Below are 72,089 nucleotides of genomic sequence, written 5' to 3'. Positions count from 1 at the left end.
TTCATAAAGATAAGCAAGTTGCTCTTACTTGATGTTTTCCAGTTTTGGTTTTGTAAATTGCATTTTCTTTTTTTGGGTTTTATAGAAAGGTTGACATCTTCGTTTTTAGCTCTATGCATTGCGACACCGTGCTTTTGGACAATAGAGACACTTGGGGTGATTCATGCCAGAGTCTGATTCAGTACCTGCTCCAAATCTCCAAGGGTTATACCTTGATGGAGTTTATAATTATTCTGGTCCAAATGGAAAATGTAAGATTTATTATTACCTCTAGCAGTTCAATACTTCAATGTGTTACCCAGTTGACTCAACCACCCACTGCAGAAAGTGGGCCTGATGTCCACACTTAAGCTGTTAAGCATAATATTTTTCGAATGTCTTATGTTCATGATGACTTATTACAATGTTAAAGCCATACTAGAGTGTATTGGTGAACTGCAAGGCGTTATAGACTGCAAATGTTTTTGGTTGCGTTGGAAAATGACTGGGGACATGGAATATTATATATGGGAAACTAGAAAAGAAAATTTGAAATGGCAAACTAGAAAAGAAATTTTTTGTGTCTAGTGTGTAGTATGTGATTTTAATTTGCGTATGTGGACTACTGGACTGTGAAGTCTGTTTCGGCATAAGCTTGGACTTGGGCTGATTTTTTGGTTAAGGTTGAAGTCTTTGTTGCCATTGTGTTGTATTTTTGCTCAAGGTTGAAAGGCCTTGTTCCTCTGGGAGGAGTCCAGGCCACAGACATTGCAGGTCTGGTAGCTGGTTCTCAGCTTGTTTAGAAGTTTCTCTTTGCTTATATGCTTGACCTTTCAAATTCTAACTGGTTGTACTTTATTTCATTTTTTTTTTCGAGTTCAGCTGCTCTGTAGCCTTATCTTCTTTAATACTGTCCCAAATTGCTACTTAGTGAGATTTCAAGAAGACTATCCAACTTAGGATGTAAGTTGATCGTAAAGGCCTAAGAAAATCCCCCATCCAACCTTTCTGACACATCAAATTGGGTTATTGGGTACACTTTTTCTCTTCCCTTCGTTTATAGCTCAGAAACCCAGTTTCAATTTTAACACCTGAGAAGAAGTCGCCTCGCCTTTATTGGACTATGGAAGCTCGTCATTGGGCTTCCAAGGTAGAGTTTTGCCAAGTGTGAAATTAAACTATGCGTATTATATTCATGATATTGGATGAAGTAGTCATAGTTCTTGAAGTCTTAACATGGAGTGTGATGTATATAATATTAAGTTTAGCAATGTCTCAACTGTTTAACTAGAAACAAGGCAATGTGAAAAGGAAGGCATTTGTGCTGCATAATTAATAACTGAACATCCAAATGGTGGTAGTCTGGTAGAGGAAACCATCGCTTGTTTGAAGGTTCGGACCAAACAGGCAAGCAGCCTCTGGAGTTCATCTCAAAGCGAGTTGGATGCCTTGGACATGTTGATGAGTGGTCGTAGAACATTTTCGATGCGACCGCGACCTGGTGGCTAAAGAGATTTGGCACTGAGACTTATCTCATTTTATTATTTCTGTAATACCCCGATATTCTGGAAATCTAAAAGAATATGCTCCACCAAGGTACACTATCTCTATTATTTTTGGCCTAATAGAAAAAGGAAATTAACAACCCAAAATGCATGATGCACCAAATCGAAAGAAACTGAAATCTACAAGTCATACATGAGAAACATTGTAAAAGGGTCCCAGTTGTGGGATTGAAATTAAAGATAGATGTCGCGTTGTAAAGCTGGAACATATCTGGGTTTAACCGTTTAATCCAAACAGCTAAGCTCTCAAAAATTTCGACCCTCATTTTGGCTTTCATAACGCACAGTCGCACACTACAATACTTAAATTGTTAACGTCTTTATTGTGAACATAATCACGTCTAATTTTTAGTTCATGTGGTATGTGTTTCAAAGAAAAAACTTTTGATGGATCAGTGTCTTGATTTGATCCGAGAAAACCTTTTTGTTTAATAATAATGAGAAATTGTAGCCGTGTAATCTCTATGATTACACTATTACAATTAATCTAATATACAATTTTTTCGGTATAGAATTTACGTAAAAGTAGTATTCTGTAATGAATTTACAAGAATATTTCCAGTAACCAATTTACATGGAGTTGAACACATTAATTTGTTACCGTTGAGTCTTCAAGTAGTTGACACATGTAACTCCCTAGAAAATATATGTGAAATAAAACCACTTGAAACGGCAGAAAACTTAATTACTACACATCCTTTTTAGCAGCTAAGGTTCCAAATTTCAACTTGAGCAACGTTAAACACATTAGTTCTTTACTTTTGTCTATATATATTTGTCAAAGGCTTTAGAATTGAGAACCATATCACCTTGGAATCTTTATTATACTTCCTTATTATTTCTCTTGCTTGCTTTCTCTATCTCTCTACCTATGGTGTCCAAGATGTTTCTAAGCTTTTTTTCTTTGGTTTTTATGGGATTTCTTGTGTCTTCACAAGCTTATGATTTCTATGTTGGTGGAAAGGATGGTTGGGTGGTGAAACCATCTGAGAGTTTTAGTCACTGGGCTGAAAGAAACAGATTTCAAGTCAATGATACACTTGGTAAGTTTCAATTATATCCCTATCTACGTTTCTCTCTACATAACATTTATTTGTTTCATTATGCCTAATTGTGCTATATATGTCTTATTAATTGTAACTTCTGTGTCTTTTGATTCAATTTTTTGAAGTGTATAGTTCTTTGTTATTTGTCACTAATTAATCCATCTTTTCTTATTTGATTTCCTAACGTAATGGATATTCTTGTGTGTTGTAGTTTTCAAGTACAAGAATGGAACAGATTCTGTGTTGGTTGTGAACAAACAAGATTTTGATCAATGCAGTACATCAAATCCAGTGTCGAAGATGGACGATGGAAATTCCAAGTACAAGTTTGACAAACAAGGTCCATTCTACTTCATCAGTGGTAATCTGACTAATTGTCAGAATGGTCAGAAGTTGATTGTAGTTGTTCTAACTCCAAGGAATAAATCTCCTCCTGCACCTTCATCTCAAGGGACTCCACCACAAGCGAGTCCGGGGACTCCACCTCAAGCGAGTCCACCTCAAGGGACTCCACCACAAGCTACTCCGGGGAGTCCACCTCAAGCGAGTCCACCTCAAGGGACTCCACCACAAGCGAGTCCGGGGACTCCACCTCAAGCGAGTCCACCACAAGGGACTCCACAAGCGAGTCCACCTCAAGGGAATCCACCACAAGCGAGTCCACCACAAGGGACTCCACAAGCAAGTCCACCACAAGGGAGTCCAGCTCAAGGGACTCCACCACAAGCGAGTCCACCTCAGCAAGGGACTCCAGCTCAAGGTACTCCACCACAAGCGACTCCTCCAAGTGGTGACACACCAAGTACTGGTGGTACTCCTGATGGTCAAGGACCATCACAACCTGCAAGTACTCCACCAAATAACAAGAATTCTTCACCTGCCATAACAACCTCCTGTGGATTTACTTTAGGATTTCCTCTCGTTGTCTCTATGATTCTAGGTAGCTTTGTTGGGTCCATTTAATTTATGTTTAACGAAAATTGTAGGATTAGATTTTATGAAAAAAGATTTGTATGTGAGAAGCATAAAATGGTCTGCCGTATATTGGGCTGTTCTTCATTGGTTTACATGATAATGTAGGATTTTATTTTGATATTGGTGTGTAACCAATAATATCTCTGTTTTGTATTCTCTATTAGAGTCTCATCTCGTTGATAGTTCAAAAGTAGATTTTAACCTTTTTTCAGTTTTTCCTGATAACCGCCCGCTCCTGTGTTTTTTTTTTGTCTAAAGTTTATAAATGATAACCAGTAACCACACTGAATTCGACCTTGTGATTGAGTTGACTATTTCTTGGAGTTTTCTTGGCCAATGTCTTCATAAAATCTACTTGGTGTCTTGGTGACCATGATTTCATTTTGAATGTTAATCAATCTAAAATAGAATGTTTCATGAGCATTTTCTGTGACAACACAGTTAAACAAATATATTTTCGTATGCTTGTAGAGTTGTAGAAAAATCACGATGAGGTGGTTAAATATTTGTTTGTCCTTCTTCTCCTGATATGAATTCGATGACTTTGGTCCTGTGTGATGTTGCCAATAGACCAAATAAAATAAGAGAAATGTACTGGCCCACTAATTTGATGATCTTGAACTAGCAGGTTGGTGAATGCATTAGGGTCTATCTACAATGCCGGCTTTAAAATGTATTCTATAAAATATACAATATTTTGTTCGATAAGAAATAGTTTTTTTTTTAATAACTGGAACCATTACTTATAAAAGCACATTTTGCTTTGTATCCATCGAGCTGATTTCTTGAAATGTACAACCTAATATATATATAGTTAGTGGAATGTAATTATGCAGCAAATAAGGAAAAAAAAATCCCTGACTATTACATATAAACCATAACAATTTGATTATGTAATTAAAAAATGTCTTGATCATCTGTGGTGAACAATTATTTCTCAAGAAAAGGGTATAAGACCATACTGTAAATAAGAAAGCAATCAAGACTCTGAAAGTCAGGAATGGCAATCTTTTTATTGACCGAGAAAATGCTAAGGAACTAAACTCTAAGGAGGTCCTATGAACTTAATTATCAAGCCTACTAGTACATTGGACGTGTGCTGCACGATTTTTAAGATACTTGGGGCCCTTATGAACAAATAGAGAAAACACTAGATTTTGGACCCTGACATAGCCGGAATCTATTAAATATTTTGTGTGCTGAAAAGGCTTTATAAAATGTTTCACACAAATTTTCGAATCAGAATGTATTTTTATTGAAAATAAACCGAAATACGTTAATCAGCAGTGATTATGGTGCATAAATACTTGGAAAGTAAGAGATCAAATTGAGATAACCTCTTCACTTTGTGGTTTATGATATTAATCCATAATTTTCAAATAGAATTATCTTAAACTCGATCTAGCTTGTATAATAGTTTTCTTAGATTTATGGTGATTTAGCGGCAAATTTTCGAATCAGAATATCTTTTTATTGAAAATAAACTGAAATACGTTAATTAGCAGTGATTATGGTGCATAAGTACCGGGAAACTAAGGAATCAAATTGAGATAGCCTCTTCACTTTGTGGTTTAGGATATTAATCCGTAATTTTCAAATAGAATTATTTAAACTTGATCTAACTTGTATAATAATTTTCTTAGATTTATGGTGATTTAGAGACAAATTTTCGGATCATAATATATTTTTATTGAAAATAAACCGAAATATGTTAATGAGCGTGATTATGATGCATAAGTACTTGGAAACTAAGGGATCAAATTGAGATAGCCTCTTCACTTTGTGGTTTAGGATATTAATCCGTAATTTTCAAATGGAATTATCTTAAACTCAATCTAGCTTGTATAATAGTTTTATTAGATTTATGGTGATTTAGCGGTAAATCATTACCGCTCAACTTACGTGCTAATGTGTACAAATCACTAAAACATATTGATTGTTTCCATATTCTAAAAGAATATACTACTCTCACTTGAAAAGATTTATCACATAAACGTGTTCTATGAACGGGTGTTGTTATATTAAATTATTCTAAAAAATATTAGCAACTATTCATAGTTATGAGATATGAAAATTATATTAATTACTCATTTAAATTTCTTGCACCACTCTCTATAAAAAGGAAGCATCAAACCTTGATAAAACTCATCGACTTATTTTTATTGTTAGGTTTAGCAATAGAAGTTTGATTGAAGTTTTGTGAGAATGCCCAATGTGGCGAAGATAATATTGAAGCTACTTAAATGGCAAAGCATTTCCAATCACAATAAAAGAATTATGATAAATGCTACTTAAAATGCAAAACTATATTTGTCGAGACATTTATTCCCCCTACATATAATACAAATATGTTTTATGGTTATTAGTTCAATACATTTGCACCAAGTTTCTAATTTTTCATTAATTATTCTTTGAGGTTAGTTTAATGTAGTACGTTGCATCCAGTTTCCAAATTCTCATTAAATATTCTTTGAGGTTAGTTCAATCCAGTTGCATCAAGTTTTCGATTTCCCGTTAATTATTATTTGAGATTAGTTCAGTGCAATTGCATCTATTTTATGATTTCCCGCTAGTTATTCATTAAGGTTAATTCAGTACAATTGCATCCAGTTTTCGATGTTTCTTTAATTAGTATTTGAGATTAGTTTGTTGCATTTGCATCCAGGTTCCAATCTCCCGTTAATTACTCTTTGAGGTTAGTTCAATACATCTGTATCCAGTTTCTGATTTTCCGTTAATTATTTTTCTAGGTTAGTTCGATAGTTTACATTTTCTATACAGTTTGCATACATGTAAGAGTCTGTTTTTATAAACTCACTTTCATTTTGGGTTCTTAATTACTCGTAATTACTCATGTGAGAAGGCTAAAAAAGCAGACATTTATGCTTTGAGGTCAGTGCGATGCAGTTACATCCGACTTCCGATTTCCAATTAACTATTTTTTGAGGTTATTTCAATGCATTTGCATCCAATTTCTAATTTTCCATTAGTTAATCTATGATTTTAGCTTAATGCAGTTGCATCCAATTTTTGGTTTTCCGTTAATTATTCTTTGAGGTTAGTTCAATCAGTTGCATCCAATTTCCGATTTTATATTAATTGTTTTTGAGGTTAGTTCAATGCATTTGCATCAAGTTTCCAATTTTCCATTAATTATTTTTTGAGGTTAGTTCAATGCAGTTACATCAAATTTATAATTTTCCATTAATTATTCATTTAGGTTAGTTCAGTGCAGTTTCATCCATTTTTCAATATTTCGTTAATTAGTATCTGAGATTAGTTCATTGCATTTGGATCAAGTTTCCAATTTCCCGTTAATAACTATTTAAGGTTAGTTCAATACATCTGCATCTAGTTTTTTATTATTTATGCTTTGAGGTTAGTTCGATACAATTATATCCGGTTTCTGATTTTTCGTTAATTATTCTTTGAGATTATTTCAATGCATTTGCATTTAGTTTTCGATTTCCCACTAATTATCTATGAGGTTAGTTCAATGCAGTTGCATTCGGTTTTTAATTTTTTGTTAATTATTTTTTGAGTTTAGTTCAATGCATTTGTATCCAGTTTCCGATTTTCCATTAATTATTATCTGAGGTTTGTTTGATATATTTGCATACCATTTCCGATTTTCCGTTAAATATTTTTCAAGGATTTGCATCCAATTTTTAATTTGTAGAAACCGTTATGGTCGCATCGAATGACTACAAACCGCGAAACACCATGCGCAGCGGAATAAAGGGTGTTCATGGTTTGGTTAGAAATTCATACCTTTAGATAAGCTGTGATAACTCTGAGAATCCAAGCTCTATGAATCAGCAACCTCTTGATCTTATGTTGTATTCCTATCCTTAGAATGGACGTTGTGTGGGCAACGATCTACCAACCCTTTCTTTCTCTCTTTTCTTGCCTCTCTTTTTCAATCAAGTGAATAGTGAATTCTGCCAGGAGAGAATGGTTTCTATTTATAGGCTACAACAGGGACCATTAGGAGAAATTAGGGTTGGGCCTCCTGACGAGTTTGGGCTTCCCATGTTCACCCAGAACACACGACCCAAGTCCATCAATATATGTCTTATTCCACTAAAGGTCATTGTTACATTACCACCCTAATCCCAAATTACGTTTATGGGCTCCATATTATATATTTGTTGATCTCCCCGTGTTTAAGATATCGAATACCCGTTGATTAAGTCAAGTTACTAACAACTACATTAATCAACTTCTTATGTCCTTAAGTAGTACCACTCAACCTCATTGTCATGTCGGATTAAATCCAACTGCAAGGTTTACATGACAATCCTTATGAGCTCCTTAAGGGGACATCATTAACCCGACTTCCTGCGGGTCATGGATTCCTTCTATAATCAACAGCACACCTTACATACAATGTCATTACCCAATCCATCGAGTTTGTTGATTCACAAATGAATCTCACTCATTGATGATTTAAAGCAATGTACAATGCACGTAAGTACCGTTATTATATCCGGATTAAGAGGACAAATATCCATAATAACAGAGGTGTTTGTTCTCTTATATAGTCAGTATAAAGATAAACAACCTCACTTGGTCATGTTCAATACACACAAAGTGTACTAGTGTGATCCTGTAGTCAAGATAGACTAATACCAGATTATACTACAACCGTACAAATGGTTTGTCTAAATCCATCTAGGTTGTGAACGTTTATTTATACTTTATAAGGTACTGATGATATGATCTTTTGTGTGTCACCACACATCATATCATCTACAACATAAAGTATTATACACATACATATAACTAATAACATATATAATATGTATAACATTTGCCCATATGATTCTCATTCAAAATATAAAGAATTAGAGTTAATACAAAAGTAATACTTTTTTTTAGATCATAATAGTTATTATCCGTTAGTTTAATGCAATTGCATAATTTTTTTTCTTGTTAATTACTTTTTTTTGAGTTTAGTTTATTCTATTTGTATAAAGTTTCCCCGTTAATTACTCTTTGAGCTCGGTTATGTATTTGAATGATTTCCTTTTAAATTATCAATGTGTATGTAAAACTTATATGGGTTCCTTGCAAACATGACATAAAAAGTAAATTATACTTGATTTACTATATGGGATCATCGAAAATTATCCAGTTCTTGATTTTCCATTAATTATGTGTGACTCAATATGTGAAATCTTCAAAGATTGTCTACGAACGGGTGTTGTTGTATTAATTATTCTAAAAAATATTTGCAAATATGCATAATTATTATATATTAATATTATATTGATCATTCAACCAAATTTCTTATAACGTGAAAATCTCACTCTCAATTTAAAAAAAAAGAACTCACCTTTAATAAAACCTTTCAACTTCATTTTGTTGTTTAATAATAGAAGTTTGATTGAAGTTTTGTGAGATTGCCTAATAAGGTGAAGTTCATATATATTGAAATTACTTGAATAGCAAGGAGTTCCCAATCATACGGAAAGAGATAAGATAAACACCATTTTAAATGCAAAACTATACTTATCGAGACATTCCCACAATATATAACCCAACTATGTTTTGAGGTTAGTTCAATGCATTTACATCCAGTTTCTGATTTTTGTTATTTATATTTTGAGGTTAGTTCAATGCAGTTGCATCCAATTTCCAATTCCCGTTATTTATTTTTTGAGATCAATTCAATGCAGTTGTATCCAATTTCTGATTTATCGTTAATTATTATTTTTGATTAGTTCAATACATTTGCATCCAATTTCCAATTTCTTATTAATTGTTCTTTGATGTCAGTTTAATGCATTTGCATCCAGTTTCTGATTTCCCGTTAATTATTCTGTGAGATTAGTTTAATGCATTTGCATCTAGTTTCCGATTTCTCGTTTATTATTTGATAAAGTTGCATTTGCATCTAGTTTCGATTTCCCGTTAATTATTATTTGAGGTTGGTTCAATGAATTTGCATCTAGTTTTCGATTTTCCGTTAATTATTTCTTGAGGTTAGTTTAATGCATTTGCATCCAGTTTATTTTTTGAGATTAGTTCAGTGCAGTTGCATCAAGTTTTCAATTTCTCGCTAATTATTTTTTAATATTAGTTCCACGCATTTGCATCATGTTTTCAATTTATAATTAATTTTTCTTTGAGGTTAGTTTAATGCAGTTGCATCCAGTTTTCGATTTCCTGTTAATTTTATATTTGAGGATTAGCTCAATGCATTTGCATCTAGTTTTCGATTTTCCGACAATTATTTTTTTATGTTAGTTTGATGTATTTGCATCCAAGTTTTGATTTTTTGTTAATTATTCTTTGATGTTAGTTTAATGCAGTTGTATCCATATTCTAATTTTCTATTAATTACTTTTTAAGATTAGTTTAATGCTTGCATTTGCATTCAGTTTTCGATTTCCCGTTACATATTATTTGAGGTTAGTTCGATGCATTTGCATCCAGTTTTCGGTTCCCCATTAATTGTTTTTTTATGTTTGTTTCATTCAGTATTATATATTTTTTAAAATATTTGTCATTATTGCTAATAAGAGCCCAAAACTGTAGTTTAAACCCTTTAATAGTATTTCTATTTAGCCAATTATGTTATTAATAATATATGTTTATCACTACTTACGTGTTTTTGAGTATTTCAGGCTTCGGAGTTGAATAATTGTCAATTCGTTACTAATTAGGCGCTAAAAGGAGCTAAAGTGATTGCTAGAGATGTTCCATGAAAAAATCCCAAGTCAACACTATTAAGTGAAAGTCAAACCAGATTAGAGAGCTGAAGAAAAGTCAACAGAACTTCAAAAGGCCATATCTTTGGACTCAGGCCTCAGAATTAGGCCCATTTTATATCAAAATGACCGACTCAAAATTTCCAATGGTCCGGGCCTTAACTCAATCAGAGCAGTATAAATTGGTGAAAAAATGTGCTACAGTAACACGACCAGAATTGGAAGTCTTGGATTTAACCAATTGGGTTATGGACTTGATTTATGGGTCCATAACCTAGCCTAAAAGCTCATGCACGAAATTGTAACCTAACCCTCTCCTATATAAAGAGGGTTAAAGTTAAAACAAAGTGGCTACTCCCACTTTAGTTTAATATACTTTAGGGTTCTCTCTCTCTCTCTCTCTCTCTCTCTCTCTCTCTCTCTCTCTCTCTCCTTTTGTAGTTTAGTTTAGGTTAGAATAATTTAGTTTGTAGCCTCCATTAAATCCTTCAATAAAAACCCTTAGTTTAATATTCAATTCTTGTCTTTTTAATTTAATGTCTTCATCTTATTGTTTTGATATTGTTCATCCAATGAAGCAAGACTAAAACCTCCATTAGAGGATGTTAAAGAAGTCATGTGAGGATGATTGCTTGTTAGAATAATTGTTATTTAGAATAGAATTTCAAGTTCATTATTATGAGTGTTTAGAGATAAACCTCATAATGATGAACTAGAGTTTAGAGCCACCATCAAAGAGATTTGTGGTGGAGCTAAACTCTCATACTAGTGGAACCTTGATTCGAGAGGACTTGGTATTCACTAGGGATCAATATTCGATTCGATGCCTAACTAATAGCTAATCGAATTGCATGGTGGAATTTCCCCTCTCTAATTATTCTTCTTTTCATTATAAACACTGTTTTAGCTTCTTAAAATTACTGTTTTCATATTATTATAACTACTCTCATCATTGTTCCTTTTGTTTGATTAGTTAAATTCTATTTATGTCTTGATAGTTTATGAGTTGAACAAATCCATACTCTTTATATATTGCATAATGAATTGAGAGTAGGAATATTGATTAAGCACTTATTTAGTTAATTGATTATTTGTGATTATACATAGATAGTTAATTTATACCTAAATTTGTCAATATCAATTGTTTTGCCGTTTTTTTTTTCATTTTATATTATATATTTTGTGATGTTATTTTTTGTATAATTGTTTTTAACTATGTTTTGAGGCCATGTTAAGGATATATTCAAAATAAGTCGGTGTTTTATCATAAACACTAAAATTGTATGATTTGTAATAGGAAATTAGTTTCTGCAAATCACATATTGCATCTAGTTTTCGGTTCCCTATTAATTGTTTTTTGACGTTAGTTTCATTCAGTATTATATATTTTTTAAAATATTTGTCATTATTGTTTTGCCGTTATTTTTATTTCATTTTATTTTATATATTTTGTGATGTTATTTTTTATATAATTAGTTTTTAACTATGTTTTGAGGTCGTGTTAAGGATATATTCGAAATAAGTTGGTGTTTTATCATAGACACTAAAATGGTATATGATTTGTAATAGGGAATTAGTTTCTACAAATCACCTATTTTTTAGCAATTTTTTTTATTTGATCAAATATATAAAAATTGGAACACTAAAAGTGTTTGATTCGTAATAGGAATTTACAAATCACCTATTTTTTAGCATTTTTTTTTATTTGATCAAATATATAAGAATTGGAAATACACTCAAACTCTCCAAATATAAAAATTAGAAATACACTCAAACTCTCCAAAGAGGTTCCATATACGTAGGATTATAGGTTATTAGAAAAGACTATCTTTCATATTAGAGTGCCACATAGGAGAGAGATAAAAAACTAACTCTCATATTAGAGTGCCACATAAGAGAGAGAAAATCCTCCATTAAAAGTCTCTGCTTTAGTATATAGATAGTAGATTAGTAGACATGTGTGTGATTGTGGGTCTGGAGAAAAAAAGGCACTAAAAGGAGGAGACCACATTGGGTTATCATGGATCCATTTTTTTAGATTAAAAAAAAAAAACAAATAGTGTGAAGGGTTTGTGGGGCCAGCTAGAAATTATAAAAGAAAAACGACAAAATAAAAGACAATGGCATGAACGGCTTAACGGACGGCTCCTCACAAGTCACGCCTCTTTAAGAAGTAGAATGATAAAAGTTTGAGTCGGGATTCAAATAGGGTACAAGAAAGGCCCAATTTCAATTCAAAATAACTCTAGAGGATAGTGTTTTGTGATAATCACTCTCAAACTCATTTTCCACGTCGAAACAACTCACAGACCCAGTTTTTCTATTTTAATAACCCTCGAGGACAAATTGAGTTGGCCCAGTCCATTATAATTTTATTAAATACCACTTTTACCTTTTCGTGTATTAATATATAAATCAAAGATGCTTTCGAAATTAGAAATAAACAACGCGCTCTGGTTTCAATCGATTACTTCTTCTGCCTCAATTGAAAATCGAGTGGGTTCCTCAACTGAAGCTTCTTCTTCTTACCGTCTAAAAAGGTTCTTATTCAAACTTTGTATTTATAACCTATATGTTCATAGTAATTTTGAAATCTTTATTTGATTTTGTTTTGAAATCATCTATTGTTTATAGCAATGATATTATGTGTTGTAATGATGTCTAAAAACGTTAGTTTTTATATCATGTTTTGTTTGTTCATATTTTAGATCAGATTTGTGATTTCGAGATATAATTTGTTTATAGAAATGATATAGTTTTTATATCATGTTTGTTTTGAAAACGCTATTTTATGTACTTTTCTTAATTGAATTTTAGGTTTTGATTTTGATTTTTGCTATGAACAATGATTATTTCATACAACAAATACGTATGAACAAATACGTATTTACAATTATTGTTGTATGAACAATAATTGTTCATACACAAACAACTATGAATAACCAATGTTCATAGTAGTTGTAAATACATTTAACAATGAATTTTTTCTTAATTGAACTTTAGGTTTTGATTTTGATTTTTGCTATGAATAATTATTGTTCATACATATTTGTTGTATGAACTGTGTATGAACAATGATTATATGGATCATAATATGATTGGAGTTTTTTGTTACAATGGTGGTAGTCTTTCCATTTGTATTGGGTTGAATTCTTCTATTGAGGGTGTTGTACAAGAATTACATGGGAAATGGCCTGATTTGGGATTAAAATGCTATAATATGTATTTTAACCGTGACGAGAAAGATAATCTGATTGAATCTGATGGGGAGTTGCATTCTTTGGCTTGTTATTGTTTTGCAAAGAAGATTGCAATTGTTAAGATCAGAGTTGTTGTTTGTGTCACTTCATTGATTACCTCTAGTAGTTCTATTTTTGCAAGTTTTCAAGTTCATCAAGTTCTTTAGTTGGTGGTGGTGGTGGTGTAGTTATTGTTCGTAAACCTTACAAGTTTTATTTTTGGGCGAGAAACTTTGATAGTGGTGCTGGGCAGCGATTTGCTTTAGGTGCGCCTGGGTTTCGCTGTAAATTGATAGAGTATTCGATTGTCAGTGGTTACAAATAAGAATTAATCAAGAACTGACGAGATCGCGGTTTGTGAGAATAAGAAGGAGGGAAACTATGAATGGTGTATACACTCTTGAGATACATATGGAAGTTTTGAAATTAAGAAGATTAATCTCACACACATTTGTGGTTTTGCATTTAAAGACTACAACCATCTTTCTCTCACTTTTTATCTTGTAATGACTCATATTTTGGATTTTTCTAGAGATAAACCATCTTTGTCATTGGGAGATATTACTTCTTTTTATAGTCGTGAGTATGGGCTTAAGATTTCTAAACATATGAGTTATGCGGGTAAGAAGTTGGCATTGACAGAGTTGTATGGTGATGTTGCTTTATCTTATAATGAACTTTTGTGGTATACGAAGGAGTTGAAGCGAAGAGATCCTGTGAATTGTGTTGATCTTTAGGTGAATGAAGAGAGTGGGAAGTTTGAGAGGGTGTTTGTTGCTTTTGAATCGAGTATTAATGGTTTTAAATACTGTCGAGCAATGGTATATTTAGATGGAACCTTCTTGAGATTAGAGTATAAAGGGTGCTTGTTATCTGCTACTGCCAAAAATGAAGATCAAGGTGTTCCTTTATTTTTACTTTCATATTTTATTGTTGAACATGTATTGTTCATATCTGCTTAGAGGTATGAACAATGAATGTTCATACTCCAATATGTATGAATAATCATTGTTCATGTCTGTTGTGGGTATGAACATTCATTGTTCATATCTGTTTTGGGTATGAACACTGATTGTTCATATCTGTTTTGGGTATGAACATGTATTGTTCATAACTTTTCAGTTATCTCATATTTTTAGTTATTGTTTGTTGTTTTGTAGGATTATTCTCTTTTGTTGTTGGTGTTATTGATATTGAAAATGAATCCAATTGATTTTGGTTTCTCAATATGTTTAAGAAGGCTTTTGGGTATGAGAGAAGGTATACTTTTTTTAGTGATAGACATCATGGTTTGCTTGTGAACATTCCTCTAACTTATATTTTCTGGTTCATATCACAGTTTCTGCTTGTGGCACATGGAGAACAACCTTTGAACAACTTTGTCAAAGACATGTGGTGTTTCGAAATTTTTGGTGGGCTTATTCAAGAAATGTGCTTATACTTCCACACATGAGGAGTTTCAGGAGCACATGGTTGAATTGTTGAATATAGGTGGAGATGCAGTATCTAATTTTCTATCTAGAGCACCTTATGATAATTGGGCTAATGCATACTTCTGTGGCGCCCGGTATGGTGAGATGTGCTCTTATTTGACAGAGTGTTTCAATAGCTGGATAGATAAAGAGCGTCATCTGCCCATCACAGCCATGTTAGATGAAATTCACATGAAGATGATGAAAATGGCATCAGACCGGAAGATGGAGTGCAATAATTGGAAAACTATTCTTTGTCCTAAAATGGAAGTGAAATTGGCTGAGAGGATTGAGGGGGATCGTTCTGTGACTGTGGCAAGGTCAGATGAGCACGTGTTTCAAGTTGTTATGGAGAAGCATGAGTATCGGGTTAACCTGCTTAGTAGATATTGCACTTGTAACAATTGGGGCATAGACGGGTTTCCTTGCCGGCATGCAATTGCGAGTATTTATTGCAAAGGGGATTCAGTGTATTCATACATTGAAGTTGCATTTCTCACTACTTCGTTTAGCAACACGTACTCTCATGGCATCACTGCAATTAGCCGCAATGAGATCTGTTCGGATGTTTCTGATGAAGTAGAAATTCTTCCACCAAATGTGAAGAGGGTTTCGGGTAGACCACGAGTTAAGAATTGAGAGCACAGGTGCTATGCGTTATACTGCCCACAAATGCAGAAAATGCCACAAAACCGACCGGCACGACCGAAAGACTTGCCGTGGGAAAACTTCTGACACTGCTGATGTGGAATCTAGTGGTAGGGATGAGTTGCCTAGTGGTAGTGGTGATATGGTATTAAGGTTTTGGCAATTTTTTTATGTGGGAAGCACTAGTGAGGCTGTTTGATGTTTTTGTATTAAATATTTTTTGATTGAATGATAATTATTAATATAATTTTGGAATCCATTTTTAAAGTCTCTTATGATTTCATTCATTTATTTAATTTTGATTGAATGATACCTATTTAGGGTATGAACAATAAATGTTCATACATGAATAGGTATGAACAATCAATGTTTATATATCAATTCAAAGTTTAGTGTTCATTCATGGATATAACAATTGGTGGGTATGAAGAATTAATGTTCATACATGGATAGGTATGAAGAATTAATGTTCATACCTATTTATGAACAATGAATTTTGATTTTTCATACATGGTGGTAATGAACAATCAATGTTCATACCATTGTTTGGGAATGAAATAGTGAGAAAGACAGTGATTGTTTGGGTATGAACAATAAGTGTTCATACCTATTTTGTTTATGAACAATGGATGTTCATACCCACCAAATATAGGGTATTACGTGTCACGTCCTACATAAACAGTTTCGTGTCCACTTCAAATATGGTTCCAACTTCTCATTTTGCACACATTTTCAAAAAACAGCGAAAGCAAAAAGAAAACTAACACAAAAACAATAAAACCCTAGATTCCTTTTTAAACCAAAAGTGTCTCCAAAATCAAAATCAAAATATATCAAATTAACGAAAATTTGTGCAATAATGAGAATTGCAAGAAGCCTAGGTATGAGAACAACATTTACTGTGAAGAACACAAACAAGAAATATCAAATATTATACAAAGTATTGTAAATGATACTGTTGAAGAAAAAGGTGGAGGAGATGAGGATGAGGATAGAACAAAAGAAGGAGTTGTTAAGAGTGAAGATGACGAGAAAATAGATACCAATGATGATGATGGAAATGGAGAAGAAGATGAAGAAAAAAAATAAGAAGAAGAACAAGAAAAATAAGAAGAAGAAGAAGAACAAGGGGAAGAAGATGCAGAAGAAGAAGAAAATTGAAAGGTTTTTTTTTAAAAAAAAAAATTATTGTTTTTATTTTTTGCAAGAAAGTGGTATGAACAATGAATGTTCATACGTCTGTTTTTGCATGTTACGATTTGAATATGTTAAGACCATGTAGAAGAGGAAATAGGCATGAACATTCATTGTTCACACTCATATTAGACTATGAATACTCATATTCATGTAGTATAGCATGCTATTAAATATGTATGAATACTGATTTTTTATAACTTTGTTTTGCATGTTAGGATTTGAATGCTGGAAATCAAGAAACACAGCAACAACAAGATGGAGGAGAAGTTGATTTGGAAGTTCCATTAAATGTACATTTACATCAGTGATTACTCATAACTTTGTATGAACATTAATTATTCATAGTCTACTGGGTATGAATATTAATTGTTCATAGTCCACTAGGTATGGACATTAATTGTTCATAGGTCTGTAGGTATGAACATTGGTTGTTCACTATGAACAATTATTGTTCATAGTCCCTAGGTATGAACATCGATTTCATACCTTTACAATAACAAAACTATGTTTATAATTTGTATGTCTGACCTTCAATTATTTACAGTCTTTAATCTGAGGAAGGAAGAAAAACAATATGGAGAAGAAGAAGAAAGTTGATAAGTCCCCTGTGAGTAGAAAGTTATGTTTGAGATCTGACACACCAAACAAAAAATTATGTTTGAGGTCTGCATCCAAAAAGAGGAAACTGGAGCCGAGCAGCGTTGCCGGCCAATCTAAAAAACTTAAGATAAAGAATACTAGGAAAGGGAAGCTGGTGGAAGAGAAAACCAGTAAAGGGAAGGTTGTGGTAAAGAATACTAGGAAAGGGCAGGTGGTGAAAGAGAAGGAAGATGAGAAAGAGAATGTTAAAAGTAGCACAGTAGCACCTGTGCAACTGCGAAGTACCTTCTCACACATGATAAGTTTGGTACAAAAACTCAAAGAAGTGGAAATTCCAAAAAAACATGTCGATAAAATGAAGAAGACACCGTTCTGGTTTATGTTTGATGCGTTATACAACTGTGGAATTGTTGAAGGAAACAAATTCAAGCCAAACAAAGAAATATTCTATCTCTTGGACAATTTCAAATCAGTACATGAGGAGGCATTTGAGATTGGCAAGAGAATGGTAAAGCTAACTGTATAGGAGGTTAGTCTCATGTTTGGGCTGCCTATCACAGAGACTTTGGTGCAGTTAAATAGGACTGTTGGAGGTGATGAAAAGAAAACCAGCTTCATTAAAAAGTACTTTGGTGATGTCAACACCAGGTATTCCAAGTCTCATGTTGAAGATTGCATAATGAGGACTTTGGCAACCACTGATGAGCAATCTGCAGCTGAAAATTTTGCAAGGCTGATGTCGCTTTTCATGTTGATTACATGTTTCTTCAGCAATGCCAATTACATAACATCATGGCTATTGATCAAGGCTGTTGACAGCTTAGACACACTTAGAAGTCTGTCTTGGCCAACTGTCATACACAAGGAGTTAATTGATGCTACCATTGAATACAAAGAAGCAAAAAAACAAACGATCAATGGATGCACTATAATATTTTTGGTATATTTCTTTAACTCAATATCCTTAATTTATGGTTGTTTGTCTGTTTTTATAACAATTTGTGGGTATGAACAATAAATGTTCATAGTTATTGGTGGGTATGAACACTCAATGTTCATAGCTATTATTGGTGGATATGAACAATGAATGTTCATAGATGGATACCTACTGGTGGGTATGAACAACCAATGTTCATAGCTATTGGTGGGTATGAATACTCAATGTTCATAGCTATTGGTGGATATGAACAATGAATGTTCATACATGGATACCTATTGGTGGATGGTGGGTATAAACAATCAATGTTCATAGCTATTTGGTGGGTATGAACAATGAATGTTCATACATGGATACCTATTGGTGGATATGAACAACCAATGTTCATAGCTAATGGTGGGTATGAACACTTAATGTTCATAACTATTGGTGGATATGAACAATGAATGTTCATACATGGATACCTATTGGTGGATAGCTAATGGTGGGTATGAACAATCATTGTTCATAGCTATTTGGTAGGTATGAACAATGAATGTTCATACATGGATATCTACTGGTGGATATGAACAACCAATGTTCATAGCTATTGGTGGGTATGAACAACCAATGTTCATATCTGTTATTAGGGTATGAACATTTATTGGTTTATTGGTGTGTGAACTAATGTGGCTTTCGTCACGTGCATTGCAATTTTGGTTTTGTGAGCACTCTATAGTCATCAAGAAGGTAGAGAACCATGAAACCAAATTCCCAAGGTATGCAAGGTGAAATTTAAAGACCTTGTTTGATGCGTTCCGAAAGACACCAATAACAGAAATAGCTGCAAGTTAGATTGTTGTTGATGCTAAAGCAGCAACGGAGGCTGAAAAGACTTTACTTCATGACATGTATAGCGATTTAGTCACAAACAATGAAGTAACAATCTAGTCTACTGTAGAAAACATTGATGCATTGAAACTGGAGAACAAAATTATGTCTTCCAAAGATGAAATTGAAAAGTTAAAGGAGCAGCAAGAGAGGGATATGTCTAATGAGGTTGAATTGCAACCTAATGAAGTAATGGATGAAGTCCACCATCTGAAAGAAGTGTAGCAGGGGCATCCTGATGAAGTCATGGATGCAGTCCACCCGCTGAAGTGCAGCAGGGGTATTCTGATGAAGTGGCAACTGAAGTAACGGATGAAGTCCACCCACTTAAAGAAGTGCAGCAGGGGTATCCTAATTAAGTCACAGATGCAGTCCACCAGGCTGAAGTGCAGTAGGGGCCTTCTGACGAAGTCACAACTGAAGTTGTGGATGAAGTTCAGCAGAGTAAGTATGTTGGAAAACCCTTTGATGGTCCATCATTTGACCTACGCGTAACCTTGTCACCTCCAGATAAAGATGAGGAGAAGGATGTCGAGGGAGCCAAGAAACCTTGCTCACTTGTAAAGCGAGTGAAGGAAAATAAAGAAAGGAAAAGTAAAGTGATTGATTAGGATTTCACTAGTGACGGGCGGAAAAAAAATAATAAAGGTGACACTGGCAAGCAAACTCTTGTTGATGACAGTACCGTTTGTCCTATGCTTGACCTGAAGACATGTCAATACTATATGGGTTTGGAAGAAACCCATAGAGAAGTCATTGACACGTTCTTCAAAATTGCATTTGAAGCGAACAGTGGATAAGTTTAAGATACCAAAAAATAATATTTTGAGTAAATATCTTGTTTGACTAATGGTTATTTCTTATAGTTTTTGAAGAGTTATTGCTTGGTCAAATGGAACTTTACAAATTCAAGGTGTTCTAGTTGAAGATATTCTCTTTGATAGAGAAATTGATCATCAGGTAAATTTTATTCATACCACAATTGGACTATGAACAATTATTGTTCATAGTCTTTAGGTATGAACACTCATTGTTCATACCTACAATTGGACTATGAACAATCATTGTTCATAGTCTTTAGCTATGAACACTCATTGTTCATACTCTAGCAATGGGATTGACTCCAGCAACTTGTCAAGAATCTAGTAGCTATGAACATTCTTTGTTCATAGTCATAAGCTATTTATGTGATGTCGATTTAAAGTAAACTTATCCATTCAACAGGTCATCGACTGGTGGGTGATAGAACTTCGACAGAGGAAGACTGGAAAAGCAGAGACTTGTCTAGTATTTGCAAACTCTAAGGTGAATTTTTTATTACAAAAAAATATTGTTTCATCTATTATTATTGTCACATTCTTATTATTTCACACAATTGTTGACACAGAGATTGTTGGAAGAAGTAGGATTGGAAACCATATTGAAGAGCATCGACTTATCTTTGAAATTCATTGCCATTCCAATTCATTCGGACAATCATTGGACTCTTCTTGTGTTGGAGTTGGTGGAGGGATAACAAGCAAGATGATATTACTTCAACTCCCTAAGCCACACCAAAAAAGGGTTGGAAGTTGCAAAAGAATTGGTGAGTTCGACAATAAACACTTAAATTACATAATTTTTTTTATGTTGAAATATAAAGAAATAACTTATTGTAATTTTGCAGAAGAAGGTACTAGTTGAGTCAATAAACAATCTTATGACAAAGGGGATTTGAAAATCCAACTGTCAGTAATAAATGAAGAATACTTTCACCAAAATATCCTCAACAAAACAATATGTAATTATTTATTTATGCTCCTGTGTTACATGTGTGAACTATGATTATTAATACCTATTGGGTATGAACAATGAGTGTTCATACCTCAGATAGCTATGAACATTGGTTGTTCATGCCTCAGATAGGTATGAAAAATTATGAATAGAATGATTCGTCATATTTAGAATTAATTGTGATTTGACTTTGTATTTATCTAAATTGAATGTGTATTCTCTAAATTTAGGTATACAATAGGTATGGACAATAACTTTTAATGCATCAGATAGCTATGAATAATCATAGTTCATACCCATAGGAACTATGAACAATATTTGTTTATACTCTAGGAATACAATGATTCCTTATATTTTAGCACTGACTGTGTATTCTCTAAATTGCAACGTTGATTGTGGCATTCATGTCTGCAAAATGATGGAAATTTTGTATGAACAAGGTCATATGGATTTCTCTCAATTGATAAATGAAGAGAAAATACAAAACTTGCGCCCTCACATTGCATGCAGAATGCTTTCAGACTTGTCGAGAAGCTGGAGTAAAGATGATCATGATTTTCAGAAATTTTTTAGAAAGAGAATGTTTGCTGAATGAATGTGAGATTTTAGAAAAGGAATGTTTGCTGAATGAATGTGAGGAAGGCAAAAAACAATATATTTTGTGGTGTGTTTTGTGCACAATGATATTTTGTTTATGAAAGTTAAATATTGGTGTTTTTAATGTGTTATCTTATTATTATTTATATCCTTGTTCATAACTGATGTTCATATTTGGGGATATATATGAACAATTAATGTACGTTCATACCTGCTTAAACACATGAACAATAAGTGTTCATAGCTCCAATAGGTATGAACATGCATTGTGCATACTCCAATGGGAGGGGGGGGGGGGGGGGTATGATTGTTTATAATTAGGGCTATGAACATTTATTGTTCCTACCTTTCAGGTATGAACAATGAGTGTTCATATCTCCAATAGGTACGAACAATCAATGTTCATATATGTTTTGAGTATGAACATTTATTATTCATATCTGTTTTGGGTATGAACAATCAATGTTCATATCTGTTTTGGGTTCATATTTTGTTTGGATATGAACACGGAACAATCAATGTTCATATCTGTTTTGGGTATGAACATTTATTGTCCATATCTGTTTTGTTCATAGTCCAATAGGTATGAACACTCATTGTTCATAGCTACTTTTCATAATACCTACTATTGTGGGTATGAACAATCAATGTTCATAACCGGGTTATTTGGTTGGATCAGGCCGTTTATTTTTTTTCTTTAGGGGTATACTTGACATTTTATCTATCCGAGCCGTTGTTATTTCGCGTCAAAGATAAACTTGAATTTTCAACCACCCGGTCCTTATGAGTGATTAAAAGAAAAAGGTGTTTTCTAGAATTTCTTTTTCGACCGATTTGTTCTCTAGAATCACCGCACAAGATGACTTGTGTGGGCGGTACTCGGACACACAAATTGCTTTGTGGCAGTTAGTAATAGAGTTACCCTCTTTAAATCCTGACTCATTAGTTTTTGTAAAATTTTAACACACAATATTTCCTTAAACATGGATTACCATGAAAGCTTGAAGTCTCGTTTGCGTGATTTAAGACTTCTAATAAGAGGATAAGACAACTTGGCTCGTTTTTTTCATTTCTCTCATCACGTACTATCCAAAAAATTGTCAATTCAATTAGGAGATCGCGTCATTTTTACAGTTAATTCTTAATTCTTCTCATCTTTTGCACGGTTTCCTTGAACTTATCATTGACCATACTCATGGCGTCATGGGGACAAAGGATGACACACAAGGTTATACCGACATCAAGATTAAGACATCTCAATTGCATTATGCCACATCGACTAGAAGGTCTAATCAACCAGAGACTAGTCTGCTTTAAGGACAATAGAGACTTCTATTGTGCTCGCTCATCTCGCCATCTGCCGACAACGCTTGATAACATGAAATTCCACAACATACAGGTTAAACCTTCATATAGTAAACTAATTTGATGGGTCCTAAAGTTTGAGAAGTGCATGATTTTCTTCTACATGTCTCTATCTGTTCTTAAATTCTTTTAAATAAATTAAACAAAAAGCTTTAAATGCCACGATCGTACTGCCAAGTTGCCAAAGCCCAAAGGAGATGAAATTTAGCCAAACCCGACCCAAACTCAGCCCTTTATTAGGGTCGGCTTTCAGCATAGGCTACGGGCTTCATTTTAAATCCTAAAGCCCGAAATGAAAACCCATTAGTGTTAGGCTATTGGGCCTTGTACCAAGCCCAATAAACTAAGCATGATTAATGCCTCAATCATTTTTTAATTTTTTCAACTATCTCTGTCAAGTTAGCTTATGTTCTAAGCTCCATCCTCAAAACACAAAAAAGAAAAAAGATGGAATCTTTTTCTGGGAATGAAGGTGGTGTGTCATCACAAGCATACATAGAAAGCAAAGTAGTGAACTCAACAAGAGAGTTGGTATCAGAACTCTGTAGACACTTTTATACACTTGGTTGGGTTTCTGGTACTGGTGGCAGTATTACCATTAAAGTTCATGATGAAAATATACCCAAGTCTCAACAGCTCATTATCATGTCCCCTTCAGGTACATTACAACATCTCCTTTGTTTTGTTTCTTGATATTTGAACTCTTTTTTCATTGGTTGATTCAGTTTGTTTGATATAATAGGTGTACAGAAGGAAAGAATGGTTCCTGAAGATATGTATTTACTTGACTCAAATGGCTCTGTTTTGTTTACACCTTCTCCTAAGCCTTATCCTAATAAACCTCCCAAGTGTACGGATTGTGCTTCACTTTTTATGAAGGTCTGCATTTTTTATTTTTGTTTTTGTTTTTTGTTTTGGCTTTATGGTTTGGTTACTGAGTTACACTTTTTTGTATACTCTTACTAGGCTTATCAGATGAGAAATGCTGGGGCAGTTATACACAGTCATGGGATGGAGTCTTGCCTTGCAACCTTGCTTTGTCCCGGCGCAAAGGAATTTCGAGTAAATGTTTTTGAATATTGATTATACTCACTCTTATTTAGCTCAAACATATTGTGCTTACTATAACTACTACTTCCTTAACGTTAGTTTCTTTTTGTTGACATGGACAGTTTAAGTAAGACTTGGATGCTACATAGAATACTATTTTTTTTTAAACAGTTTTGGCCCAAAGAAGGGGATTTGTTTGAAAACGTCTACTACAATATACTGTATGTACATACTAATGCACTGAGGAAGCTCATTAGAGTACTAAAGCGATTTAGTTTGTCTGTTTCTTTTGGTGATTTCCAGAAATTATTTTAGAAATAACTTGATGAATTGAAATACATCCCTCTAACTAGTATTCACATCAAATTAGGGTGGGAAATATACACTTGTGCCGATACCTTTAGTTTAGTCTTTTCTTACTGGTTCTGAAATTCTATGGCATCAAAAGAGAGGTTATTGACATTTTATCATGTTGTCATGGTTAACAACTTGTGTTCATCTTTGACCAGCATTTATGCTTATAAAATGCTTTACTCTCTGATACGATCTTTTATTTATTTATTTAAGAATATCTGCATATTCTCGATCTTTTTGTGGTTGCAAATTTTAGTTGCTTACCGTGAATTTTCACATTCTAAAATTTGCAGATCACTCATATGGAGATGATAAAGGGTATTCAAGGGCATGGTTATTATGACGAGCTTGTTATCCCAATAATAGAGAATACAGCTCATGAGGCAGAACTGACAGAATCTCTTTCTGAAGCGGTAATTGTTTTTATGTGTTCCTTGTGCATTTTGATTTTGGAGTGTATATAGTTGACAGTATGGTGTATGAATGGGTTACAAGTGTCTCAAGCCCTTAAATTTTTTCTGATGTTTTTTATTGTTCTTTTGTGCTATTTTCTTCTGTTGCTTGTCAACCAAAGTTTGTTGTCTTGATCTCATGTCGATGCTTCGTTCTTGCATTACGATTCACAATACTAAAAGTACATATTGTGTCTTTTCACGTGTATTCTGCGGTACGCTTTCAGTGACATGGAAGCTATTTCTTTTCTTTTAGATACCTTTGTTTTTTTTATCTGTAAAAGTTAAATTTCATTCCCAATAATAATAAGAGTATTACAAATAAGATAGCTAGCCCTTAGTGAGAAATTAAGAGTAGCTAACTACAAAGTTTTCCTTTAAGAGTAGCTAAAAGGAAATTAAGATAGCTTTCCTTTTAGATACTAGAAAGTAGAAACTTTACATGGTTGTGTATGTTTGCAACGTTCTAACACAATCCTTTTAAGTTAGTGATTATTTCTGAACAAATAATAGTTAGATCTTAATCATGAAAACACATATCATGGTCTAAATTACTTGGGTGTGCACATTGAAGTTTGTTCGACATTGGTACGAGATCATCTACTCAGATATAAGTGTGGATGTAAGGCTTTTTCAGATAAAACTCTGCACCATGGATGAGTCCCAGTGGTGGGGAAGTTGGGGGACCATATCAGTGCTAGTGAGATCTATTGATGCCATGTGTGGGCCACCATGCAAGGTGGAGCAAAGCAAAGGGTTTCTGCTCAAGTGAAGTTGGCGTAAAAAGGGGCCTCATATACTGGATCCTGTGCTAGTGAGTGTTGTAATAGCTTCTCAAGAGGGTGTACTTTGAGATGTTGCCACAAGTTAGATTATCTTTGTGGTGGAGCAGGTGAGGGAACACCATGTGTACCATAGTAACTGCTTGAGGGTTGTGGATGTTTCATTGAGATAGCAAAGAAAGGTACTTTGAGATGTTGCTGCAAGTTAGACGATCTTTTTGAGGGAACACCATGTACATCGTAGTAGCTGCTCGAGGGTTGTGGATGTTTCCTCGAGATAGCAAAGGAAAGTATTTAAACATGGATAAGTCAACGTGATAAATGATTGAAGATCCTTGGATTCTGGTGCAATGTGGAGATCATCTCGAATGTTTTAGGAAGTTTCTATTATGTAAAACCCTGTTATTTTCTTATATATTTTGAATGATACAAGGCCGAAACTAACTATGGCTGTATCCTCTCTTTTTTCTCCAAAATTTCTTCTCCATCAACAATAGTAAACTTTAACTCAGTACATGGAGTCTCTTCTGTGCGGATAAAGCTCAAACCACTGACTATGGACTAACGGTGGTTGAGTTGGCACAATATCGATGGTGGTGAGAATGTGAGATGTACGGTTGTGCTCAAAGGCCCCAACATCGAATGTGTAAAAGATGATCAAATCATAATTATGAATCAATCGGTCGGGAACATATGAACTACTGTAGCCATCTTGAAAGAAAAGAAGGTCCATGGTTATTATTCTTTATACTGTTTATTTTACGCTTTCAGTGCATCTTAATTCAATGTCAGGTTTGTCATGGCTGCACCCTTTGAGTGTTCCCAATCTTGAGATTACTTTCTCAAGCTCCAATATATACTTCACGTGAAACTTTAATCAATTTCCCATTTGGAAGTGATTTCCTGCTCATGCAGCTAAATGCTAAAGATAGTATTTTACACAACTATAAGTTAATTAAAAAGGTTTTTCATTGTTAATTTCCACATCGTAGGAATAACCCATTTGTTTTATTATACACGACTATAAGTTAATCAAAAAGGTTTTTCATTGTTAATTTCCATATTGTACGAATAACCCATTTGTTTTTCCTATGTTCTGATCATTCTTTCTGGAAATAATGCATCATTTGAAATTTTATCATGAGGATTACTCGTAACGTACTTTCCTTAATTATTTACAGATTAAGTCCTACCCAAAAGCAACTGCGGTGCTTGTTCGCAACCATGGGATATATGTATGGGGAGACTCATGGATCAGTGCTAAGACTCAGGTTAGTGTTTTACTCCATATTACCAAGGGTTCTCACAGTTTCTTACCAATTCTATGCGACAAGTGATTTCATATCTGTTTTCTGTTTTCTCTCGATAAATTAAATAATTAGAGAGAAAACTATTGATGTTTTCAACATCTCAAAGTCTTCTTGAACTACAAACTTTCCTAGTTTCCTTTTAACTGTTCTTTTCAATTTTTCTAATTACTTGTGTTACTTGAGTGGCTAAGTGTACAAAGTGTCTTGACATTCAGCCATTCTGGTTATGTGATTAAGAAGTGTATATATAGGGAAAAAGATAAAGGAGGGAGAAGGTTTACTGATTTGACCACCCCTTTAAAGTTCAAACACATGGGTTAAGAGTAAACCTCAGGTTATTTGAAGCATTTAAACCTTGTCAAGAAACATTCTCACCCAAACGTGACTTGATGTTTATACCCCAGGTTATTTGAAACATTTTAACTTTAAACCTTTTGAATCGGTGAATATTTGTGAAAATATACTCCTAGCTGAATGGATCACCCCCGGAAAAAATGAATTGTTCTGCAACTTTTACTATTGATTTAAAGACAATATTTTTAAAGTTTAAGAATTTTAGAAGTGGCCAAGTTTTTCAGCCGGGGTGGCATGATCTGTATAGACCTCACCAAAAAAGGATTCATTTTGAAACTCTGGCATTGGTTGAATAGCCAAACACATAAATTTGGTGTTAATTCTGACCTATGTGGGTGTGTCTGACTGCACGTTACATGAATCACTCGTTCACTCCCAACAGAATTCATAAATAGTTAGATAGATATTAGGAAAATAGATCCAGGCGGAGTGCGTATTTTCATCAGCAAGTTAAGTATATGGTTATTAACTTATTATAGAAAATTTTATACATGAATTAGATTCTAAGCTTAAAGCAATCAAAGTATAGCCAACTCTATGGACCTTTGTAGTCTTATTTATCTCTTGTTTCTAAAAATTTGACGGCATTGGTAATTTCTAATTGGTAATCAGGCTGAATGCTATCATTATCTTTTTGAGGCCGCTATCAAACTCTTTCAGATGGGCTTGGATTGGTCAACTCCAACTCATGGCCCGATTAATCATGTCAAAAATTCTTTGAATGGTGATACAAATATAAGCAGGAGGTCAGAGATAGGAGTTCCAAATGGATTCCACAAACATGAGCCATCAAAGGTTAGTTCTTGAAGTTTTATGTTAGGAAATTTCATAGTCAGGTTCTCGAGGAATAGTTCTTTTCAGTATTATTCCAAGCTTCCTATGACAACTTCAGCTGTCTATGGTATTATTATATATATGAACTGGTTTTTGGGTGCAGACTTGTGTCGTAGGCAGGCAAGCTCGTGACACACACTGACATATATGATATATGTATATATTTTTCCTTTTGATTATTTCATTTTGTTCGTCTTGCTATATTACAGAGATGCATTCTTCTGGACATTGAGGGCACTACGACTCCAATATCTTTTGTTACTGATGTTCTTTTTCCTTATGCGCGAAATAATGTTGGGAAGCATTTAACTGTAACATATGAAACGAAAGAAACACAGGAGGATATAAAGTTGCTGCGTGCTCAAGTAAGATTTGTGACTTTTTGGTGTGGCAAGTGCAGTAAGATGCAAAAGTATTTATTCCGTGCTACACTGCTACTTGTTCATTTATTTATTATAGAAATAGTAAAAATTATAGTTTAGTTACTGAATAAGAGAAGAAGAGAGAAAAGACTATACAACCTTAATTAGCTTCGGCCTTCTTTCGCACAACTTTAGAGCAAATCCAATGGGAACCTGCTAAAAGGGGCGGCTAAAGGATGCCACGTCAGTGTTTTTGGCCTTTTGGTAGGAGTGTCAAATTTGGCAGTCGCAAAGCACAAAAACCTTTACAATGGTGGTTTCTTATTTTGAAGTGGTAAAGGCATACATACAGCAGAAACTCTGCCGTCCGTCTATTAGTTGCAAGTTTAAGTCGAATTTTATTGGACAGATGGCACAATTTCTGCCGTCCGTCGAAATTTAATGCACAAACGGCAGAAATTGTGTGCCGTCCGTCGAAATTTAATGCACAAACGGCAGAAATTGTGCCGTCTATCTCCCGAAACATAATTTTGGCAGTTGCTAAACAAGGCCACAAATTTAGTTGGGTATATGACACCAGCCAAATTTAGGACCCTTTTAGCAGTCCCATTGGAATGATTATTTGGTTTTTGGGGTGCTATATGACCTTTAGCAGCCCATTGGACACAGAAAAGTATAAATTAAACTCCAAATGTAGCCATATTTCAACTACATGCAGATTGACACAGTAAGTTTATAATTGTTAAAATTTGATTTAGGATAGTTCATCTGAGCAACAAATGTGAAACAGTAATAACAGGATTAGCAATAATCATAACTGTGAGTAACATTTTGGTACAGTGGGATGCTGGCTAAGGCCTTGTGGTATTGGGATCAATTCCCACATCATCTGGGAGAAAAAAATAAGACGGGGGGGGGGGGGGGAGGACATGGGTTTGGGGCTAAATTATTGTAAGTTCTAACATTTCTCTTTCTTCTGCAACAAACAACAAGAAAAATGAGAACATGCTATCTCAAATAGAAAGAGTACTCCTTAAATGTAATGCAGCTTTGGCACTTTAAGTACCAATGTTTGAGGAGTTGTAGATATAGATTGAGCAATTGTCGTTAGTGAACCACATTAAGGAAATGTGCTAAAGAAAAGAAGAGTCTTGACCATCAAAAGCCGGTAATTTTTGGGAAACGTGTTACTTTTACTGTAGCAGTGTTACCTGATATTCGTTGTTGGTTTAGAACCATAAAAATGTTAAAAGTTGCATAAAAAAGAATGTTATCTAGGGTGCAAACGGAAAAAGGAAATCAAATGGAAAGGTTTCTTCTCTCCAAGATTGTTAAGATTGTTCGATGATAATAAGTTAGTAACCGTCAGTATCTTTGATGTTATTTATTGCTATTACCATGTGTTTTATTTGAGTTTCCATTTCGCCCAGAACTTGCTTTCTAGTTTACATGCCCCTTTTCTGTTAATGTTAAGGAGTCAATATCATCACCTCTCAGTATGAAAACTAGAGACAATGAATGATATGCTGTTTTGACTATTGTACAGGTTGACGAGGATATTAAACAAGGGGTTGGTAACCTGCCCATACCCCCTGTGGATGTGGGGAAAGAAGAGGTGGTTGCTTCGCTGGTATCTAATGTGAATGAAATGATCAGGGCTGACAGGAAAATTACTGCCCTAAAACAGCTTCAGGCAAGCAAACTGACTCTAAAATGTAAATTCCAGAAACAATTTTAATCCAACTCATATATTAATTACTTATGTAATTTTCCATGTGCAGGGCCATATATGGAGAACTGGATACCAGAATAATGAATTGGAAGGAATTGTCTTTGAGGATGTACCAGAAGCTCTTGAGAAGTGGCAGGCTTCTGGCATCAAGGTTTTTTTTTTTTTTTTTGATCGGTAAATAGATATTTCATTGATATAAAAATATAAAAACATAGGAATAGTAGGATGAGGTATCCTTACATTGATAACCAACTGAAAGAAAGAACAACAACAAATGTACACAAGAACCAGAAAACACTGTTTTCAAGTCAAAATATCTTCCCATCTACACACAAAGTGCTCAAAAGGAATGTTACTAGTTTCCTCAAAATATCTGGCATCAAGGTTATTAAGTTCAGTATTATTGTTTTTGTTATTCTTCTTGTTGTTATTGTTGTTGGTGTTGCTATAATCACAGGGCACATTGCCCCACAGGCTAATTGAATAGGGTAGCAATTTTGTCTGTAGCAAAAATTGTCACCTAAGAATCATTCCTCCAAGTCACCCATTGGCTTGCTCCTCTATGACGATCGCTTTTGCTACTGGCCACCAAAGTAGCCACATCAGTTCCAAGTAGGGCAGGGAGTCGGGTTGGGTTGGACCCAAACCCGAATAGTTCGGGTTTGGGTCGATTTTCATATCCGTTTTTTAATTCGGGTTGGGTTTGGATTCGGGTCTGTCGGGTTTGGGTTGAACATTTTGGTTTGGTTCGGGTTTGGATATGGTAAAACTATTCAGGTTCGGGTTTGGCCATATCCGACCCGTTAGCCACAAGGACACAAGTATAGAAGAGTATGGAACAAGAAACCAAGATTTGCTCCAGCGAAACAAGGCCTCAGGCTAATTGATGAATAATTAATTTCCTAAATACCTGAGTAAACTCCATTGGTGCCGTAGTCTTAAAACTACAAAGGCACAACCTCTGAGCCGAAGGCACATATGCCAAGGTCACTATGGTCTTCCTGGTTTTGGTTACTTTCATGGAAGTTCTCATCATAATCAAACTTTAGTATGTTGCTGGGTGTGAGTGGGAATACCAACTCCTACAGTTGGGTAAAGGGGAACATTGGAGAGCATTGTAGGTTACACACACTAGTACATCTGTCTTTGATGTTTGAGAGCATACCCCACGTAACTGAGAATTTTCTCTGATTAGTTTAGTTGTACTAAGGTTCTGAAAATAATTTTAAGTTAGTGTGTCAGGCTCTTACTTTGTTAAGCAAAGCCCATCGCTATTGTCGTGATTTCTGTGTATTCTTTCGATTTTATTATTTCCTTTCAAGTATGATGCCTAAAAGTGTCTTGTAGACCACTGAACTTTATCTACAAAAGAGTGATTCCTACAAGTCCAATGAGGAAGGTCTATACTGACTTCTTATAGTCTTTTGGTGGTCATTCTTTGCTGGAATATATGTATGAAGTTTAAATCACTTTTTCCATTGAAGACCACATCCTTGTTTGCATGTCTCTGATTGTTTTGCCTCTACGACATGATTTCCAAGGTAGGGAGACTGCCCATTATTCATGAGATTTTTATTATGCATTGTGAGAGCAGCATATCTGTAACCCTACAAGAGAGTATTTGCGACAAGGTGAAAAGAATGTATTGGATCGCAAGAACTGTGAAAGAGCGAAATCATGACGTTTAACATTCCTCAGTATTGTGTAATCTATTTGCCTGTGGAGTAGCTAGTTTTCTTCAGATAGATGATTAGCTGAAACTTAGAGAGACTACCTTCAATAAAAGATGAATTGAAATTGCTACTTTTGTAATCATTCTATATTTTGGAATGGAAGTGCCTGAAATGATTTTTTCAACCTCATTCTGTAATTTGGGCTTTCAAGTTTAAGATCCAACAGTGTCAAGTGCCATCCTCTGCCATTGCTATTGTCTTGTAGATGTGTATGATATTGCCTGACCTGATATATATATTTTTTTTTATTTATATTTTTAATCTTTTCTTTTCCTTAAATTATGCTTCAAGTTTAAACTTGTTTTTACCTTGTTGTTATAATGACTAATCTTGTTGTCCTATGAATATTGCGGACACCGATAACGCTTGTTATCTGCGTCACCCTTGAACAATTCTACTATATTCTGCTGAAAGTGATGATTCCGGCTGGTAAAATCACTTCAAATTAATTGTCCCATAATACAAGTTTTATTTTGTAATATCTCCTATGCCAACTTAACGTTGGAACTTAGAACTTTTAAGTAGTGGTTCAACAACATGCCTTACGTAACCTAAGGTAAAGATGAGCTTATAGTGCTTATATTTCAGTTTGCGATGGAATATATTACCATACAATGCCATGTGCTTCAATAAGCGTCACTTCAGACACCTTGCACTCATATAAGACAATCTCACTTGTTCCTTCAATTGATTCAGAATGTTTGATACTTTGATATATGGAAGTCAGCAGCAGTTACCTGATTACCTTCTTTCCATTTCATGCCTTTTTTTCCTACATTCTATGAGCAAAGATCCTCTGCAAGTTACTTAGTGTGTTTCATTCATCTTACAGGTATATATTTACTCTAGTGGTAGCAGGGAGGCTCAGCGTCTCATCTTTGGCAATTCAAATTATGGGGACTTGAGAAAATATATCTGTGGTTTCTTTGATACCACAGTAGGGTAAGTTTCTTATTATTTTTCTCTACTCCATTCTGTATTTCGTGTACTTGTGAAATAGGATTAATGAATTCATCATATCTTCTGTTAATATGCTTAGAAACAAAAGAGAAGCACACAGTTATTTTGAGATCTCACAGTCACTTGGAGTAGATAAGCCGTCCGAGATCTTATTTTTGACAGATGTCTATCAAGAAGCAGTGGCCGCCAAGGAAGCAGGTAAATGTCAAATTAGCATATGAATAACTTTATGTATTTGCAAAGCTGGAAAACTTTAATCTGAGATGATGTATCAACTCTTTCTCCAGCTAGCCTATAGGATGACAGTGATCTTACATCAATCTGCAGGTCTCTGGCTCAATGACTAATATCTTTTATCTAATTGAACCTACATATAAACTACACCTGATAGGCTGATATCCTCTTGAAGTTAGTACATATTGTAGTCATCTTTTTTCACCGCCTATGCTAAAATTGGATGTCCATATTGTAGAAGATTTAAATCCACAGCTCAATATAAATTCTTAAGTATACCAAAATACTTAAACTAAAGGTAGTGATTTCTGTCATTTTATACCAGAGAGCTACAAGTGAGTCACTTCCGCACTCAATTTGAAGCTTTTTGTTTTATTATTTTTTGTCCCTGCTATCATTCACAATAGGATACTGATAAGCAGCATAGAAGAAGAAAAGTGGTGTTTATTTAATTAAGAAAACGGTTATTTACAAGAAAGTTTGATGTGGGTCTATACAGCCTTGTAGATGATGTAACTAAAATACCCTTTTGTCTTTTAATAACTAAAGCTTAACGTCATTTCTATGTCTGGTACGGAAATGTCAAACTCATGATGCAACATAGAAGCTTCAAAAGTTACCAAGGAGAAAGTGGAAGGGATGAGTGGTGCGAGACTTCATGAAGAAGTCTGCAAGCTGAGAAGAAAGGAAGGGTAAGGTGATAGTGCCATGCTCGAGGTGATGTGCTGCTAGGTTACAGTCTATCTCAAATGAAAATACAGACATGCCTAGGTCGAGAATGTCATTAATAAAAGCTAGATGAACTAGGACCCAACTGAAAAGAAGAAAGATCAACTAGGAAATGTTCCATCTAGAACCCGCAGATATTGAAAACATAAGCTTTTTCTGACAAGAAGTGAGATAGATGTATCCAATCTCACATAGTTGACCAACAGCAATCAAATCCAAAGTTTGATATAGAATAGACACTAAAATTAGACAAGTAGGATAAATAATGAACTAACACATGCTAGTTGCATGAGTGTGCCTTCACCAGTCACATGTGTAGATAATGTGCATGGATGAACGTAGAAATGCAAAGGAAGAAGTGTGATCTAACATGTGATAAGAAGCACATCCCCATGTGGATCGAGATATACCTCAGTGTTTGGAGGATGACAAAGCTAGGGAAGTAGACGTTGACATGGCAAATTGCTGCCTGGTGGGATATCTCCGAGTTCGCTCAACAAGTATGGCCAAAAAAAGGATTCGTAAAGATGTATTTTAGCTAATTTCATGGTTTATCTAGTTGGTGGACACCAGCTTAACGCCATTGACATCTTTCACGGGTCTTGAACCTAAACTATTTTGCCCAACTTGGAGTGAAACCACAATTAAAAAAGCCTGCTTCCTTGAAATATTTTATTCACCATGACAAATTCTTAAAATAATAAAATGAAACCATGGTTGGTCTTCGAAGAGGTTTGAATTTCTTTACTGCTTTTGCACACAAGAAGTAGCACCTGTAAGCTTGGTCTCTGATTACAATTGGTATGCTCTTTGAGACATACTACTTTTGGAATCTGGACAAATGGAGGGGGGCTCAAAAGAAACAAAGCTGTTTTGATACTAGTGAAATATTGTACCAATTGAAAATGTTCAATTGAATACAGCCTCTCATTGGCGTTTTACATCTGACATTTCTGGATACACTGTTTTTACAGATAAGCAGTTATTATGTGCATATCATCTAGGAGGAATATTTTGAAATATGCAATCGACACTGTTCTCACATTCCCACACTTTTTTCCTATTTTTTTGCGCTTGGTTCTAACTTTTTCGGGTGCATTAGTTACTGCCTTATTTCACTTAAATATTCTTGTTCTTTCTGGTTTAGCAAACTTATAGACTAATACATGTTCTATTTTGCTATTGTTGTCTGCCTGCTCACTGCTGACATAACAAAACAAATTTGTCTCGCAGGTTTGGAAGTGATCATTTCTGTCCGACCAGGGAATGCACCTCTCCCGGAGAAGCATGAGTTTAAAACAGTTAAATCCTTTTCAGATATTTAAAAATAGATGTGCTCTTTGTATCATTATTCTTGGCTTTGGCTTGATCAAAGAGAATGAATCTATAAAACCAGGAAGTATTCAAATTGTACTAACTTTGTAACACTCTGGAATGGTAAAAATAAGTTATAAAGGACAAAGTTTGTATGTAGCCAAGTCATTTTTATCTGAATAAATTCCATTTTGATGTTTTGTTCTATTCCACAATCACAATTTCAGTGTTTTAAAGCGTTTATTCTCAACTGGGAAGATTGGGTATGTTTCCAGAGGGTTATTCAGGGATGATCCAGTAAAACCCTAAAATAAATACTTTAGATCATTTTGCCGCCCTCGATATGAACTGACAGTCGAAGATGTAAATGTAACCACAAGAAGTTTTGCCGAGTTGCGCTGCTACCAGCTTACCAGTTGTTCTTTACAGTAGGATGTATATAAGCAGAATAGATTCCCAAAGGAATAATAAAACCTCGAGGCTGAACATTGTGTCTGGGAAGGTGTAGACATATTAAGCTGTCTTAAGGAACTCAAGACTTGGCTACAGCCTACAGGTATATAATTCAGATTAATCTCAGCAACTTAAAACACATTGCAACTCTTTTGAATTCAATCTACTCTAAAATGTAGAAATGCTAAAACAATCATTAACCATAAGTAGCTCACACTAGTAATATATCTTACAACAAAAAAAATCAACCAATTACATTCAGTATGCAACAAGCAGTTGCTACAATGGTTCCAAACTTCCAACCAGTACAAATCAACTACTAAACGGAAGAGAAAAATGGACAGAACTAACAAAAAAAGACGATCATACATATCTGTGACCTGGACACCTTATATACATCGAGATGATACAGATGCCTTACAAAATTCCAGGTGCCACAGATCTCTGCCGTTCACTGCAATTCCAGTTGAAGACCAAAAGTGGACAGGTGCAATTGCTAGAAGATCCAATTCATTCGCACGTCGACCTTTTACTCGGGGCCCCGACTTGGTGGTTCCTCCAACACCTTTACCCAGACCTGTTTCCAAACCCGACCAAGAAAGCCCATCAAAGTTATTCACCGGACCCGGTACTGGAGCATGAAACATTGGCACTTCTGCTGGAGAAAGTGCCGGAAAATTATATTCCGGCGGCATATTCATAACTGGAACTGAAATTTCAGGTGGCAACGACGCCACATCACGGAATTCCATCGGGAACAATGACATTTCTTGAGATTCTGGCGGCATATTCATAACTGGAACTGACATTTCAGGTGGTAAAGACGTCGTATCACTGAATTCCATTGGGAACAACGACATTTCTTGAGATTCTGGCGGCATATTCATAACTGGAACTGACATTTCAGGTGGAAACAACGTCGTATCATGAAATTCCATTGGGAACAACGACATTTCTTGAGATTCAGGTGGCATTACATCAACTGAATTCATTACAGGAGCTACAATTTCAGGCGGCATAGATGGCATATTATGAAATTCCGGAGGTAAAGATGGCGTACCATGAAATGCCAGCGCAATTCTACCCATACCAGCTTCGGATTCCGGGGAAAGACTAACCTTATTTATCGGAACATTCCTTCTTGCCGATACCTTCTCCATTCTTTGATCAAATACCGACATATCAGAAGATGTCGGTGGTAAAGTTGGCATACCACTAATTACCGGCGGTAAGAACAAGATATCATGAAACTCAATCGGCATTTCACCAAGATGAGCTTCAGGCGCATTTACCATTGGCACTTCTGTTGGAGAAAATGAACCATACTCAGAAGGACTCATCGAACTCGTAACTGGAGCTAGAAATTCCGGTGATAATGACATCGGTGAAAACGGTGAAATATCATGAGATTCCGGTGGCATTCCATCAAGAACAGGTGCAGGAGCAGGAGAAGGATTATTAAAGCTGATGGAAACATTCATCTCCTCAAATTCTTGGTGTTTCGACGTCGACCCATTTCGTAAACGGTGATCAAGAATACCATTTAACCCATGCACGGCAAGATTCTGGCTAACAAACAAACCAGGAACTACAACATCAATATCATCAACTGTAATCATACCCACATCACCAGACTCGTTCATTTTTTGATCACTATTACTACTAATACCAACTTCGTGATCGTTTAACAAAGTTGGCAAAGTAGAGTTAGAGCTACCAAGTGCCTGAAGATCAGAAAACGAGTAACGACCAAGAACGACATGGTAACGAAGAGTGGAAACGTATAAAGAAGCGGGTGCGACCATGTCAAGAGAGAAAAGGGATGAATCTTTTGGTGCAAAGAATGTGTATGTTGAGTTAGAAGAGGTGTTGAGAAGTTGGTAATGAATGTCTGAGATGGTTATTGCGTTGCCAAAGAGATTGTAACCTTTGGAACGAAGTGCAGCGAGGGAGAGTTGGAGTTCTGATTCGGGGATGGAGCTAGTTTTGGTGAAGAGAGAGAAGAAGATGATGAAGAAAAGGAGAAGACAGAAAGCTAGGAGGCTTGGAGACGAAGCCATTTTTCTTGATTTTCTTGGTGTGTGTGTTTTGGTTTCTTGAGCGGGTGGCTCTTTTTTGAAGTTTATGGTGTTTGTTGAGGAGGTATGACGAGAAACCAATCCTTTTATAGGACGTGCATGCAGCCCTCCAAACGTGCGGATCTGCTGACACGTGTTATGTCTACTAACTGTATGCGCATCACAAGAACTTATTGAGACCTGACGTTATCGCCCATTTCAGAGACTACTACTACATACTGACTTTCACCCATTTTTTCTGGTTCTGTACGATTGCCACTGAGATTTTAGTTCTTAACTTCAATTAATTGAAATCCATTTTGTTACCATTTCTTTGTGTACCTTTATTGATTGATCTTTAGCTGCTATTCCAGTGGAAATTCCTTTAGAGCATTCCCAATCACAGTCACTAACTCACTATGGAGGGAAATTGACAATTTTCACCGTTCAAGGGTGACAAAGTCGGTCAGTTGTGACTAAGTGAAAACCAGAGTAGGAGTTGCTACCGAAAAACTAGCTGAGTTGTGAACTTCGGACGGGATGTTTCATTCCGTCTTGCGTGTTTTTTTCGTTTTTTTTTTTAAAACTTCAAACGGGATGTTTCATTCCCTCCGACGCGTTTTTTCGATTTTTACATTCAAACGGAATCAAATATTCCGTCCGAGATTCAAACTCACCTTTGCATTGGACAACCTCACCTTGCTTTTCACCAAAACGGTAGAAAACAAGGGAAATTGAGCTTATGTGGAGGTGAAAAACTCTTACGTGCATTGGGAATGCTCTTATTGATGTATTTTTATTTTATACTCTTACAACCTTATTTTGTTACCATTTATATCTCTGCCTAAGTGATTATAGTATATATCTTTAGCTCTGTGTTCCAAAGTCTGCTAGCTATATGGCAGAGCCATTCTTTGTTTTGATAAATTGCTACCAAGAAAAAGTTGCACTTTTGACTTCTGTCGATGTAGAGTGCAACTAAGACTAAAGACAATGTTGTGTGCCTGTGCAACTGTGCTAGTCTTATAGATGAATTGGCAATAAGATTGACATTGAACGAGTTGTGTGAGCCTTGAAATGAAAGCTATCAGTGAGCCTTGAAATGAAAGCTATCAGAAAATCTTTAGATATATATTATAGTTATACCTTCTTTGCTCTATTTTACAAGGCTTTACAGAGTCTCCAACTTTTTGTAAATTCTAATACTAATTACAAAAAAAAAATGAATTCCAAATATTTAGATATATACTAGATAATTTGCCTGACATTCGCCGGGCTTACTACATTAATAGTTGATGATGAAAGTACTCAAATGTCTTAAAATTTGATTGAATACCATTAAATGTACGAACAAAGTATGTAGTACAACTTATTTGATATCTTTCTCTATAACTTTCTTATTAGATATCAAATGTTTGAAAAAAAAATGCTAGCTATGGGATTAATATGACACAACCACCTCTCTAAAAGGTATACAATGGTGAGAGAGGGAGTCATACATGGATATATTGGATTTTCCAAAAGGAAGCATCGAAATTAGATACAATATCAGTTCAAAAGAAAAATGAATGCATAAATTAATAATAGAGAGAAATTGAAAACAACAATAATGAGAAAAAGGAAAAGGAAAAACCATACCTGATTTAGTGTAAATAGAGCGGCAGAACTAGTGTGTCAAGAGACCAAAAAGTAGAAGAGAAAGCTGCGAAAAGTATAGAAAGCAGAGTTTGATATGGTTTAATAAAAACCCCAAAGTTTCCGTCAAAAAATCTTGAACCTTGTAAGCAAATGTAAATGAATCCTTAGCTTTTCAATACATTAGCTGATAAATTAATTATTGGAGAGTGAGAGTGATTAAGGTTTTAATGGAGACAACAAAGCATTTCACATGATTTCCGACATCAGTGCATATAATTAGTTTCAAGTAATGAAAAATAGCATTTGAAATAATTCAGGTCATAGGTAAATGCATTTTAAGATTTTAATTCAATGCAACAAAATACAGATATATAAACCGTGAGAGTCAAATATAGTCATAGGTAAAGTACCTTCTAACACTGAAAGGTAGAGATTCCATTTACTTAGGTTGTCTTTCAATATAGCCCATTGATGGAACCAAAAACCAAACCCCAAAAACTATCCTTGCGTGACCTAAAAGAATTTTGATCATAAAATTCACAAAACCTGTAAATATAGTCATTACTCACATTTTTACACATCCATCATGGGACGACATAAGGTCGTGCTCTCCTGAGAGCATTCTCACACATCTAACCTGAAAAGCAGAATGCAGGCCATTAGCTCAAGCACAACTGGTGCCACTGCATCATGTATTCATGGAATCTATCTCCCCCCTGTAGGCAAACCCACGTAACCATTATATAGAAAAAGAATGCGGAGCAGGCTTCCTAGGACAATTTCTATTAATAAAAAGTTTGATGCACCAAAAATTGATATATAATAACAATGACAGTGATGCAAACAACAATAAAAAATAGATGAGGACATCAAATGGATAAAGAGAGAGTGAAGCAAACTAAGTAACTAACAGTGTAACTGATGATGACTTGGCGAGGTAACTTTACAACCACAGGTATTCATAAGAAATAGAGAATGAGAACATCTTATAACATAAAACGGTTGCAAAGAAACTAACTACATAAATACATACGAGGTAGGTGAACAAAATATCCTAGAAATAACCTTTTGTACAAAAGAGGTCTCTTCAAGGGGTGGAACACGAACACCGGTGGCTAATCCCATCAGCAGCATTTCGATTGCCTCATACTTCACGAATTTAATGGTTAAAATTGGCTTTTGATAGCATGTTTGCGATAATAACTATATCTCTGCAAAACCTTTCACGGAAAGCTGTTGCTGCTCCAGCTGCTATTGCAGCCATTGAGGATTTCTTCTCAAGCAATTTGGTGTTGCTAAGACTATAATTTGATGGAGCCGACTTACTACTTTGGTTCGCCCCAGTAGGTTTAAAATTACTAATGACATCCAATGTTGATATATTCATTTTTTCTCGCAATGGACACTAAGACTTGGATTATAACCTTCAATGTTTTTGCTTATGCAGCAACAGTTTTCTGCCTGTGCCTTTCTGCGACTTCCTCCCCCATGATTGTAGCCATTACTTGAATAAGCTTTCTGCAACAATCGATAGAGCAATAGAGCCGAGATCCGTGCCTGATCCTTGACCAAATCAAGATCACGATAGTCCAAGAACTCGTATCGATCAATAAAATTTAACGACTTATTTGGCCCATGTCGCAAGCAAAGCAATAAGTGTGCCATCTCCAATTCCGACTGAGAGCATCCCCTCCTTAATCCAAACTAAGCAGCTAGTTCTAAAAGCTTACACCACAAAAAAAAAAAAAAAATAACGAAATAGTTATAAATGTGCAAGCTCTAATTTCACATTGCCTCTTCTCATATGCTACGAACACACACTTCAAAAGATTTGACAATTTCAACAGAAAAAGAGGAGAGGAAAAAGCTTACCTTCACATACGTTTGATTTATCTCCTTATCATTCAGACCACCCATCATTCAAAACCACTGGTCGGTAGAAGCAGCAAAACTGGGATTTTGATTTAACACTTCCATCAATTCAGGATGATTGAGTACTGCTTGCACCTCAAGATCAAAAGAAACAATTTGTGAGCTAGATGTCAATTGCAAGCATACATGCATATGAAAAGAGAATGTCGAGCGCATATTGCCACATTGCTTGCATCATATCCAAGGTTAGAAAATTCTTATGGAAATAGTATTCTTGTCCCATTCATGTGGTATCCATGGGAGCGCCTCTTGTTTCTCTAAAGGATGTAGGACATGTCCCATAAGCACTACCTTCCCACTTTTCTCGTGCCTAATCATGAACATAAAGGGATGATCTGCCACAAAATCGACCTCATCCACATGCGGCTCGGGCACAGATGTCTTTAGTTCGTCAAAGAACGCATTCGAATCTGCTATCAGAGTAGAGCGCGGTTTTAATTTTAAGCCACGAAGAATCATAGGAGATGCCACCGCATATTCGATCTTGAATTTGGGTACCATGAACTCCCCATACTAACTGCATCTGTATTTGGACAAAGACATCTTTTCAAGAACCATGGATCAGAATCCACCCTCTCAATAAGAGACCAGAGCTTGTCTCCATTGTTGGGAAGAAGAATGTACATAGATAAGGTTTTAAAGCGAAAAGGAATCCTTAGCACTTTCAAATCTTTGAAAGTATTGATGAGTTGTGCTGTGGCGCTAGTCACGTAGGGAACTTCATCAAAGTCTCCTTCAAGGAGAAAAATTGAGTCCTTGATATCCATTTTTACATTTGTTCCTCCGTGTTGTTCATTGAGTGGGCCATCTGCCAAATCAGATATCCCTTCGATGGCATTAGTGCATTCATAACCTTTTGAATCCATTTGCTAAGGAACCCATCATGATCTTCCCCTGTTGCCTTCATTATAACCATAAAATATGTTACTGAAATATACAACTATAAACAAAAGTGAAAAAAATATAAAGAAACAATGAAGGAATTGCAAAAGACATATGTTAACTATTGATTTTCGATTATATCCTCTTGATTCTAGTTACTGAAAGCCTGGGGCCTTCCGATGAAACCTCAGGTTTGTATATATAATAACTCCCTGTGCAAGCTCTTGATTCTAGCTACTAAAAGCCTGGGGCCTTCCGATGAAACCTCAGGTTTGTATATATAATAAATCCCTGTGCAAGCACACTGAAACATTTACCAAATGTATGTATCGAGGCCATTATTAAGGCAATATCACAGACTCACAAAACGCCAAAACTGCTATAACTATGATGTCGTTTAGTCAAATAGTAGACATATATACTCTTCAGTCTTCACCATGGGCAAACTGATCCTAGCTAGAGTAAGAGCATTCACATTGCAAGCATTGATTCCCTTGTGCAATGCAATCAAACACATCCTAAATTATGAAAACCCGGACAAACACACAATTATTTAACGGTGTAAAAACTTGTCAAAAAGAGTGGAACTCACAGGTAGTAGTAGAACGGACATGGGGTGAGAAAACTAAGTTCTTGTTTTTAGCTTCGCCTAGTGCAAAGTCTTTAAGATACATCACGTTAGCACTCATTATACCTTTTCTTGACTGCACATTGGCCCCACTTTTCGCGCAAATACCACTAACCAAAGTTTGCCTACAATAACACGAATTTGGTTTTATAGAGTGAAAATTTAGAATATAAACATGAAATGTCAACAAACACAGTGGCCACTAATATCTAGTTGCATAACAGTAGAATGTCTAGTGCAAAATTAGTACATGTATATAAAGTTTGAAAAGAAGCAAACCTTGATGATTCTTCAAGGTAGATTGTTGTTCGCCATTGAAATTCAAGAAACAGAGAGAGAGAAAGTGAAAGTGAAAGTGAAATTGAAGGAAAGTAGACAGAGACTTTTTTTTTTTTTTTTTTTAATATTAGCTTTCGTGATTTTTTTTTTTTTTTTTTTTAAGTGGAAATTTTATTGATAATGATAACGAGGATTACAAATAATTAGGACAAGTTGCAACAAGTATAGCGCGAAAGTCCTTTTCGAATAGCAAATCCTATCCTTCTAAACACAAACTCGTTGGAACCAGCTGTTATAACGTTACTGTCCATAACCTTCTGAAGTCTCTTGAGAAGCTCAACCGACTGTTGTTCCAAGAAACCGAAAGTGTCAAAACTAAACGGAATGAAACAATGTTGGTTAGCTATACAAGCTTCCTCATGCTTCTCTATCTTCCCCGCCACGCTTCTCTTTTTGCTTCTCCCACCTCAAAGACTCCATTCCCAAGCCCTACCAACGGAGAGGCTCCGTTACATCAACACACGATGTCTCCCCTCGGACCAATTGTAGATCAATACAGTTTTAGTGTAGATCTTCCCTCATTCGGAATGAGAAAATTAACGGAGCCTCCTTTTTCACTTGTACCCCGACCCTCGAATGCATCACATAAAATATCTCGACATGATCATGTCGGTATTTGAAACACGGAAAATGTCGCAATGTATTTGCATGGTCCCCGAAAAGCATCTAGTCTACTCTTTTGCAAACGGGGCATAGACCACCATTAGAGTACAAAGGAATCATGAGACGGTGCAGAGAGAATAGAACGATACTCCACCGCGACATATCTTCATCCAAGTCCCTCCATCGAATAGCAAGTAGAAAATCTTTTTGCGTGTTGGTTGCAAGCATCCAATGATTGCTTTTCGACGAAAGCGGATAACACAAACTCCTCTCAAGACCAAAGAACAATCTTACCATAGAATGCTTCCGCCAAAACTTTTGTGGTTTTGAGGGGACGGTAGCATTCACAACCATAGAACGAGGTCAAAATCGGGCGTACACATACCAATGCAACCGCTAGCAACATCAAGAATCTCATCCAAAGGCACCGCCCACAACTCCGAAGAATGTGGTTCCAAGCTCGAAGTCCGACAACGAGAGGCCACAAAAGCAAAAGTAGAGACATCGGTGGCAAATAAATACCTAAAAGGCGTCTTGGGAGTGTCGATAAACGCCACGCAAATCACCGAAGCAAGGACCGTCGAAACCACAATACCTGCGGAACACACCGCGGAGATGCCGATCAAAAAGTCTTGGCGCCTCTAAAAGGGATGGTGGACAAGTGCGAATCATAAAGACCAACTTAGAGAGCCCAAAGACAAGCACGTAAAGAGCTAACTCACAACGTGGATCTTCCAAACTAGCTAAACGGTCCATCAAAGTCACAACCTTTTCAACACTTTGAGCAAGGCCCATGACAAAGGATGAATCGGTCTTTGACCGCACCTCCAAGCAATCGACTCCCTGCTTTAGATAAATCTGAAGGAAAAGAGACCGAAGCGTCGTGGATCCGATGATGGCCAAAATTTTTTAGCCACAAGCCCGTAAGAAGGTCCTTCTTTCAGATCATACCCAAAAAGTCCCATCATCTAGATACCAAGCCTGTAGCATTGACAACCGGATGGATCCGCAGAATCGAGGGGGATGCAACACCGCAAAGAGAAGGGTCCAAAGTGGTCGCCTTTGGACCATATGTAGCCATCCCCCATATATATAACCTCGCGGGTTGACAATACAAGTACTCAACCCAGGGGGCAATAGTCGGGCAACGGATTTTGAACCTCTCTCAACATGGTAGTCCGATCAACCATGTTAAAAGCATTCTGAAAATCTACAAGTAGCATCGAAAGAGAGGTACTATCATGTTAGCATACACTATGCGGTTGGCAAGGATAAAATCGCCGCTCCACCGTAAACACCAACCCCATATTGAAAATCTTGTAAGTATCCTACCACATCTTTGGAAACTCCTCTCATCGCAATCTTGGAGACCAAACGACGCCAAACCATCCCCACGGCTATAGGACGAATACTATTATCCGGCTTGAGAAGCGGAGTAAGCGGAGCACTCGCAATGAATTCTGCTAACGGCTGTGGACATCGACCCTGTAACCAAAGATTCACCACAGGGGTCAATGCATCTAGCAAATCGACGAGTGCTGCAGCCCCACTCATGGCATCCAACAAATGCCGAGCTCGAAGACCATCCGACCACAAGAAGTACCTTTCGAAATGACCTAATACATGACAATAGGTCGCTCTCTCTACCACAAAAGGGGCTCAAAGAAAGGGAATAGTGGTTACGGTGGTTGTCGATTGGGTGCTTCTCCTCTAATGCACATATAGTCTCCGCAGTATTAGATGCAACTCCCGATGATGATAACACTTTAACACAAGCAAAATGTCCATCGACAAAAATTGGAGGCAGATTTCGAGTTGGTTGGAATGAAGGAGGCTCTATGACGGACTCTAAAAGGCTAAACATCCCGCTAGGCTCATTCCATGTCGTCAAAGCATGGAGAATCTGTTTTTTTGCCGAAAGTTTTTCCTAGTGCCGCGGCGACGCTCCCCGACAATTCCGTGGTCGAAAAACTTGCGGTGGTGCAACGTGGCAAAAGGAGGAGACGAACCCAAGGCATAACTGAACTAGGATCGGTTGTAATATCCCGAGAGCCGATTTGATTGCACCGGAAAAGCCAATCGACAAGCACGTGGTATACTTTTCACGGTTCGGAAAGGTATACGAAAAATGCATCAAGTAATTTCTCATTAAGAGAAGAAGGAACAACTTTGGTCGGGGGTATCACCACCACCCTCTGCGGTCGTGGATGCAAGATCTATAGTGCCGGGCTTAGAGAGGCGGTGGTATGCCCACAATGAAACATGGGGATTCCCCGTTCTCCATCAAAACGGTGGTGATATGATAACATCCGGATGACGACACGGTATATTTCGCGTGGATACCAAGACAACGACCACACATCCATTTGTCAATAGACTTTAAAGAATTCTCCAATAACAAATACAAATCACAATCATCCTTAAGTTCATCCCGTACCCTATCAATACTCAACCGACAAACGTGTTGTTTATCAAAATCGGAGAAAGTAGGGAATAGTAAAACCATTACCGCTTACCCCATTAGTGCATCCATGACGATCGGAAAGGGCAATGAACACGTTTCTTAAGAGAGGGCAATAGAACTAGAAGAAACAACATTCTTCTTTCTCATATCCCAAACCCATGCCGATAAAAGAAACCCAAATCCAATCACACAAAACCCAAAATAAGCAAATCAAAAACTCGGGGGGCAAGACTACAAACCCCAAACCTCATTTAACCAACAAACAAAACCTAAACCAAAACCCTTCCAGCAGAACAAGGTACCAACCTAAAAAAGTTTATTCAAACGGTATGCACATTTGGCCTGAATCCGAATCATCGAACGCATGTCCCACTATCTTTACAATGTTCTTGTGAACAAGCTTTTGTAAGAGAGCCAATCCACTTATGAATAGCCAACCACAATGTTTTTTTTTTTTTTTTTGTGGAGAAGAAGAGAAGAAAGGTTTGGGGTTTGACGAAGGGGAAGGGTTATCTGTTTTGGGTTATTAATATTAATCGCGAACAATTGTAAAAAGAGGGCATGAGTTTGTTTTTTTCCCTGCCGAATAATTGGGAAAGCTGAGGTGTCGATCTCAGAGAAAAAAAGGGGATGACGTGTTTCAATGTGAGCATTCTCAACTACTTAGTATTTATGGTCTTTGATTATAACTATACCCTCACCAATCTATTTTTTGGAGCACTAACAGAGACTCAAGTTTTTTCTAAACTCTATTACTAATTACGAAAAAGTATGATATAAATAAAGAAACAATCTCATATAGAGTTTCACAGAGTCTCCATCCAACTTTTCCTAAACAATATAGCTAATTACGAAAAAAAAAAAGACAAAAAACTAAACTGCTAAAAACAATAGTTTCAATCAGAAATGATTTTCTTACAACCTTTACGCTACAAAGAATAGTTTCCACACTAATCTCAGGTGAAATTTAACATAACAAAGTTTCTTTATAGAAAATGACAATGAAACTATGAAAGAACAAATGAAAAATATGAATTGAGTTGCTTTAACATTTGTTAACCATAGATGTGACTGGAAAAAAAAATGAATAAAAGTAAACTAATCATAAAATAAGTAACAGTGTACACCCAAAACAAATAAAATTGTATTGTATGCACAATATATATGGGCCTAACAAATAAAGTTGGATCAATTTGATGTGTCATCCACTGTGAGATTTATACATTTAGTCATAGTTAGGGATTTAAAAAACAATTAATAATTCCAGCCACAATAAGTACGACATATTCCAATTAAAATTTTGAATTTTATAATTTCCAATTTTAGCGGAATAATGAGATTCAGTTAAAACGGACGTTGGATTAAATAAATTATATAACTATTGATTTAGTTAAAGTGGACGTTGGGCTTAAATAAATTATATACCAAACAAAACAAAACAAATTATATGTGGAAAATTAAATTATACAAAAAATAACATCACAAAAAAACCAATAATGACAAATATTTTTATATATATATATATATATATATATATATATATATAATATAATACTGCATGAAACTAACGTCAAAGAATAATTAACGGGAAACAGAAAACTAGATGCAAATGCATCGAACTAATCTCAAATAATATTTAACATGAAATCGAAAATTAGATGCACATGCAAGCATTAAACTAATCTTAAAAAGTAATTAATAGACAATCGGAATATGGATACAACTATATTAAACTAACCTCAAAGAATAATAATTAACGAGAAATCAAAATTTGGATGTAAATATATCGAACTAACATCAAAAAATAATTGTCGGAAATCAGAAACTGGATGCAAATACATTAAACTAACCCTTAGAGATTAAATTAACGGGAAATCGGAAAATAGATACAAATGTATTGAATAACTAACCTACAAAAAAAAACTATAAATTGGAAACAAGATACAAATGCATGAAACTAATGTTAAAAAATAATTAATGAGAAATCGGAAACCGAATGCAATTACACTGAACTAATTTCAAAAAATAAATTGGATGCAAATGCATTAAACTAACCTCAAGAAATAATTAACGGAAAATCGGAAACTAGATGCAAATTCATTGAACTAATCTTAAACAATAATTAATGGAAAATCAGAAACTAGATGCAAATGCAACCTTATCAAATAATAAATATGAAATTGGAAACTTGATGCAAATGTATTAAACTAATATCACATAATGATTAACGGGAAATCGGAAATTGGATGCAAATGCATTGAACTAATTGCAAAAAATAATTAACAAGAAATCTGAAACTGGATACAATTGCATTGAACTAACCTCAAAAAATAAATAACAGAAAATCAGAAACTGGATGCAAATGTATTGAACTAACCCCAAAATATAGTTTTGTTATATGTTGTGAGAATGTCTCGATAAGTATAGTTTTGCATTTAAAACGGTATTTATCTTATTTTTTTTCGTATGATTGGGAACACGTCACCTTGCTATTCAAGTAGCTTCAATATGAACTTCGTCTTATTATTATTAAACAATCTCACAAAACTTCAATCAAACTTCAATTATTAAACAACGAAATGAAGTTAAAGGGTTTTATCAATGACGAGTTACTTTTTTTTAATAGAGAGTACGTGGGGTTTTATCAATGGATGAGTAATCAATATAATATTTGTATATAATAATTATGCATATATAGTTGCATATATTTTTAGAATAATTAATATGACAGGATCTGTTCGTAAATAATCTTTGAAGATCCCACATAGTGAGTAGGTATAATTTAAAGAATAATTAATGGGAAATTGGGAACTGGATAATCTTTAATAATCCCATATAGTAAATCAAGCATAATTTATTTTTATGTCATGTTTACAATGACACTACAGATGGATCAGTAGAAAGTTGGTATTACACACCACATTGGATAATTAAAAGGAAATCGAAAACTGAATTCAATTACATTGAACTGAGCTCAAAGAGTAATTAACGGGAAATTGAAAACTTTATGCAAATACAATAAATTAAACTAAAAAAGTAATTAACTAGAAATCGAAACTGGATGCAACTGCATTAAACTAACGTCAGCGAATAACTAACGGAAAATCAAAAATTGGATGCAAATCCCTTGAAAAATATTTAAAGGAAATTGGAAACGATATGCAAAAAATACATCAAACAAACCTCAAATAATAATTAACGGTGAATCAGAAACTAGATGCAAATAATGCATTGAACTAACATCAAAAAATAATTAACAGGAAATCAAAAACCGAATGCAATTGCATTGAACTAACTTCATAGAATAATTAGCGGGAAATCAAAAACTTGATGCAGATGCATTGAAATAACCTCAAAGAATAGTTAACGGGAAATCAGAAACCGGATGAAATTGTATCAAACTAACCTCAAAGCATAAATAATCAGAAATCATAAACTAGATACAGATGTATTGAGCTAACCTCAAAGAGTTATTAATGAGAAATCGGAAACTGGATGCAAATGCAATGAACTTTTCTAAAGACTAATTAACGAAACATCGTAAAATGAATGCAACTGCACTGAACTAATTTTAAGGAATAATTAACGAAAAATCATAAATTTGATGCAACTGCATTATTGAACAAACCTCAAAAAATAATTAACGGTAAATCGAAAACTTGCTGCAAATGCATTGAACTAACCTTAAAACAATTAACGAGAAATCGAAAATTGGATGCAACTGCATTGAACTAACCTCAAAGAATAATTAATGAAAAGTCATAAACTGGATGCAACTGCATTAAACTAAAATTATAGATTAACTATAGGCCAGGAAATAAGAAATTGGATGCAATATCCTTGATGGATATTTAATAGAAAATAAAAAACTGGATGCAAATGCATTTGAAATAACCTCAAAGAATAGTTAACTAGAAATCGGAAATCGGATGTAACTGCATCGAATTACCCTCAAAGCATAAATAACTGGAAATTGGAAGCTACATGCGAACTAACCTCGAAAAATAATTAACTAAAAATCAGAAATTAGATGCAAATGTATTGATCGAACTAACCTCAAAGAGTAATTAATGGGAAATTGGAACCTGGATGCAAATGTAATAAACTAATCTCAAAGAGTAATTAACGAAACATTGAAAGCTAGATGCAACTACACTAAATTAACCTTAATGAATAACTAATGGGAAATCGTAAACTTGGTGCAACAACACTGAACTAACCTCAAAGAATAATTAATTGGAAATCAGAAACTTGATACAACTACACTGAATTAACCTCAAAGAATAATTAATAGGAAATCGAAAACTAGATGCAACTACATTGAGCTAGCATCAAAGAATAATTAACGTTAAATTGGAAACTTGATGTAAATGCATTGAACTAACTCCAAAACATAGTTGTATTATATGTAGGAAGAATATAATGTCTTGACAAATATAGTTTTGCATTTTAAGTAGTGTTTATTATAATTCTTTTATTATGATTGGAAATGCCTTGCTATTCAAGTAGCTTCAATATCATCTTTGCTACATTGGACATTCTCACAAAATTTCAATTAAATTTCTATTATTAAACCTAATAACAAAAATAAGTTGATGAGTTTTATCATTGGTGCTTTCTTTTTATAGAAAGTGGTGCAAGAAATTTAAATGAGTGATTAATATAATTTTTATATCTCATAACTCTACATAGTTGCTAATATTTTTTAGAATAATTTAATATAACGATACTCATTCGTAAGATGAGTTTAAAAGCTAGTTATTTACTCATCGCCACAGTATGCTTACATTGGCACTAGTCTTTTGCAATCGGGGCACTTATAAAGTTAGAAAGAGAATTTGGTATCTTTTATTGGGTTTTATGTTTGGGATTTGGGCCAGGCTATTGCCTTCGGTTAAATAATGTTCGGGCTTTGGGCTGAAAACAAACGTTTTGCTCTAAGTAGTGTCACATATAATTCTGTAAGTTATCTGCTTGCTATCAAATCAAAGTTCTGTAGTATAAGACTATAAGCTATATCATGATGGTTCAAGGGTCAAGCTGGTTGACCAAACCAATACCTCCATCAGGTCAATAGTGAGTATTATTTAAGGTCATCTTAAGTACTAATATGGAGGAAACATGATACTAAGTACTAATATGAACCGCAATAAGAAGGGATGAGGAACTTGCAAATGGTTGTGCCCAGTGTTCATTGAAAAGGTGAAACTTCTCAAGATTAGTAAGGCCTAATATGGCCTTGGCGCTTGAGTCATTTGAAATATCGTAAGCAACAAATGTAAGAGAAATGCACTTATCAGGGCCTTTTGTACTGATCGAGAAAATATTGAATCGAGACAAATGCCAGTTACCTACATAATTGGATGAATTGAACTTTTCAGTCACCAAAGTTTAAAATTTGATATACCTGTGTGGTTGTCTGGCTGTAGTGTCCTCTTATCTGCCTTTATCTAAATTGAATATTGGCATATCGATCTCTCCTTTCCACTCACCCTTTTAGTCGTTTATATTATGCACAAAGCTCAATGTATTTTCAGTATTTCCATCCCCAGGTATTCAGTAATGCACTCACCTTTCACAGCCTTTTCTAACTTGGGTTGTGTCTTGTGCTAAATGTTGCCTAGCTAAGTTTAAGTTAAAAACGGAGGGCTTTGTTAGTGAATCATTAGGTAGTCCTATAGCCAAATTTGAACAATACCTAAGGGCTATGGTCGTGTGTTCAAGTTGTTTTTCGAATTTGCATAATAGACCGTCTACTATACAAATTAAAAATAAAACTTGTTGCTCCTACTATGCACATTTGATCAAATTTATCCTTTATACTATGAGTTTTGTTGAAATTTACAGAAGGACAAAATCACAGCGAAAAGTTCTCCATAGCTTAATATTTAGCAGAATCGTTAAACCAAATTGCACAAAATATTAAATCGGAACCTAAACTGCTTAAGTGAAATACAGTGCACTGCGCGTCTGGGCCTAATTATGTACTTGTAGAAGACATACGTAAGGAATTATTGAATATATTTAGTGGGTTTTTACCCAATAATAATAATAATAATAATAATATGTTTAGTGATTGGAGTGCTTTGATAGAAATTTGGCCCCCCCTAGGCAACAAGCAATATTGCCGACATTTATTCACTAAAGTTTGCATAGTACCACTGCTTAAAAAAGTACCAGTTTTCAAAGATCTGAAAATCCATAACTATGAATTTGCTCTTCGAAAATGTATATAAGATGTTTAAATTCATGGTCAAATGCACTCTTGAAAATTCACGCTAAGCAAAAAATTTAACAATATATGAACATAACAAAGTAATGACCCTGTGGTAATAATAATCATGCTCATCTCACAAAAATGACAAGTGTAACAAAATAATGGCCCTGTTATAACAAAACAATGATGCTCATTTCATTCTTCGGCAATTTTGCCATTCATAACAGTACATTTGGAGAAGATCGTTTATCTTTCTCTTCAAATTACCATTATTTTTCCTCTTCAAGACTAGAACAAACTCCATACAAACTTAACAAACCACTTTGTTGTCAAGTAGAAGAACCTGCAACTTTAGGCGAAGTCATAGGAAACAGTGGCAAAAGCCGAGGCACCGAGTCTCTTGGAGACGCGATTGGTGAAGAATGTAGATAAAATCCCTTCTCAATAATCCTTCCTTGATCAACTAGAGATAACTTACTAGTTGTGTAAGTAGTTGGGGACCTGTTAAATGGGTCTTGAGTCAATGGTGTGTCTGGGCTAATCACAAGTGAAGGGAAATCAAGTATACTTGGTGATAACATCTCTAGCTCCCTCGGCGAAAACCCGCAGTTCTGAACCAATCCAGACATCAATGGACTTACTTTGAAGTTCTTAAAACTGTTTCTTCTCTCATATAGCTTGTTGCCTTGTTTCTTGGGTCCTGTCTTGATAGGACGGATGACGCTCTTCGCCGATGCATTGTTAGTAGCAGTGGTGGTGTTATTTGAGGCTTGTTTGACAGTTTCTGATGAACCAGTGAGCATCTGGACTAGCTGTTTGAAGGAAGAGGTATCTGCTTGAATGAAGGTTGTTGGGTCTGTACTTGTTTGGGACTTGTTAGTTGGCTTTGGTGTCAATGGGAATTGGTTATGAACGCCATTGCTGTTGCTGCTACTGCTGCTACTATTGGTACTATTACTATTTGGTGAGGCTAGGAAAGATGGACTCTCTTTTCCTTCTGGTGATGTTTTCATGATGATTCTGTTTGTGGTTTATGAAACTTTGGGTCAGAAAAAGAGAGGGAGAGAGAGAGATTGTTGGAGAGTAAAATACAAGGTTGAGGTTGATATAAGATGGGATTTCTATGTTTTGAATTCTTCTCCTCTCTATTATTAATTTTCTTTCTCTTGCAGCTCATTTGGTTGTTTGGTGAGCAGTTAAAAGAGTTTTCAATGTCTTGGTGTGGTTGGTTTAGACTGGGTGTTAGATGAGACTTCTAATCCAATACTACTCGAAGTCATTCCTTTTGGTTCACTCTTTGCTCCAATAATCTTTGACTGCACAACTCGTGCTATTTTCTATGAACAAACACATCATTTTCATCTCATTGAATGGTCTTCGAAGAAATTATGTTTATGATTGTTGAACAGGCTCATGATAGGACCAGAATTATATCAGCTATGTATTATTCGACACATAGTCGTAGTCAATGACTCGACCGAATTCAAAAGGGTCATAATAAAATCACAAGAACTTCAATTGATTGAGCTGAAAGTTATTATATGCTTGAACCAAAAATTTGCTCCTAAATGCTTAGAAGCGAAGGCTCAACTAAGCACCAGTCCAGGACAAACATGGTGCACATGTCTTAGCTGATGTACGTGAATGATACTCGAAACTCACAAAAATGTGTACCAATAGTGCTAGGAGCAACCGAGCAAGCCGTGGATAGTGTTTGCTTTGTGGTGCTTAAGAGTAGTTGGGATCATTCTGTTCTAGATGGATTTGTTAAGGTAAAAAGTCTAAAAGTCTTGCATCCTGTTTCAGTATATCGTTCAATAGTTGGCATTGACTTAAGATCTCTGACTCTGACTATAAATGCAGTAGGGATTGCCGGATGGAGCCACATACTTCCACTGATAACAACACGTTAATAGAATAAAATCAAGATTAGAATGGGTTGCATGTTCTCCAAATTCAAACTTGAAAATCATTATTGTTAGGCAATATGAATACTATGTACTAATTTTGAAGGAAACGTATTAGTGATTTAGTGGTACTTGGTCACTTGGAAAGTTGTTAAAGAATTTCATTGAATGTTTTTTTAAGGAGTGGACTTGTCAATTATACTTTTTTTTTTTAATTGGTTGACTTTCCAGTGGTTTTGCTAAATAATATGTCTAAGATGAATAATATTCACTTTTCTTTTCTTTTTTTTTTAAGAGTTCTGTTTTTTCTGGTATTTGGTACAAGTGTTCACCCAAAAAAAAGTGTTTAAGTAGATATGTAAAGAGCACTCTAAATAATATAACGGCACCTACCTTTGAGTCTTTGACCATTCTTTCATAATTCATGTGGAGATAGTAGACCCACCACTTTGTCTTGTTACTTCTGATGTTACTCAAGTCTAACAGTAGAGGGGAGACAATGAGAGAGACTCTTCAGTCCTTCCTTACTGAAAGTCTGAAACTGCACAAATCATTCTCATGTCCAGCCAAGTTGAGTCTCGTAGTTTGTTTATCGAAGTTACTTGCCTTGCAATAAACAAATATGTTCTCGTGTCCAGCCAAGATAACTGTCATTTGAAGAATGTCACGTACTTGCAAATTGCAATTTGGTTCAGATGGGGAGTAAAATTTTCCACTGAGTAGTCGAGTAAACGACAGTAACAAAAAGAACTCGGGGTCCATGTATAATGTTTTTCGTGAAGTTGGGTCCATATACGTAATCAAGCCCTTATCGGTTGCCTGTGAAATATTTTGGAATTCAAAATGAACTTGGCAACTTTGTAGAAAACATTCCAAGACATCATTTGTCATGTTTAAAGAAGTCCCTATACTTTTAGATTGTAAGCCACCCTTTCTTCTGGTGTACAAAAACTATTCCAATGCTTCAGTCTCTCCCCATATCTAGGGGTGTCATTTTTTTTTTTTTTTTTTTAACGAAAACCCAATTTTTCCGAATTCTGAGATGATATTTTTTTGAATTTGGCAATGATATTTGTGTTCCGATATCTAAAATTTTGATATCCGATTTTTCTGAAAAATAATTGGATCGGAATTGGATGCGTTTTCAAAATACTAATCCGATTTTTGAATTTTAACATATAGTGGTCTATTTCATATAGTTACTAAATTAAAACGGTAAATAATTTACAAACCAAATAAAAATCCTAGAGAAGTAAAACATTGTCTCTCTCACAACTTCAAGAAATCAATATTGTCATTCTAGTATATGTCTCAATTTCTCCATCTTCTTATCTACTGAATTAATGCATTAATATATTAACATGAAGAAAAAACTTGCTGAATAAATGTGTTAAAAGGTCTAAGTTGTTTACTAAATTAATACATTTCAAAATGATTGCTAAATAAATATATTAACTAGATAAAAAATAGTTATCCTAAAAGAGAATCCGATTATATAATTCAAATTTATAATTTACTTCCCTATTTTGTTGATTCTGAAATTTCTGAATTTTTTTCAATTTTCCGAATTTTCTGAATTCGGAAAAAAAATTGTCATCCGAAAAATAATTGAATCGGATTTGGAAATGAAAAAAATTGGAAAATTTTCCATAAGCCCTTTATCCGATCGATCCGAAATCACCCCTACTTATATCTAAAAAATTCACATGTCGGTTTTCTCACGGTGGCCCTAGCACCAAATTTCATTAGAAGAGAGATTATTCATGAAATGAATGGTCTCTCTAATTATCGATTTAGGTAAATTTGTATCCCTTTCGAGAATCTATTATGTTTTTTTCTTTCCAATCTTCATGTACACTCTATTTTTATTTTTTTTGAATAAACTGGTAGGAGTCAGCCAAACCCCACTTTTATAGAAAAAAGAGAGAAATTCACAGTCAAATATAAGAGCATCATCAACGCATTGTTATAATGTGTTTCCAATGTGACAGTTGACAATTTATTTAGCAATTTTTATCACCAACGCGTTGTTAAATCGTCGTTTTGATTTTAAGAATTGTCAAAACTGGAGCCAAATTGGTGAAGAATATAGAAATGGTGTGCACGGGACAACTTGACCCGTCCAAAAGTGGGACGGGACTACTTTAGCCGTCCGACATTTTTTTGTTTTTTTTTAATAAAAAATAAAACTTTTCGATTTTTATATGGGGCCCAAGATGTTGGGCCGGGACAAGTTTTTTGCCGTCCAGAAATTTTTCAATTTTTTTAATAAAAATTAAAATTGACAAATTAAAATGGCTATATATTTTTTGGGCCCAACATGTTAGGCGGGACAACTATTCCCGTCCGAAATAGAAACCCCAAATTTGTCAAAAATGCGTTGGTACTTGACACGAAAATAGAAATTTTGATCGACGAAAAAAAACTGATGTGTCACAATTTTTTTTAACAACGCATTGATGATGCTCTAAGGACATTGTTGAGGCCTTTGTTATAAACCACTAGGGCGAACAACTATGCTCTTATAGCAAAGCACAAGCAAAAGGTGGCCCAAGCAAGTTTCTTAGTGCATGGCTTTATTTAGGGCTGGCAATGGGTTGGATCGGTCTGGATATAGGCAAATCCAAAACCGATCCGTTTTTCAACAATACAGACCTAGAATCGGACCCGACCGAATGGATATTTGAGTTAGAGAACCAGAACCAAACCGAAAACTTTTTTTGATTCCGAATCCGATCCGTTCCGAACCAATAAGTTCAATTTTAACCTGGTGAACCGAGTTTTTAATAATTGGATCCTAATTTTCGTTATATAAATATTAAATAATTTTTTTTTGCTAAACACAAAAACAAGGTACACAAATAAAAAAGGCATAATGAATTATTTGAAATCCAAATCTGTAAAAGAGGATTTTCCTCTAGATAGAAACCATCTTTTTATTATGTAACAAAATATCGTAATATTACATATGTATTTTGCATATATTATTTTGGAACTTTAAATATTGCAATGTTGTATAAGATAATAGAAATATATGGTGGAAGAAAATTAGGAAGAATAAGACTAAAAATTTTAATTGGATTAGGCCCATAACGGTTCGGTACATACTTAATCCAGAACCAATCCAATAAGAGTCCGGTTCTGATTTTTAAGACCCAGAACCGGTCCAATATGATAACTATCTGTCCCAGACCCGCTCTTATTGGTTCGGACCGGATCGGGTATCGGTTCTTACCCGACCCATTGCCAGCCCTAGCTTTATTCACTCGCTATACAGCTTTTATAACAGCTACCGTTTCTTAGCCGGCTCTACTCACTCGAGGGGAACACTGCATTAATCAATACTTTTGTGAGTCCGGTTCCTCTATAACCGGGTACAGAGATTCAACCGGGTACAGACACACACCTCGTATCTCGGCGCACACATACACATCTCGGAGCACACACAGGTATCGAGGCACACACATCTTGGATTCGGATCAACGGCGAGATAACACGGTTACAGAGATGATCTCTGTACCCGGTTGTAGAGATCTCGAGTCCTACTTTTATTCTCAACAAAATCACTGTGCCGTACTACGAAAAGAACATTCATTCTCTCAAGTCTCAAGTTACTGTGCCGTATTACGAAAAGAACATTCATTCTTTGAGATTAACTTTTACATATACAAGTTGCAATTCTTTCTTCAATTAACTGCTCACTTGCCAAAGACTCGAGCAAAATCCTTACAACAAATGGATAGTACCATGCACATTTTTAGCATACACGAAGTATGAAGTCAGATAGTACACTACATGAAGATTTGAAATGAAGAATGATTTATATTCACCATGCTGCATAAAGCTCACTAGATGTGAAGCACTGAACTTCAAACGAACACATCAGATCAGAGTGCTCGTGAAATGTTTTTAAACTCGTGCAAGCAAGACTGCAAAATCTTCTGCCGTTTGTGGAGGGATTGGCGTTCGCTCTGAAGGACATCTATTGCTCCAGGTGCCACAAACATGTCCATGAATTTCTCATCGTTCACAGCAAACATATCTAAGCCAAGTGCCACTACAAGCCTGTCTCGACTGCATCATCACATTCATTACGTCAATAATACACTAGACAGCCAGCTATAAACTAAATAGAATAAGGTATTCTCATAAATTTCCTACATGAATGACCACAAATATGACAAATATATTCAATATTATGAAAAGTATGCAATAACTTATTCACTAAATTGCATTTAGTTTTCACAATTATACTTCTATACATATATGCCCCAACAGTTAAAAAATCATGATTTAAGGACACTTGGATCCGTTTCTTTTGGACAAAGATATATGCATATAGAAAGTACTTCTAAAGCAAGGTAGGATGTGAACAAGGTAGTACTCATACATGCTATATATTAATTGTGTTAGACATTTCTGCCCTTGTATCAAGCAAAGCTATAAACCTTGCTTTAATGCATGAGTTAATGTATGTGTGAATACTTGTGTACATATTATATCATCAAGATGAATGCCCGCTCGTGTACACGCACAAAGTTAAGATAACTTACCAAGGAGTTAAGAAACCTGAGTTCAAAGTAGATGGCACAAGTCGCTCAATCAGAACTTCACGTATTTTTGCAAAATGTTGTGCAGCAGCAGAGCACGTGTACGAATAAGCCGAGCCTGACCTTGAGCTAATGTCATTATTTCCGAATAGAAGACTGCCACAATTCTGACGTTGGAGATTATCCACATTTTTGTTAGCGGAAATCATCCTTGATTGACGTTTCCTACCTACATTCTCAATGCAGTTTCCATGGTCTTTCTTCTTAGCTCCTATATATGGCACATCACATGGCTGATCAGGAGATGGGGTCTCAGGTACAGTCATTTGGCTTTCACCAAGAACTTCTTTAGCTTCGGTAGTCTTTCCTGGTGTGGTCTGTTGGGCACTCCTTTCTGGAGGTACGTTCTCTTGGTCCCTACCAATTCCTTCTTCTGTATATGCTGCTCGCCCATCAGAGAGCTCTATAGAAAATGGCGAGACTTGAGCCTGATTAAATCTAATGGATGTTGAACTGGACCCAAAACCTCCAACAAAGTCATTCTCATAGCAGACCTGAGAATATGGGCTGGTAACTGAATCAAGATGGTGTCGTACAAGTTGCTTGCATTGGTTAGCAAGATCCTTTATAAAACGGTTGTAAGAGTGCCTCAAAGAGGCATGAAAACCAATATAACCCTCCATATCTGCACTTTTCGTCCCATCTGAGTCCAAGAAGAAAGGATTGCAATTAGAACTTTTCAAAGAAGGTCAATATTACAGAAATACAATTGGGCATACATCTGTGGCCGATAGTAAAAGTGATCAATCTCTGTCCAAATAGATCAATTCCCCTAAGTCCTAAGTACAAATCATTTTTTCGCAAGAGTAGAAACAGTAGTAGAAGAGGAAAAACATAAGACAAAAGTTCATAAAAGTCTACTTCAAGAGATGCGTATTTAAACGACTATTTTGCAAAGAACTAACTAGGTCTACTCCTGCTCTTCAATTTTATAAGTTTCCTTTTACCAATATTACAGAAACGAATAAGAGGATTAAAGAAAACAAATATATTACTGAAAGTCTATAAATTATTAGTTGTTATATGCAAAACTTTGATATATTTTATATGCAAAAGTTACCATCAAAGTAAAACGTCACATACAAGTATGACTGGATCTCTTTAATATTTGATAAAACAAAATAGATGCCGAGTTAAAGAGCATCAACACTGTACAATTTATATCTGCATGAAACTGAGGTAATATCGGTTGTCAATGGTTATTGACTAGATTATGCAGGATAGAACTTTAAGCACATAAGTTGTAACTTATAACATTATAACATTTAGAGGGAAACGGGTCGATGTATTGCAGGTGTTGCGGCTAATGATCGGTACTCCAGCAACAAAGATAATAATACAATCTTAAAATAAAAAATTATAGACAGTCAAGCACAATAAAACACACACAAATTTACCTCCTTTGCTGTCAGACTGAAACAGAAACAAAACAAGCATACATCTCATAAAAATAAAAATCTGCCTTAAAGAAATAAAAACATCTCCCACTGTGATGAAAAAACAAACAATTAGAAGAAGCAAATGAAAGGGCGAATATAATGGATCAGTTTGCTTCATATCTTGACTGACAATTTTCATAGATTTTCAATTCAAAAGGGCAGAAACGTTTCCTCAAACAGTAGGTACTTAGTACTTACAGTTCAACGAGTCACGGGTGCGATTGCGCTCCACAGAAAGGTCAAAGAGGTTTCCTAAGACAAATGCAAGCCGATCACAGGCTGTGTCCAGAAGAGGAGCAAGCCAGGATCTGGCTGCAGCACGTGCTATTTCTGCTGCGGCATCTATCATTCCTCCACCACCACCTCGACCAGCATGAGCAAGTAGTATATTAGCAACCTGTAATAGTATATTTCTACATGTAAGAAGCAATAGTAGATTCCAATTTCCAGTGCAGCTTGATGGTTAGATAACCTTACTTTCTCCCTAGAAACTGATGGGCATTCAATTGAATATGTGGCACACCGAAATTCATGCATCACCCTCTCAAATGCTGCTCCTCCATAAAGCTTAAGTGTAGAGTTTGGAGGCTTTACATCTGTGGTAACCCCGGGCCAGCTACCAACACCACTTTCTGACTGTTCTTCGTTGGTTGTTTTACCCCATTGTTCAGGGTCTGGATCTGCTGCCCCATCGATGAAAGATCCCTTCAATAACCAACAAGAAATGTTCATAATTATTCTTAATGCAACAAGTGAACCATAAATGCCCAAATGGAGAATACAAATGCAACATATCACTTACTATATGACTACTAATAGAAGCTGCATGCAACATTGCTGATCTCCGCAGATGGGCAACATCAGAAGTAGCTTTGATCTTGGAGTCCATCCTGGCCAAGTCAATGCTAATTTCATCACAGCGTTGTTCAAGCAAAGCTAGTGTTGCTGGCGCCGCTACTTTATATCGCTTTTGAAGCTCTTCCTCCAAATACTCCCTCAGACGACCAAAACCGATAAAGGGCCTGTACTTCTCTTCATCAAACCCTCCATTGACGCCCTCACGCAGGTGACGTATAACTTCTGTGTCTACCTGTGAAATTTGCCTGCGAAATTCTTCATTTGAAATTGTGCCCCTGTCTTTTGGTAGAGCCACAAAGAACGGGTGAGTGTTATCCCCAAGGTAACCACTTGCGCTCAAATACCGATCCACTTCCCACTTCTCAGTGAACTCCTGCATGGATAAATTGTTTCACCATCAGAAATAATTCTTTTCCTCTCATTTTCCTAAAACTCTCTTTAAACACAACAATTTTCGTCTTTCACTCTTTCGTGGGATGTAAGAAATTGGAAACGTTTATACCTTAAGCCGATTGTCAAATTTTGAAACGACAATCATTGTCCTTCTGAAAGACGGATCAATTTCACGAATAGCATCCAGCCACAGTGACGAACACCACTCAACACTACTTTGTTGCAGGAACAAAAGAAGGCGATGAGGAGGAGTTGCCAATGATTTCACCATTGCCAAAATCTCTTCAGGCGTCTTATCTGGTTCACCTTTCTTCGCCTAAACATCAAGTTTCAAAAAAGAAAATGAATTTTTCATTTCAGACAAGGTAAACAAAAGAGGAGATGATGATGATGACACACCTTAAGAACAAAACCAGGAGTGTCAATAATGGTTAGATTAGGACAATGTGCATATTCTGCTCTCATCACAATCGGCTTAGAAGAAACTGCAGTTTTCGTCTTCCTTAAAAGTGCCTCAGTTCGAGATTTGATCTGATCCGCAATTGCAGATGCCAACACCATAGGACTCCCATATTCTTCAGAATCCTCCTCCTATTCCAATCATTTAAGTTAGTGTTTCATCTAGAGACCCTAGTAAATAATAACGAAATAATAAAGACGAACCTGAAACCGACACCTGGGTTCCAAGGCAGAAGAGTCATGAACCATTTGAAGAATAAGAGGACGTCTAGTACCCATTTCAACTTCCCTAATATTAAATCGAAAACCAAGTAAAGCCTCAAGTAACGAACTCTTCCCATCTGACTGACCACCAAGTGCTACTATTTCTGGGATGGGTAGTTTTTCACCGAATGCGACCGCGGCTGCTTGTAAACGGTTGTATGCTTCGAAACGGGATTTGAATTCAGATGGATTTGATGATGACGTGTCCATTGAGGAAGAGTTTGGTTCTTGTTGGGGAAGAGGGTGTTTTCGGGATTTTGAAGATGGGGTTTTGTTTGGTGTTGTCAAGTATGTGTTATTCGTGCTCCCCATTTTTCCCTTTTTCCTTTTTCCTGAGAGAGAGAGTGAAAGAGAGTGTGTTTTTTGAATATTTGAATTTTGGGAAATCAAGCCGTTGGGGGGAGATCTTCACCAAACGGAGGCCCAAGCCCAAGCCCGGTAGATGAATATATTCTTAACATCACCATGTAAATCAACCTTGTAATTTGCTGGGATTTTTGGCAAAAGTCACCCCTCAACTTGCCTCCCTAAACTTTTTTCTAAGCGAAAAAAACCCTCAACTTGCTAATGCCAAATGCAGCTGTTAATTGGGTTGCTACCGTTAGTAAGATATGACGTATTTCGTTATGTAGATATTTAATTTTTATGAAGTGGTGCGTGCCCCTTGATGAGTTGGATAGTCGCAATGCCAACTCAGATTAGTCAAGTCAAATTCCCCAAATTGAAACCCTAGTTCTCATTTTTCAAGTCAAAATTCCCACGCCCACAAAATTAAAACCAAGCCCAACCCAATAGTCAATAGCTTCAAAGGAACTCTTATCTTCTCCAACTCTAAACTCTATCACAAATTCCAAACCCTAGTTTTACATATTACAGGGGGGATTCTAACATAAAAATATATTATATACTGCAGTATGGTAGTTAGAGATATGTAACTTAAGTTGTCATATGCAGAAATGGTACTGTTTGGCTCTATGTTTCCAAACAGAAGGTTTGAGTAGTCTGCAGATGTATGTTATAAAAAGTGACATAACATATAAGTATGACAGTTAGAGTGTCATATCTACTCGTAAAGCTTATAAACGACAAGAGTATGAACATTCATTGTTCATAGTCCAATAGGTGAATGTTCATACTCTATTGGACTATGAACAATGAATGTTCATACTCTTGTTGGACTATGAACATTCACGTGTTCATAGTCCTATTGGACTATAAATAATGAATGTTCATACTCTATTAGACCATGAACAATGAATGTTCATACTCTTGTCGTATATAAGCTTTACGAGTAGATATGACATTATAACTGTCATACTTATATGTTATGTTACTTTTTACAACATACATCTGCAGACTACTCAAACCTTCTTGTTGGATACTCTTGTTGGACTATGAACATTCAGTGTTCATACTCTTATTAGACTATGAACAATGAATGTTCATACTCTTGTTGGACTATGAACAATGAATGTTCATACTCTTGTCGTATATAAGTTTTACAAATAGATATGACACTATAACTGTTATACTTATATATTATGTCACTTTTTACAACATACATCTGCAGACTACTTCAAACCTTCTGTTCGGAAACATAGAGCCGAACAGTACCATTTTTGCATATGACAACTTAAGTTAAATATCTCTAATTACCATACTGCAATATATAATATATTTTTATGTTAGAATCCCCTCTGTAATATGTAAAACTAGGGTTTGGAATTTGTGATAGGGTTTAGAGTTGGAGAAGAGAAGAGTTCCTTTGAAGCTATTGACTATTGGGTTGGGCTTGGTTTTAATTTTGTGGGCGTACGTGGGAATTTTGACTTGAGAAATGAGAACTAGGGTTTCAATTTGGGGGGTCTCAATTTGGGGATTTTGACTTGACTAATCTGAGTTGGTATTGACTATCCAACTCATCAAGGGGCACGCACCACTCCAGAAAAATTAAATATGACTTCATCTACATAACAAAATATGTCATATCTTAGTAACGGTAGCAACCCAACTAACAGCTGCGTTTGACATTAGCAAGTTGAGGGTTTTTTTCGCTTAGAAAAAAGTTTAAGAGGGTAAGTGGTTATCGGGGGCAAGTTCAGGGGTGACTTTTGCCAAAAATCCTAATTTGCTGCAATCACCCAAATTGAACTTATTTAGTAATGATGTTTGTTTTCTACTCTTCATGAAAAAAAAGAAATTTAGTGCAATACTCACTTCTCAAGACTTTAATTTGAATTGGGTTATATTGAATTGGGTGTTGATGAAGTGTAGTAGTAGCAGTGAATAAGTAGTGGCGCTGTAATATAAGTTTACTTTGAACCGATGATTGAAATGTTAGAATTTGTCTGATAATCTTTATGTGATTTCATTTCAATTGGTTTAATATATATTATAATCAATATAATCAAATCTTTGTTGATTTTGGGTCTTTTAGGCTCTTGTTATCCAAATGTTAGATGAGTTTGCATAAGTTTAGATCTATGATTTCTTTGATTTGAAGTAACGACAACAAATTCAATCACTTATGATGAATTTATTATGGCAGGAATTTGGGGCTTTCAATACCCATCGTGCTCTTTGTTTTGAGGTGTTTAGGACCCTTGATTTTGTGCGTTAGGATGATGACACGTGGCCTGGCAAAAGAGGGCCAAACATGAGTGAGGGTAGTTTGGTCATTTTAGGTTAGAAGGGTAGTGGGTCATTTACGAAAAATATTTGTGTTCAACCCTACTTTCAAGTTGTCTCTCTCTTCCGCCTCTCTTTCTGCTTTCTTCCCCAATCCAACTCCACCATGGATGCAAACACTGCTTCATTAGCTCTTAATGCAAAAAGATTGAGTCTTAAGGTTGGGCATTCGTTGGTTTTGAATTTCATCCTGGTATCATAAATATTTATCAGCACTCACCTAGAGCGATTTTTAAGATGTCGGAGGGTGGAACTCAATTGTTTTTGACTTTTCTTATCCATGTTGATTTGGACCACATGGGAAGGAGCACAATGTTCATGGAAGGAGTCTTCCTAATGATCCATCACTATATTTACAGGCTAACTTCATTTTTTGTGGTTCCTGAAGCCGAAGCAATACTTGCACTATGCCAAGTCACTAGGCATGCAATAGACGAGAATTATGTGCCTTTTGCCAAGAGTTACTGATCTCATTTAAAACAAGATTGCCAATCAAATTAAGATTCCTAATTAATAAAATATCAATATAACAAAAAATCATTGTTTACTAGAGATATAGGGAGCAAACCCCAGCCATCATCAATGCATTACTGATCTCATTTAAAACAAGTTTTGTAGATAAAAAAAAAAATTGTTTACACATATAAAATAAAGAGGTTTTCTTCAATGCGCAGGCCCTCCAATAAATTCCAATGTGCGTTAATCTCAACCCCACATCTGTTTTTTGCTTTAAAATCTAAAATATGAAACAAACTTGTTAACCGGAGAAACTGGTTTGGAAAAGGACCAAATATATGAAATACCAAATTTACCCAAAAACTACTCCAACCTAATAACCATCGAAAATGGAAAGTGGAAAGTGAAATAAAACTTCACTAGTTTGAAAAAAAAGGGAAACAATTAGCGCCAATCTCTCACACTTTTTTCGGGCCAGTTATGATATCTCCACTAAACTGTCAAGTTCATCTCCATTGTTTCCCTTTCTCACTATCTTCCAAGAGAAATCCTCTGCATTTCAAACTCTGGATTGGGCATCTCTCAAATACTCCTTCAGGTTTGGATATTGGTTTCTATAGAGTAGGTGTTGAAATTTATTAGCTTCTTGTTAAATTTCTATAATAATTTACCTCAATAATTTATGGTTTTAATATGGGCATAATCTTGTTGTTCTTCATTTGATCGAAATTTTGGGTTTTTTCCATTATCGTATCATACTAACTTCGACATTGTAACTAATCGATGGCTTCTTCACTTTGTAAAAAAAAAAGTTGTTGGAACTATTTTAGGTTGAGATAATGAGGGGACATGGGTGAGGTAGCCGCCTCAGCTTCTTTTTCTTCGTGGGTGTCATATTGGTGAAGATTCATGTTTGCATTGATGCTTCCCCTTCTTTTATTTTGATATTGCCAGTAAAGTTCAAGATTTCTTCGCAGCCATATTGTTTGTGTTTGTAACATGTGTCATATGGAAATGGTTGAAACGGGTTTGGGAACCATGCGTTGTTCAAATGTACATTATTCCATGTATTGAAGTTGATCCAAGTGTTGATAATTTCAGTCACTTGATTGAGGGGAAAAAGGAAAAATATGTGCATTGAGTATAAAAAATGGTTTGGCTTATTTCATTTTTGTCCTGAACAAAGATACAATCACAACATTGTTAGTAGTCACTAGTGACCTATACGAGGAAGATAAATAGTGCAAGATAAAATGAGGTATCTCAAACCTTTCATGCCAAAATAAAATATGAGTAGAATTAGTGTGCTATCGAAATACTTTGATTTCATTTGGTTTCAATTATACTAAAGAGCTCAAGTTGCTGGTAGTAATTTTTTTTCTTTTTATGAATGATTAGATTCGATTGTTTGCTTGTAAAGATTTTTCATGGAAACTTGAGATACAACAAAGTAATTTTGAAAAAAGTGTGTTATAAGTGACCCACAACTAAAAAATTGACAAAAAAGAAAGCAATTAATTTGGGTAAAAACTATACTGCTATTTAAAAATTATAAAATTACCTGTATTACATCTTTCCCGAAGTAGTTTATAGGTCAAAACACCTATGAATATCCTTTTTCCAACTGTAAAAGAAACCTTGTTTTAGCCCAAATTTACATGAAACAAGAAAATAGGCATAGCCATTGTGGTTTTGTTTTTTGTTTTTGGTTTATAAACATAAGAAAAAACCTTACCATTTCCGTGTTGTCTGATTACTTCCGTTAGTTTGATACTAGAAATTTCCCGTTCTTAATTGTAAGGTGAAACACAAACATGATATCTTTACTGTAATATATTACCACTTAATCCCCTTTTAAAGTATTAACTAATGAATGACATAACTATATATTCTTTATACATCTCTTGCAGGTTTAACTGCATTTTTCGATGCATCTTCTTTGGGTTACTTGAGCACTGCAATCTATCTTCTTGAAGAAGGTGCTAATCCTGATACAAGGAGTTATCTAGGTTTTACTCCTTTGCATACTACAGCGTCTGAAGGTATTTCTTTTACTATTGGTGTTGTTCATATTATAAACAATTACTATTGTTGTTATTATTATATATTATTCTAAAATTTTCATGCGGTTGATGTAAACATCGGATATCTCGTTTACAAATATGGTTTGTTCTTATACTTGAGGGTCTAATTGTTCTTGCATGCTCTTAAATTTTGTGAGGATTGCTTGAGAACGACATGGAAGCATGTATCTATCGTTAGCGGTATAGGGGGCTCAGTTGTCCACTACCTCCCTCTCGGAGGTCATTGGCTGGCTCACTTTTAGTTTTTAGATTAATATTCATCACAAATGGTGAAATACAAGTTACCAAATTGACCATTTCAATAGCCTATTTTTTTTTTTTTTTTTTGCAATTGTTTTTATAAAATGGACAAGTCAAGTCATATATCCTACATTATTTAGATCGTATAGATAATGCATTCAAAAGATGCAGTGTTGTTGTAATGTTTAGTCCATGAATGAATTCTTTCTTGCTCTTAGTTTGATTTCCAATTAAAGAGTATTTTCTTTGTCTCGCGAGTTTCCTATTCTTCTTAGTGTTCCGCATTGTTGTAAGTTATTATTAAATACTTTTGATGAAATGAAACCTTATATAATAAAGCCAGCTGCAGTTTCTGCTGTCAATACCAAGTAATGAAGCCTACAGTATGCATGATAGTGGTATACTATCACGAGATGTAGTGACCATGTGTGTACTCTTAGTGGATTAGGGGAGCATTTATAACTTTTTTAGGGATATATTGGAAGGTACCCTTTTTTATGACCTTATATGGAGTAGAAAGGAAAATTAGTAACCAATAGCGAAATTCGTTGAAGGTGATCTAACAACTAAATAAATGAATATGTAGATGCAAGCATCAGAAGTAGGCGGATGAGTGACCTGATTTGATTCTATCACTGTTATGTAATGCCATGTACACGATTTCTATTTTATTTATTATATTACTATTATTATCAGTTGATGTTATTGAAAAATCATTGCCTTCTGTGAAGCTTTTGATTGAGGTAAGCTAGATTCCTATTTATGTGCATAGTACGCACAACTGTCATTTTAATTTGGACCAATGCATATTCTAATTTGTTTGTAATCACCTTGAAAGCCATGTGTAATTTTTCTTGGTGCAAGGATGGAACCTATCTTAACACGTAGTTGTGTATTTTCCATAAAGTAAGGTAAACAAATTCTTTTTTTTTTGGCTTTCTTTGTTTCAATCTCATACATGTATACATCTACTGACTATTGCTTCAACATGGAAACGGATAGATAATTTATGCATTTTTTTTTTCTTTTCAATATAGATCATGATAGCGCTTTTGGCTTGGCTCAACTAATCCTTTAAATTATTAACAAGAAGGATTGACACCACTAGAGATTGCAGTTATAAATGAAAATCACAAAGATGTTTAGATTCTTTATCATGTGACTTCACCTATTCTGTTAACTTGCATGTGTTGGTTTAGGAAGTGTGTTCTGGTTATAGGTATTTGGAGGATAGTTAGTGGATTGGTTTCTTTATGGTGTTTTTTGTGAGGAAGGAGTTTGTTATTGTTGTGAATTGAACTTGCTTATCTTCTTATGTCACATAATAAGGGGAGTTTAATTTTACTGCTAGTTTCTTTTTACTTGCTTCCGTTGCTTAAATTATCGTTACGCATTACTCACCTTCACCTTTTGTCCCTTCATGGCACAAAGGTGAATCTTTTAATTGTTTATTTGTGAACCTAAAATGCTATTGTCTGTTTTATTTTTTTTTATTTTAAAATGAAATTTTAACTTCAAATTAACGTTGCTTCACATGTATGCTCTTTATTTGTTGTTAATTTTATTTTCCACTTATAGTGCAAGAAGTAATGAATGTATATTTATATTATAGTGATCAAGTGATGGTGGATATCTCTAATGAAGACGGAGATTGGGCTACAAATATGTGTAATGATATATGTCCGTATGAGGAAAGTGATTCTTCAGACCGAAATAAATGTTGGCGAAGGTTCAACCAATGTGAGTTTGGAAGACGAAGATGAATCAGATGACCATAGCGTTAGTGAAATTGAAGGTTTTGAAGGATAGTCAAATGAAGCAGATGCAAGAAGTGAATAAACTAATGAGAATGATTTCAATCTATTCAGTGGTAAGTTGGGAGGGGAAGATCTAGATGAAAATGCAATCATGTTTTCAATGCTTTTTAAAACCAGCAACGAGGCATTTGAGTTCTACAACGAGTATGCCAGGGTTGTTGGGTTTAGTGTACGCAAGGGTGTCTACCGATTTCATAAAGATATCCCGGTTAAAAGAAATTTTGTGTGCTCATGCCAAGGTGAGAGATAGGCAAAATATTTGAATATGGAACACAAAAGGAAACAACGTGAGTTGTCTAGATGCAAGTGTCTTGCGATTTTTGAAGTGATTTTTTATTTTAAATGCAATATGTGGGTTGTTAATAAGTTTGTTGCTGAACACACTCATCCACTTGTGCCTTATCCTAGTTCGATAGTTGGTCGCTCACATAGAAAGATGGGTAGTGAAGATGCGGCTTTGGCAAAGAGTCTAATTGATGTGGGCATTAGACAATGTCAAGTGATGGATTTCCTTGTTTATAGGGCTGGCCAGTTTTGTAAAGTTGGTTACATAAGAAAGGATTTGTATAATTATATGACCAAGATGAGGAAAATTTATTATATGAATGGAGATGCTAGCTAGCACACTTGTTTCCTGCATGAAAAACAAGTCGAAGATTGATCTAGAATTTTACTACTCATACGAGTTGAATGAACTTAACCAATTGGTCAGATTATTCTGGGCAGATTCGACGTCTCGTGCAGATTACAGTTGTTTTGGTGATGTGTTATTGTTTAATTCAACATACTGGACAAATCAATACAAAATGCCAATTGTCGTATTTGCTGGAGTGAACAATCATAGACAAACTATTGTATTTAGTTTTGTAGTTATGACTAGTGAGTCAAAGCAGTTTTACATTTGGGCATTAGAGCGTTTTCTTACATCGATGGGCAGTAAAGCACCTAATTCGGTCATAACAGATGGTGATCATGCAATTCGCAAAGCTATTAAAGCTACCTTACCTAATGCTAGACATTGCTTATATGCTTGGCACGTTCTGAAAAATTGTATTGACAATATCCGTGTCTCTAGGTTTCAAAGGGACTTTTGTTCACTCATGTTTATGAAATGTTCAGAAGAAGAGTTTGACCAAATGTAGAAACATTTGTTAGAAGCACACCAGGTCCATGACCATGAGTGGGTGAAGAAGATATACAAAAAAGGATGAGGTGGGCAAAGGCATATCTCCGAGGCGCATTCTTTGGTGGTTGTAGAACCAACCAATGTTGTGAAAGCATTAACTCTGTTATACGGTTTCATGTAAAGCCTGGTTTAAAAATGGTTGAGCTCTATGGAAAAATGGAGCTAGCACTTGAGAAGATCCGGCACCGTGAGCATGAAGAAAAAGTTATTACTCTAACAACCAAGCCAGTAATTGTGACCCACCTGACTGAGTATGAAAATCAGGCGAACTCCATCTATACACGGGCAGTGTTTAATGTGTTTAAGATGCAATTGCAGCAAGAGGCATTGTACATTGTTGATTCAATAAAGGATCATCAAGGTGACAATATTCGTTACTACACTTTGCGTCGTCATTTGAATAGGAACTGCAATTCTATTGTGGAATACAATGTTGTTGATCAAAACGCTAAGTGTTCTTGTGGTCTATTTGAGTCATTTGGTTTTCCATGCCGACACATAATTTTCGTCTTAAAAAAAAATGAAGACGTCGCTGAAATACCCTCTAGTTGCATTTTATTGAGGTGGACACGACATGTGAAAATGGTCATTTCTACTGTTACTTCGGTTAATGTTCATAATGAAACAACTTCTGCTATTTGTTATAGTGAGCTTATGGGGATTTGCAAGAATATTTGTTTGAAGGCTTTCAAAACTGAAGAAGCTAGTGAAGAGTTCAAAGATTTCCTACATTTTTATCTTATGTCAAAAGAGATCCCATCAACTGCTGAAGAAAATCCTCAAGTTCCCGTTGAGGAGCCATTAGATACTCACAGAGATGCGGCCCACTTAGAACTAATACGTGATCCACCCCAGGTAGCACCTAAGGGTCGACCAAAAAAACTTAAAGGACACAATGAGGCAAGGAAGAAAAGTTGTGGTGAATGTGGTGTTGTTGGGCATACAAAACCCACGTGACCAGAATTACATCGAGAAATTGGGGGTAACTAGTTATGTTCACTGCTTTAGTTTTTCCAATACAAGTATCTATATTATTGAAGAACTATAACTTTTAAACATGTTGCGTTGCTAGTACTTCTATTTTTTTAATAACTACAATGCTATGTGTGTGTAATAGGTCCAAGTACAAACTCAAAATGTGTGAGGAAATGTGCTCGATCAGCCGATTTGAGCGAAGAAGAGGAGATACATTCTACGAGTGGTAGGTATTGCCATTTGCTCAATTTTGGTTTCCAAAGCTCAATATAATTCTCAATTTTTGTTCTAATATAGGTGAGTGTGGTTTTGTTGCTACGG

The 72,089-nt window shown here is 35.3% G+C and overlaps 6 protein-coding genes, 1 long non-coding RNA gene and 2 pseudogenes across 8 annotated transcripts in view; 4 read left to right on the top strand and 5 right to left on the bottom strand.

Moving 5' to 3' along the window:
• Window positions 1-435, top strand: part of LOC147505187 (phosphorylated adapter RNA export-like protein) — a 9,236-nt gene extending 8,801 nt beyond the window's left edge. Inside the window, exon 5 of one of the 2 annotated variants that reach the window (XM_086557756.1) lies at window positions 110-435. The gene's annotated coding sequence lies outside the window, so the exon portion shown is untranslated. Of the gene's footprint in view, window positions 1-85 lie in introns of both variants that reach the window. The other variant, XM_086557755.1, reaches the window with a different exon arrangement.
• Window positions 436-1,700: 1,265 nt separating this feature from the next.
• Window positions 1,701-3,723, top strand: LOC147505186 (uncharacterized). Its single transcript, XM_086557754.1, has 2 exons — window positions 1,701-2,587; window positions 2,802-3,723. Exons 1-2 carry the CDS (start codon window positions 2,416-2,418, stop codon window positions 3,551-3,553), a joined length of 924 nt encoding a protein of 307 aa, XP_086413880.1. The 5' UTR covers window positions 1,701-2,415; the 3' UTR covers window positions 3,554-3,723.
• An 11,476-nt stretch (window positions 3,724-15,199) lies between these two features.
• LOC147505185 (uncharacterized) lies at window positions 15,200-15,631 on the top strand. The gene has a single exon (XM_086605487.1). It carries the CDS (start codon window positions 15,200-15,202, stop codon window positions 15,629-15,631), a length of 432 nt encoding a protein of 143 aa, XP_086461613.1.
• Window positions 15,632-23,024: 7,393 nt separating this feature from the next.
• Window positions 23,025-35,379, top strand: LOC147505184 (putative bifunctional methylthioribulose-1-phosphate dehydratase/enolase-phosphatase E1 1). The gene is made up of 12 exons (XM_086557753.1): window positions 23,025-23,637; window positions 23,722-23,858; window positions 23,946-24,041; window positions 24,677-24,796; window positions 26,799-26,888; window positions 27,894-28,076; window positions 28,325-28,480; window positions 30,024-30,170; window positions 30,259-30,360; window positions 32,775-32,884; window positions 32,982-33,100; window positions 35,099-35,379. The coding sequence occupies exons 1-12, from the start codon at window positions 23,427-23,429 to the stop codon at window positions 35,188-35,190; spliced, it is 1,563 nt and encodes a 520-aa protein (XP_086413879.1). The 5' UTR covers window positions 23,025-23,426; the 3' UTR covers window positions 35,191-35,379.
• A 435-nt stretch (window positions 35,380-35,814) lies between these two features.
• LOC147505183 (Fasciclin-like arabinogalactan family protein) lies at window positions 35,815-37,783 on the bottom strand. The gene has a single exon (XM_086557752.1). The coding sequence runs from the start codon at window positions 37,690-37,692 to the stop codon at window positions 36,022-36,024; it is 1,671 nt and encodes a 556-aa protein (XP_086413878.1). The 5' UTR covers window positions 37,693-37,783; the 3' UTR covers window positions 35,815-36,021.
• A 3,341-nt stretch (window positions 37,784-41,124) lies between these two features.
• LOC147505182 (serpin-Z4-like) lies at window positions 41,125-42,029 on the bottom strand (annotated as a pseudogene).
• Window positions 42,030-42,059: 30 nt separating this feature from the next.
• LOC147505181 (uncharacterized) lies at window positions 42,060-43,158 on the bottom strand. Its single transcript, XR_015220554.1, has 3 exons — window positions 43,049-43,158; window positions 42,836-42,894; window positions 42,060-42,160 (listed from the first exon to the last, which is right to left on the bottom strand). It is a non-coding gene; the product is annotated as an uncharacterized LOC147505181 (long non-coding RNA).
• A 9,404-nt stretch (window positions 43,159-52,562) lies between these two features.
• On the bottom strand, window positions 52,563-53,667 carry LOC147505180 (VQ motif-containing protein 4 pseudogene; annotated as a pseudogene).
• Window positions 53,668-57,923: 4,256 nt separating this feature from the next.
• On the bottom strand, window positions 57,924-62,666 carry DRP5A (Dynamin related protein 5A). Its single transcript, XM_086557751.1, has 8 exons — window positions 62,263-62,666; window positions 61,999-62,190; window positions 61,709-61,915; window positions 61,151-61,579; window positions 60,826-61,053; window positions 60,547-60,745; window positions 58,853-59,552; window positions 57,924-58,373 (listed from the first exon to the last, which is right to left on the bottom strand). The coding sequence occupies exons 1-8, from the start codon at window positions 62,632-62,634 to the stop codon at window positions 58,187-58,189; spliced, it is 2,514 nt and encodes an 837-aa protein (XP_086413877.1). The 5' UTR covers window positions 62,635-62,666; the 3' UTR covers window positions 57,924-58,186.
• Window positions 62,667-72,089: the final 9,423 nt, after the last annotated feature.

This window comes from Coptis chinensis, chromosome 4 (assembly GCF_015680905.1).
Source record: "Coptis chinensis isolate HL-2020 chromosome 4, ASM1568090v1, whole genome shotgun sequence".
Taxonomy (NCBI): Eukaryota; Viridiplantae; Streptophyta; class Magnoliopsida; order Ranunculales; family Ranunculaceae; genus Coptis; species Coptis chinensis.
Note: the sequence above shows the minus strand (reverse complement) of the source record. Positions and strands in the feature narration are given on the sequence as shown.

Bases quoted from the DNA above. Each gene is read 5' to 3' on its own strand.
- LOC147505184 (XM_086557753.1), top strand. From the start codon at position 23,427: ATGGAATCTTTTTCTGGGAATGAAGGTGGTGTGTCATCACAAGCATAC. The intron at 24,797-26,798 runs GTAATTGTTTTT...AATTATTTACAG, and splicing joins CAGAATCTCTTTCTGAAGCG to ATTAAGTCCTACCCAAAAGC. The intron at 30,171-30,258 runs GCAAGCAAACTG...TTCCATGTGCAG, and splicing joins CTGCCCTAAAACAGCTTCAG to GGCCATATATGGAGAACTGG.
- LOC147505183 (XM_086557752.1), bottom strand. From the start codon at position 37,692: ATGGCTTCGTCTCCAAGCCTCCTAGCTTTCTGTCTTCTCCTTTTCTTC.
- LOC147505185 (XM_086605487.1), top strand. From the start codon at position 15,200: ATGGCATCAGACCGGAAGATGGAGTGCAATAATTGGAAAACTATTCTT.
- DRP5A (XM_086557751.1), bottom strand. From the start codon at position 62,634: ATGGGGAGCACGAATAACACATACTTGACAACACCAAACAAAACCCCA. The intron at 61,580-61,708 runs GTATAAACGTTT...TTATCCATGCAG, and splicing joins AATTTGACAATCGGCTTAAG to GAGTTCACTGAGAAGTGGGA. The intron at 58,374-58,852 runs GTAAGTTATCTT...GTGATGATGCAG, and splicing joins TCAGGTTTCTTAACTCCTTG to TCGAGACAGGCTTGTAGTGG.
- LOC147505186 (XM_086557754.1), top strand. From the start codon at position 2,416: ATGGTGTCCAAGATGTTTCTAAGCTTTTTTTCTTTGGTTTTTATGGGA. The intron at 2,588-2,801 runs GTAAGTTTCAAT...TGTGTGTTGTAG, and splicing joins TCAAGTCAATGATACACTTG to TTTTCAAGTACAAGAATGGA.